Source organism: Tinamus guttatus, unplaced genomic scaffold (genome assembly GCF_059628265.1).
Source record: "Tinamus guttatus ecotype Peru unplaced genomic scaffold, ASM5962826v1 Tinamus_guttatus_pri_ptg000429l, whole genome shotgun sequence".
Classification (NCBI taxonomy): domain Eukaryota; kingdom Metazoa; phylum Chordata; class Aves; order Tinamiformes; family Tinamidae; genus Tinamus; species Tinamus guttatus.
The window spans coordinates 1,488-72,173 of record NW_028288963.1 but is presented as its reverse complement, the minus strand read 5'-3'; the positions used below and the strand labels follow the sequence as shown (position 1 = coordinate 72,173).

Below are 70,686 nucleotides of genomic sequence, written 5' to 3'. Positions count from 1 at the left end.
TGACAAAGTCATAACAAGGGTTTTTTTTTTTTTTTTTTTCTTTTGGGATGCACAAGGGTTTATGCTGAGAACGATTGAAGCGCCAAAAATTTCTGCTCTATCAAATTATGTTCCCACAGTGAGTAGGCACCTTTTTGTGTTTGTGTGTGCACCATCATATATATTATTTATACGCATGCTTATATATCAACAGACTCCTCCACTTATCCTTTTGCAGAGAAGATTTGAATTCTAAATATTGAAGAGCCCTGCCATAGAAGGGGTGGACATCGTCTCCTGCAGCTTCTGTGCATCAAAGCTACTCCTTCTCTCTGCAGTGCCTGGAATAAGGGTGCAGGGTGCAGGGTTAAAGGAGGCATGAGGACAAGGTCTATCTCTAGACATCTTGACATGTAGAAAGGGTAAGGTCTATCCTTGTTTCCTTTTGATTGTTGTTCCCCGTTGTTGGAGTGAGATCTGGTGTGGCAGACTCAGATACAAATATCTCTGTTGAGGGGGGCAAGAGTGATGGGGGTGAATCCCTCACAGAGCTCTTCTCCTTCAGATACAACTGCTGTGAGGGCTGTATTCAGCTCTCGTGCTGGTGAATGGAGAATATTCCCACCTGGTCTCTGGACTAAGTCCATTCCAAGCAATGCAATATGCCATTCCAAGGCATCTCCACAAATACCACTCAAAGACTAGTGCATCTATTTCCACCTGCAGCAAAGCAGAAACAACTCCTCCGGAGCTATGGGGAGGAGTCCCTGCTGAACTTGGCACACTCAGCCAGTTCAAAGTGGAGCACCAGAAAGGGAGCTGAAATAAGGGAGAGAGGAAATGTGGGGAGTTCCTTGAGAAACTGAAATGGTTTGGCTCAGAAAAGCCTGCCTTAACTTTTGCCTTTCTTTCCTTCCTTGGACAGGAATCCTGGGCCCCGAAGGAACTAATGTCCAATAGGAGCTCCCTCAACGAGTTCCTCCTCCTGCCATTCTCAGACACGCGGGAGCTGCAGCTCTTGCACTTCTCGCTCTTCCTGGCCATCTACCTGGCTGCCCTCCTGGCCAACGGCCTCATCATCACAGCCGTAGCCTGTGACCACCGCCTCCACACCCCCATGTACTTCTTCCTCCTCAACCTCTCCATCCTCGACCTGGGCTCCATCTCCACAACTGTTCCCAAAGCCATGGCCAATTCCCTGTGGAACACCAGGGACATTTCCTACTTGGAATGTGCTGCCCAGGTATTTTTCTTCATCTTCTTGTTGGGAGGAGAGTTTTCTCTCCTCACAGTCATGGCCTATGACCGATATGTTGCCATCTGCAGACCCCTGCACTATGGGACCCTCATGGACAGCAGAGCTTGTGTCAAAATGACAGCAGCTGCCTGGGCCAGTAGTTTCCTCAATGCTCTCCTGCACACTGGGAACACATTTTCCATACCACTGTGCCAAGGCAATGTGATGGAGCAGTTCTTCTGTGAGATCCTCCAGATCCTCAAGCTCTCCTGCTCACACTCCTACCTCAGGGAAGTTGGGCTCATTGGGGTTACTTTCTCTTTGGGCTTTGGGTGTTTCGTTTTCATTGTGGTGTCCTATGTGCAGATCTTCAGAGCTGTGCTGAGGATCCCCTCCGAGCAGGGCCGGCACAAAGCCTTTTCCATGTGCCTCCCGCACCTGGCTGTGGTCTCCTTGTTTGTCATTACTATATTGTTTGCCTACCTGAAGCCTCCCTCGATCTCCTCCCCACTTCTAGATATGGTTGTGTCCATTCTGTACTCTGTGGTGCCTCCAGCCCTGAATCCCCTCATCTACAGCATGAGGAACAAGGAGCTCAAGGAGGCAGTGAGGAAACGCATCCAGTGGGTACAAGGTCAGTGGTAACAACTGTTTCATTCAGTCACCAGGGTATCTGGCATTGAGGCTGTATTTTATCCATTTCTTTCTTTTTTACTTCTCTTTTACATCCATTTTAAACTAATAAATACTAAAATAAAGATGCCTAGTTTTTGTCATGTCTGCAAGGAATGTCTCATTTAGCACTTAAACATAGACCATGATAAAGCAGGAAGCCAGGCTTCCCCCTTCACTAGCAGAGAGGGGGGATTCTCTGAGCCGCTTCTTTGAGCTCCCTTGGATGTGCCCAGTTCAGGGAGGAGAGTTTCCCTCTGCGGCGTCTTTTCCAGCACTGACACCAAGGGACCTCTGGGGTACAGAGTCACGGCGGTACAAGGGCAGGTGGACTGAGACCAGGGGTCCAGTGTTGTTTAGGAGATCTCAGCTCTCGTGGCTACGGTTAGAGTGTCATCTCAAATCTCTCTAATATGACAGAAATGGGAACCAAGTGTCATCACAGGTTTCCATGGCTCCATGCAAAGCTCCAACACACAAACCTAAACATGAGTGAATTGAAGGAAAGTCTAGAGGCAGCCTTCCCATGGCAGTTCATCTTTCCTGAAGACACATTCCAGGAGGGCAGCAGGACTTTCTCTATTTAGAGCTGTCCTCCTCATTTCTGTGCTGTCCTTCCACGCTTTATTCTGCAGATATGGTCCAGGAACTCTCATAACCTGGTAGAGAGAGGCTAGTGTTTCCACGTGCCCTGGAAAAACAGGCAGGACCTGGCCTTGGGCTCCTTTAAGCCACAGCTGGATTCCAGAATAACATTTCCATAATAAAAGGGGATCTTCCCTGTGATGGTCCTGAATCTGGCCTCTCTTTAGAAACCGGAATCAAAAAATAAGCTCAAGGATGTTCAACCACAAATGGGCCTGCTCTCCTGCTTGTGAACTCCATGAGATCCAGGGGATGACCTCAGCATTCCAGGGTGATCTGTTAGCCTCAATCCAGGGTTCATCTCTCAGTGACCACTGCAGACAGGAAATGGTCTCTGCATTGCCTGTGCCAGGCTGCCCCACACGTGACTGTGCTGATGAGAGAACCCCCAGGGGATCTCCAGGCACAGGGTTTGCCTGGGAGTGGGCACTGAGTGCAGCTTTAACGAAACAGGGATGACTCACAGTGCAGGGACCAGAAGGTACAGCACTAAACCCAGGCGCACATGGGGAAAGGAGGGCTCTGCAATCCCCAGAGAGGCAGTGGGGACCCAGGAGGCCCAGGGAAGGGGCAGTGGAGGGCGATTCCTGCACCTGCAGTGAAACACCACAGCCTGGAGCTAGGGGCCACCCATAGACATCTCCTGCCATTGCAATATTGTGGGGGCACTCTGAGTACCGTCAGACCTCAGCTACCAGTATCAGCGGCCACAAGGGCACACTGATGGCTCATGGTCAATTTGTTGCCAGCCACGATTCCCAGGTCCCTTTTTGTGGAGCTGCTCTCCTACAGGTCAACCCCCAGCCTGTCCTGGTGCATAGGGTTATTCCTCCCTAGCTACAAGACCCTGCACTTGCCCGTGTTGAACTTCATGAGGTTCCTCTATCCCCAACTCTCCAGGCTGTCCAGGTCCCTCTTAAAGCCTGCACAGACCTCTGGGCTATCAGCCATTCCTCCCACTTTTCTATCCTCGGAAAACTTGCTGCGGGTGCACTCTGTCCCTTCAGGTCACTGATTAATAAACTGAACAGGTTTTGACTGACTCCTGATACCAATAGTTGCAGGTCTCCAACTAGGCTCTGTGCCACTGATCACAACCCTGAAGCTGAAACCCTAAACCCAGTTGCATGGAGAAGAGGGACAGCCAGTGCCAGGGAAACCTGCCCTGGATTCTCTCCTTCTGCCCCCAGCACCCACACAAGGGTTGGAGCTGCCCCACGGGAGCCCTGGGGCTCAGGGAAGCCCCAGCCCCAGGAGTCCTGGCTGCCACATTGTCCCCTGAGCAAGGTGGGACCCTCAGGCAGGACTCCTGCGGCAGCCTCCAGCCCTGAGCAGCTACTGCCACAGGCCAGGATCCACAGGGGTCTTTGCAGTGACAGTTTCTGTGTGACCCCTAGGGGAGGAGCTCCCGAAGCTGGGAGCCTTGTTGGAGAGCAGCAGAATCACTGGGAACAAGAACTGAGGTCCAGGCTGCGGGTGTTGATCCAGCAGTGCCTGTATCACTCATCAGTCCCCATCGTATTTGACTCCATCAGCAGTTTGTGAGGTGACCAGCTCCCTGCTCTGCAACTGATGAAGTTGCCAAATATCCCTGCAACCTCCCTTCCTGCTCTTCCTCATCTCTGCATAGTTCTGGGGACCCTCTTAAAGAAGAGAACACCCATCTCCATGGAACCCTGTCAGAGATGTGGCTTTCCAAGTAACTGCCAAAGGAAGGACTTCTTTGGGTTGCTTATTCAGTCTGTGGCAGCTCATCAGTGATGCTGTGAGCCCAGCTCTTCATGCTGGGGGTCTTGGCGCATTCCATCCCCTGTCTCCTGTGCATCTACCTAAATCTCCCATTCCCACATGTCCTGTTTAAAGTGACAATTTGTAACATCCCCTTTAGGGCACTATCTGGACACATTGTGACTCCTCCTGATACTCTCTTCACTCACAGACCCACCTGCTCGTTTGCCCTTTAGGGAGGTTAAAGCTTGCTCTGTCTTTCTGCAGTCTGCCCCATTAGCCAAGTCCTTACTATGTGTACAGATTGTACGGACTTAGCCTACACTCAAAGAGTGTCATTATTTTCCATGAAACTATACTCTGCTTTATTTTTTTTTTGTTTCCTTGTAACTAGAAGAAGATCCCCCTGTGCCTGTTGGCAGCAAGTTGTCTAAGTAAAGCAGGTGAGAATTGGGGCAGGTGAGCTATAACATTCAATGCAGACTTAGGTGGACTAAGGCTAACTTTCAACAGGAGTGATTTAAACTCCCAAGAGGCTGATGAGGGAAATGGCAGGGCTGGGGAGGTAGGGAGGAAGATTGTGCATACAGTGCCTGATCTCTGGGACACTGCTTTTCCTACATGTGCTGACTTCATTAGGAGTCACTCTGGATGGCTATGAATTGAATGGTGTGCTGTCACCTATTCTTTAGAAGAATAATAGAAAACTTTAAAAAGATGAAATATTTGTATATGATTTTTATCTTCAGCTTTCAGCTACATGCCCCAAACCTCCCCAATTAGCCATGGACAGTTGAAGGAAATTGCAGGGAGAGTCCTGGTTTATCAGGGCTTTTTGTTTTTTAATGAGCTCCACGCAGTACTTGGAGCTGAGTCCATGAATTGCAGCTATTGAAAGGAGATTGAAGAAATCAGTGGAGAAGTCAAAGTCAGAAGGAAACCCTAAAGTTTTGTAGAGCATTAATGAATTCCACTGAGGCCATTAACTACAACAACTCACCAGGGGCTGGTTAAAGGTAAAAAGTACAATCATTGGTAATAGTTAGGTAGAGAAAATACTCATGTGGCTCTGATGCTGAATACACCCTTGATGTGTTTTGTCAACACACATTGGCCAAGCACAGGCAGAGAAACCCTGGGAAGGGAGATGCTTTCCTCCATGTGTTGCCCAAGTCTCTTCCTGGCATCAGTGTTTGGGTGAGGGTGTGCAGTGTTGAGTGCAGGACAAACACATGACACCTCCCAGGGTCCCCAGAAGGATAAAGGGGGCAAAGAAGTCCTGATGATTCCTGGTAGGCCTTGGTGACAGACACAACAACCATAGTCAAGAAGATAAAGATCTCCATTCTGTTGGGGCCTTGGCAGCGTCCTTGGCCATCTCTAACACAGGTCATCCTAGACCTGCTCCTGTGTCCCTGCAGACTATGGACATCCCATCTGCTTCCCCAGCAAGTTCTCACAAGAGGTTCTCCTTCCCTTCATTGAGAGCTTTTCCATCCTCAGTGGCTGTTTCTTGAAACACGAAGCCATGGGTGGTGACAGACTCGCTCTGGGTGCCCTGTAGCACCACTGCTCTACCCTTCAAGTGATATTTCTTCATCCTATTGCCCAATCTGAGCTTCCCAAGCTGTATTTTGGTCCTGTTTCCTCTTTTCATGCTGCTTCCCACTACCAAGGAAATCTCTTGGCAGCCCCACAATGTGGGGACGAATATAACCTGGTGTGTCACGGTAGAGTGGAACGTGAGGAACTGAAGTGCCAAGGCCTGAATGACAGGCCCGAGTCGGGGTTGACTTAGAGATGAATACGGCACTGCCTTTGCAGTACACAACACTTGCCTGTAGAACTGCTCATGCCACCTTGCACGGAGGCTTATTAAACTGTAGCTTTTTTAAGCTCTCGTGCGGCTGTTTTTGACCTTGAAGTGAACCCTCCCATTTGAGGCCTGAGCTCTGACCAGATCCCCATCCCACATGATAGGGAAAGTATGCCACATCAGATGTTACCGCTCACAAACAAAATGCAAGTTATCATGATTTGCTGATTTGGCTCTATAAAAGATGGACACTCTTGCCACAATTTTGGAGACGTCACGGGTGGATGCACCACGTAAGACCTCCCAGTTGCCGGGAAGTTTCTCCAAATCCTCACCACAACAGGGACTCCCCAGCGACTGCGGATCTGGATGATGATGACATATGATGGCATATTTGGGCAATTGGTGATGTATCTTTTAACCACTATTCTCTTTCCCATATAGTAATGGTTAGGTGCATTACCTTGCCTATTTTGTCTGTTGCTAAATCTGAGTGTGTAATAAGCTTATTTTGTTAAATGTATCATTCTCTACTGCCTTAATATTAATCGTGAAATAAGACCATTCTTTCCAGTGGTGTCTGGTTCTTTCTGTCGCCCCGTCTGTCCCGGTCAATTGGCAAAACACCATGTTCTTTGCAGATGCCCATTGCAGCTCTCAGGATGCAGGGTTGGCCTCTGATTTTCAGCCTTGCAGGCCACAGTATTTCTGAAGGCAGCTGTACTTCTGGTCTGGTGCTGCTTCCTGCAGTTGGTCACCCTCAAATCAAGACCAGTTGGAGGGGGCCACAAGTGTTTCCAGCCAGCTCTGAAGAGGTGACTAAGGACACAAGTTGCACCTGGAGTTCTCTCAGGCAGCAGTTGCCTGCTCCAGGGTAGTGAGCAGGCAAGTGTTAGTGTACTCTTCATTTGGTAAATGGGTGTCCTGGTTTTCATGTGATGTTTCTTGGTCAGGTCACAAATTCCTCCTTCCTGGATCCTGTGGTGTAAAGAAAGAAGGAAAACTCTCCAGAGCTCCATGCTTTCTGTCCTTTCTTTTGTCCAAACCTGATTTCTGGGCTCTGCATAGCAGTCAGCAGATGGCCTGGAGGTGTGGATCTTGTCACCTTGGGTCCTGCCTTACAGCCTATTCACTTAAAATGCAGTGGGCACTGGTGGCAAGTAAAATTGTCTTTCTTTTTGCCAGGGTCAAGGAGGACAAAGAGCAGGAGCAGTCCTTGTGGTTTTGTTCTGATTGCAGGTCAAGTTTGTTCAGGGTCTCATGGCTCAAGTGTGTTTTAGTAATATCCATGAGCTGCTGTAGGTTCAGACAAGCCCTGGAAGCAGCAGTCCTCTTCCCCGGTGACCCTCTTCATCCTGCCGGGGGTCATTTTCAGCCAGAATCCCTCTCAGCACACACCTCCCCATGCTGTGAAAGGCAGGAGTGCAGGACTGTAGAGGAAGGGCCACATGCTGTGTGTGACAGCATGGCTTTCCATCCCGTGGATGACTGTGACACCACCCGCTAATCCCCCCTCCCAACCACCTTCCAAGGAGAAAAAGAGAGAAAACGCCAGATTGCGTTCCAAACGCGCCTTAGCTTTCCTTGTAGCATCTCTGCATTCCCTCACTCTGTTCCTGTATTTCTCCCAGGGGGCCTGTCCTTTTTTCCACATTCTGTATACCGCCGCCTTCTGCTTGATCATTGCCACAAGCTCCTTGCTTATCCACGCAGGTCTCTGGCCCCCTCTGCCAGACTTCTTACACACAGGGATGCTGAGCGTGGAGGAAGTCCACTTGAAAACTAACCAGCTCTCTTGGCCCCCCCTTCCTTTTAGAGCTCTAGCCCGTGGGATTTTCCTGAAGAAGTCGCTGAAGAGGCTAGAGTTGGCCCTCCTGAAGTCCATCTTTGCAAGGCTACTTTCAGCCCTGCCACCTCCTTGTTGGATCCTGAACTCCACCGACTCATGTTCATTGCAGCTGAGGCTACCCCCTGCCTTCGCATCTCCTACCAGTCCCTAATGTCAAAATGTCAGTGATGGAGTAGAGCACTGTGGTCTCGACAAGGTTCTTCCTGGAGAAGGTATGAGAAAGGGCTCCTGAGGGCAGGCCCCAGTGCTGACCCCTCAGCAGCGACGGCTTCCCTTGCTGTGGCCAAGCCCATGATGGGGAGCAGGCTGTTGCAGTGCTCTGGCTACAGCAGCCAAGCCAGCTCCCACGCTGAGAAACTTTTCTGCGGCAAGAGGCAAGGCTGTGCCCCTTGCTCTCCCCTGCAGCCTCCCCTCCTGCACTGCGAGAGCAGGAGCCTCTGGGCTCTCCTTTGCACACCAAGGGCTGCGAGTGCCTGTGGCTCGGCACCGCAGAACTTGCCTAGAATTTGCAGACACTTGTGCATCACAGCCTAGAGCTCTGACCAGGCACTGGAGGCTCCAGCGCCTCCACAGAGGAAACTCTTCACTGCCACTGCCTGCAGAAGCCAAATGTACCAGCAGGAAGATGCTGGAGTCTCTCCTTTGCATTATTTGCCCAGAGATTTGACACCTTTCAGATGAGGCTTTGGCACCTGGTGATTTCTCTCCTACAAGGCCCTTCTTCTCCAAGGCCATGCTGTGGTCTCTCCCCACCCCGCAGGGCACGACTGATCAGCCAGAATTCAAGCAGGAATCCTTACGTGGCCATGCCGTTCACTGTATATACTATTACACTTCCTTTTTGAAGGTATTAAATGACCAGACATAGGAAACATAGGAATATATTACCTGGTAAAGTTAAATTTCATCACAAAGGAAAAGGGTGGAAGCATGTCTGAGGACAATGATGTATCTGAAAGAGATGGAATCATTTCTTCCATTGATGATGACGTATTTTCATTGAGATATTGTCTTAATGAAGGTTCCTGAGAAAAGAAGGACATTCAAATATATTTATCTGAATCATGTACAGTCAGCTGAGAAGGAATTTCTGCCTGACTGAGGCACTTTGGTTCTCAAATTCTCCTGACTGGTAAATGCTGATCCACTTCTGCACCTACAAGCAGCTTTCAGAAAAACAACACATTAAAAAAAAATCTTTCAAAGTTAGTGTTTCCCCTTCAGTTTTTCTTGTAGATGAAGTAAGCAGGAAAACCTGTTCAGCTTTTCCAAGGAAAAAACTTCAGCACCTCCATAGGGCACCCAGGTTCAACCACTACTGACAAACTTTCAAATGAGGAGCAACATTTAAAGGAGGAGTTTGTTTATCAGCACACAACCAATGTAAGCAACTAAAACCCCTCTAGTTCTGCTGTGTGGAAACTGGGCTGCACAACAAGCAGGGCTCCAGGGCAGGGCTCCCCGGAAGAGCAGAGTTTGGGTCTGTATCCGATGGGCCCTCTGTTGCCTCGGCAGTGTGGAACATCCCATTGGGAAGAGCCCTGCCTGGGAAGAACGCAGGGAAGTGGCAGATTTTGAAAGATGCATTAAAATCAACGAGCTTTTCCACCTGAAATTGTTCACTTAGGAGTGGTAACAGCACTGGGATGTAGACAGCACAGACACGTAACCCCCTTTAGAACTGCGCAAGTTGGTGATTCCCAAGGTTTTGCCCTTAGGTTGTTTAAAAAATAATAAGAAGAAAAAATCTTTAACCATTTTGGGCTATGCAAATGGCTGATGTAATTAAGTACAAAGTAAACATGATTTCTAAGCACTGCTTTGTTTTAAAAGCCCCTCAGTGGTAACTGTACACTTTTCCCTGGAGCGTGTGTCACACCTAACTCCCATTGCCCACCGGAAAGCAGTTACAGATAAAACACCCCATGTCAAACATTATTTTTGATGTACATAAGCCATTAAAATGATACAAACTCTCCCTGTAAGTGTCACCTTGGTTATCTTAAAAGGTTTCTAAGGTCTTTTCAGGATGATTACTTTTTTTTATTATTCTTTTCCTCCCCTGAGGAATGAAGCTAACCAAAGCAAGCTGTGATCAGGAAGCAAATTACACTGAATTACGGTACTCAGACCCGCTTTGGAGCATTTCCTGCTGCTGCAGGCAGCTCAGGGACTGCCTGTCAGCAGGGATCAGTTCAGGCTGCCTGGAGCTGCCCTCCTTGCGCAGCAAAGCTGCATCAGTTTGGGTGATGCTGATGCCCTCTGCACCAGGCGGATGCAGAGCAGGGGCTTTTCCAGCTGCAGGCGCTCAAGCCCTGTGGAAACTTCCTTTAAAGGCTTCGCTTTCCCTCATGGGCAGCCCTGCCCCGGGGTCCCACATCCAGAGGGGGCGGGTGAGGGGCTGCCTCCGCGCGTTCCGGGACGCCCTCCTGCAGCCACCCGCACCCTCTGCCGCACTCACTCCCTGCTCCTCCGCTCTCGGCGCCGGCTCCTCCGTGGCGCCATCCGAGGTGGCGGCAGTGGCGGGCTCGGGTGGGCCCAGGCACGAGGGCCGCCGTGCGGCGGGGGGAGCTCATGGTTGGCCTCCTCGCTGCGGTCGCCAGGCAGGGTGTCCCCGCGGAGAGCCGCATCGCGTCCAGTGCGCGGTGGGACCACAGCACCGCCCCAGCCCTGAGCCAGAACCGACACCAGCGCGACCCGAAGCGATAGACCAGGCTGCTTAGCTCCTATGGGGAAAAAGAAATCAAGCTTCAGTATGTTAAGGTTTACGTAGCAAAGAACTTTTAACTCTGGGGGCTCATCAGGAGGCTTCTCCTGGGACTGCAAGAGCATTGCCATGGGCTTGTACCCAAACCAAGCAGGATGAGCCCCTGCAGCTTGCTTCTTTGAGGCTTTTAATATGGCGGGCTCTCCTTGAAGGCCAGCACTGTCCCACGCCAGGGGCTGGCACAGCAAATGCTCAACATAGAAGCACACAAAGAGATGGGCCACAAAATGCTCATCCTGTCAGGCAAGACCGAATGACTACAGCATGAACCTGTGCGTCCTGAGTGCTCCCTGAGAGTCGCTTCTGGATTCATAGGTGAGAGGGACACGAGCATGTCCTGATGTCCCTCCACAAGGAAAACATATCCTTTTTGCCCAAGGCAACATACGGCACCGCACACCTAAAAAGTCACAGAAAGTCCAAAAAAGAGCTGCAGTCCCAACCACTCACAACTCACTCCTTGCCTCCAGAGGCTAAAGCTTTGCAAGTGAGAGCTGGCAACCAGGCACCCATGAGGAAGAGTTTGTTCCACATCCCATTGGCATTACCACTATCTGTGGCTTCAGGTGATGGGTCCTGAGACAGATGCTTGCCCAAGGATTTCCCATTGACTTCACGCTCTGCACCGAGGGCAAGAAGAGCTTGCCCTTTCTGGAGCTGAAAGGCCATTTTTTTTCTCCAGCAAGAGATGCTCCTACAAGAGGGAAGAAGAGCAGTGAGGAGAAGATTACCACAAGGTTTCCTTTGCCCACAGATGCTCCCTCCAGCATCCTGCACACAGCTCACATGCACGAGAGAAAGGGCTGCTCCAAGCTTCAACACATTTCCTATCATGGCGCCGTCCGTTTGTTTTGGGACCAATCCTTGTGGAGCAGGGGTGCAATGAAGAACAAACAGGCAAAGAACAGAACTGCTGGGCAGCAAGACACACAGTCGAAGTCCCCCTTGTAAGCGCATTACTCCTCTGTTGCTTGGCAAGAGGACTTGGTATTGAAGGCTGGAAGGGTTTCTTCTTGTCTGCATGAGATTGCTGTATGACACTATCTCCTGGCCAAGCAAGGAAATGCTGTATTTTCTGCTTTACTGCTTTGCGCATGTCGATCAAGCTCATGTGTCCTCCAAGCTTATATGGAGAGGCCCCTTCACCTCTCCTCTCTTTATGCTTGCCCTGCTCAAGCTGCACTCCCGTCCACAGCAAGAACAGACCAAGCAGCGCGTGAAAGGAGGCAACCTGCTCCTTTGGAGAGCACCTAGGAAATGCCCTGCTCCACGCCAAACACAAGAGACACAACACTCTTTCTTTTCTCCATTTCTTTCTTTTATTCTTTTGAAGAAAAGCCAGCAGCATTAGTGCTGCAATGCTCTTTTTCCATGCACCTGCACTCGATAGATACAGGTGTAGTCCAGATTTCCCCAGTTGCTCTCCACCTGGATTTTTATGTACTGAAACGCTTTGTGATGATGACTCTGCAACAAGAAAGTAAGCAAAAGAAACAGCATTACCGGGACATAAAGAGCAACAAGAGCAAGCAGCATAGATCCTTTTTAAGCCACAGTTGTGCTCAGGAAATGAGGCCAACGCTCTCAAGACAGGGAGCTTCCTACTCCCTCTTGGCCCTCCTTTCCTCGGGCTCGCAAAGACTCCCCTGCAGCTCAAAAGCAAATTCCTGCTCTCAGGAAGGTGGCAAGAGCACCTGTGGAAAGAGCTCAATGATGCTGCACACTGCATTTTCCTGTCAGACACCCACGTTTCTGGACAGAGCACAGGCTCCCTGCGGGTGAAGCACCACTGGCACCACTGGTTCTGCCAAAAGCGATGGGCGCAGCTGGGGAGCTCCGGGGATGTGGGTGCCCATGCCTTGGCCCTGTTTGCCATCTGCTTTCACTTTCCTTAACACAGCTGGCCTCTGCTCAGCCTTTGCAGTGGCACGTGTCCCTCTCATCCAGGACTCAGCATGCTCTGCCCCTACAGCCACCCATTGTGGGCCCTTGCTCTGCCACAGCCTTGTCCACACAGCTGCCTTCCTCCCAGCTGTTGTCTGCACACCCTTGCCGTACCATCAGTGGGAAGAGCTGCAGGACCTCTCTTTCAATGTCGTAGACGAAGGTGCCGAGCAGAGTGGCGTGTCCTTTGTCGTCCAGTCCCTGCGAGACAAGCACAAGGGCAGCAGGTGAGGCGCGACGCCAGCAAGGGCAAAGGCGCAGCGCGCTCAGGGCCTGGGATGCCCCGTCCCTGCCCTCACCCTCGCTTGCAGCAGCAGCCTGCCCATGGGCTGCGATGCAGCTGCCCCTCCCGAGGGCCTTTTTGCCTGCAGCCCTCCCTTCAGAGGCTTGTCTGCAAAGCGCTGCACCCATCCTGAGAGCCCAAAGGCAGCCCAGGGCTTGAAAGGTGCCCTTAGGACAGTGCCGGGCTCAGCAGGGTGCAGTGCGTAGCCTCTCCTAGCAGGGGGGCAGGGACAAGACAGCCCCTGCTCAGCCCTTTCCCCACAGCCAGCTGGCAGGCGGCTCTGCACGACAGGCGCTTACCGAGACAGCGATGTCTTTGGGGGCACTGCTGACACTGCCAGAGGGTGAATGCGCTTTTGCAATGTGCTGCACAGTGAGAGCAGTGGGCCAGACTGGTGCAGGCAGCCTAATGACCACGTGGCCCTGAGAGCCTTGGAAGGGCCAGCACTGTCCTGGAGTGAGGTCCGTCTGAAAGCAGAAGGCAACAGCAATGAATGGTGAAGGAGTGCCAGCAACAGCACCTGCTCCTGCTCCTGCAGGCAGGAAGACGGCAACCCTTTGTCACTGGCTCGTATTGCTGCCCCGTGGGTGGGAGGCAAGGGGCAGAAGCAGCAGGCCTTTTTCCCCACCTGCTTAGGTGCACTCTCAGTGTTGCTTACAAAAGGAAGCTGGGTAGGGCATAGAAGAGGGGCTAGTATGCAGCTGACTCTGGGCCCAGGCACAGAAACATCCTTCAAGGCACTGTCAGAGAGCAGGTAGGCAAGCGGGCAATGTAGGGAAAAACGGCTTCCCCCAGGTGTGAGCCAGGGCCACAAGGCTTGTGGGCATGCTGCGGCCACACAGATGAGTTCATGTGAGTCCTGCCGCAGAGGGGAGCGCTGCTTTCCAGCAAGTCAGCCTTGAGGTGCCAGGAGCACGAGCAATGGCAGGGAGTCGAGCAAGAGTGCTGCAAGGAGGGCCAATGCCCTGGGCCTTGCTCTTCTGCCACTTCAGAGGAAGCAACTCGGGCAGCGAGGATGTGGTTTTTCTGCTACAGTACCTTTAGAATAGTCTCGGGAGGGTTGGTGGTGCAGAGCAGCCAAAATACGCTGCAGAGCCAATTCTCTGTCAGTGCGGCATTGCTGGAGGTTCTCTGCACATCAATCGTGGCACCTGAAAGGAGACCCATGTGCTCACCGTGGGGCAGCGCACGCCTGGTGCTCAAGGGGTCTTTGTGAGCCTGCGTGCCAGCTGTGCCTGTCACTTTGCACGCAGTTACATCCCTTGTGAGGGGCTCTGCTGCCTAGGAGAAGGGAGATTCCTTGAGAGCAGCCTCGGCTTGTCTCCCACAGAGGCAGGAAAAGAGAGCTCTGCAGGTGGGGGCAGACAGCAAGGGCTCATCCCAGTGAGAAGGAGAGCAGAGCAAAGCGCGGGGCCTGCTGTGTGGGCAGCAGAGGACAGGGCAGCCCTTCCCGCTTGATCCCCAGGGCAATGCTGTACAAAGCAGGAGAACCTATGTCAGCACAGAAATGTGGCAGGGCGGTGCCAGAGGCAGCAGCAAAGGATGCGAAGGCGGCACAGGGCGGCAGTCGTGACCGCCTGTCTCTTGAGCCCCTTCCCATGGCTCACGGCATCGGAGTGGGCACTGCTGAGCAGAGCCTGCAGCACAGCACCCTTTGGCAAGTGCCATACACGAGCACAGCCCTGGCACCCTTGCCTTCGTGGCGCCATACCTGAGGTTTGCAGGGCCCAGTCTGCCATCGGCAAGCCATGTCCTGCAGGCTCCGCAACCATGGCCTCCCTCATTTGCTGCACTTGCTGGCAAAGACACAAGGGAACACAGAAAAGGACCACATCAGCAGGCAGTGCTGCACGACTCCTGAGTCCTAGCACAGATGTGAGGGGAGAGCCTGTGTCCACAAGGCCAATGCAGACCTTGTGGCTAGAGCCCGAAGGCCCAGGGCTTCCTGAGGAGACGCACGAGCCCTCGGCAAGCATGTGCCTGTCTGCAAGCCTTGTGCCCCATAAGCCAGGTCCAACTGGGCACAGGAGGGCGCCTGTGTCTCCCCACTGCTCCCGGGGCCAGGCCAGAGCTACGAGCTACGAGCGGCCCATTCTTAAAGCAAGCAACAGAGGCAAGGCTGATTCTGAACAAGGCCGCACAGCAGAGCAAAAGGCAAGAGCAGGTGCCGCTGCAGAAAACTTTGCAGCAGCAGGAGGGCCAGGCATAGGTGCAGGAAAGGCAGGCAGGAAATGCTCCTAGAGCATCCCCATGCATTCAGGTAACTTCCAGAGACTAGGTTTCCTTGCATTAAGCAGAGTCAGCCCAAGCAAGAAGGCAACAAAGTCTGCCCATGCAAGGCTTCAGGCACAAAATGGAGCATCACCTGCTTCATATGTCCGAGCTGCCTGGTGAGGAGAGACAGCTCCTCCCTGAGAAGCTGCATCTCCCTGTCTTGCTCCTGCAGCCTATTCAGCAAGTCCCTGCAGACAGGAGCAGCAGCTGTTAGCGAGGTGTCACCCCTGCCAGGATCACGTGCGAGCTCGGAGAAGAGGAGAGGGGCCCGTGCTTGGTGCCTTTTGCTTTGTGCCCTTTTGATGTTGTGGTGCTCCCCTCCCCACTCCCTCCAGCCTAAACAAAAACCAGAGGCAAGGAAAAGAGAGACGGCCTGGGAGGGCAAGCGGCGCACGCTCCGCTGACACTAGTGCGTGCCACGAGTCCTGCGCCAGCAAGCGTCTCACCTGTTGGCCTTTGGGTCCGGTGCTGGTGTAAACAATTTCAAGATCTCCTGGAAGGCAAAAGGTCTCCATGAACAGAAATCCTGGGAGAGCTGTGGGACTTCGCAGGGAGCCTTCAGGAGGAAGGCCCAGCAGAAGCTGTTGCATGCCTTTGGCAGAGGGAAACTTGCAGAGCATCGCTCTGCAAGTCTCCGGAGCGCTTGGGCCTTGAGTGACCTTTGCAGGAGGCGCCTGTCCCGCACTGACTGACCTGTGGCTTGTCTTGTGCCCACGTCGTCCAGCCATGGAGACTCTCAGGACTCACGGGCCAATAAAGAGCGACTGCAATTCGGAGCACCAAAAAATGGTAATGACCTTGGTCATTACCATTAATGGTAATGGTCTTGGTAATGACCGCTAGAGTAATGGTAATGGATTGGTAGAGGCCTGGTGCTTCCTGCCAACCATGGGTGCCAAGAGCTTTGCGGTAGGGAGGCGGTAGGGAAATGCTGCAGATAGAGGCACAGTGGCATGTGAGAGACATGGCTGCAGCCCTGCAGGCTTGGCACAGTTCCCCCGTGTTGCAACACTTGGAGGCACGGGTGGGAGATGAGGAGCCTAGCTTTGATTTGGACATCCTGAGGCAGGCGTTGGGCCACACGAGGTTGCACATGCCAACCAAAGAGGGAAGCTGCACAGGAGGAGGGAGCTCTGTGCCCAAGGGGGTGGCGCTTCCTAATGCTGAGAGCATCTAGAGCATGGCCTAGGGCGAGGGTGAGCCCCTGGCCTGTGGAGAGCACGCCTGGAGCTCCCTGGAGTGCAGAACAGCAAAGCTGACAGCTCTTTGCTCACAAAGACTCACCAAGAGCCACAGGGATCAGCGCCATGAGGATTCCGAAGAGCTTCCTCTTCTTGCAGATGGATTTTTGCCTAGAAAAGGGGGAGTTGTGTGGGTTAGGCAAGTTTCAAGCTGTGGGCAGACACCCCTGCTTTCCGTGAGCTGCCTCCATCAGCACAGGCAGAGCTTGCTGGCAGCCAGGGCTCCAGGCAAAGCATGGAGACACACGGACAAGCAGATGGATAGCAGACCAGCTTACCCTTGAAATCAAAGCAAAGGGCTCTTCTGTGCTCCAGAGGGGCAGAAGGGATGATACTCACATGGCCGAAAGACACGCAAGAAGCCAGCTCCATAAAACCATCAGCAGCATGGCCAGGCGCTCCGGAAGGTGGAACATCCTCCCTGAGGCAGCAAAGCAGAGGGAAGTGAGGTCTGGCTGCTACGGTGCCATGAGCAGGGTCTCCGCGTGGAGCCCTGTGCCCTCGGGAGGAATGTCCTGAGCCCCACTCCGGAGCAGCACTTCGGCTGTGCCACCAGACCGCACAAGGACATGCCATTTGTAGGTAGCACATGTGGTGTCTCCAGAATTCCCTCTCTGAACATGACTGCATTGCTATTTGAGGGCCACTTGGCCTGGGCAAGGTGGGATGGGTTGGACAGATGTGGAGCCTCCCAGAGGGGACCCGAAGCAGCGGCATAGCCGACTTAGCACTGAGGCAGAGTCAAGCCAAAGGGCTCTGTGGCGCACACTTACCAGCGACACTGCTGGTTTCCTGGCTCCTGGTGGCGGGCAGCTCGCCCACCGCACTGCCAACAGCCCCAGTCACCTGGGACCCCAGCAGCAGCGGAGAGTCCCGCTCAGCTGCGGCTGCCCGTGACTTGGAGCGGCATGCTCGCCACGGGGCAACCCTTCTTGGGCCCATTGCTGGGCACAAACCGGTAGCTGCCAATCACTTGCTCCTTGCTAGGCAGGGGCTCTTTGCCAATTGGGCAAAAAGACGGCACCCAGAATGCAGAGGAGCACGTCCACTAGGGCCAGTGAGCCGTGAAGCCACAGCCAGGTCCCTGCAGCGGACTGAGGGTGGCTGCGGCCGTGTGGGCTGATAAAGGGCATCTGGCTGTGAGCTCACAGAAGCCCATGAGGTGGCATCAGTCCTGGTGAGATGACAAACTGGGACATGCTCACCCCACGCTGCTGCCCGCGGCCCCACGTCCACCACCGTGCAAAACGGACCCTGAAAGCACATCACTCCTCTGTTGCTTGGCAGAGGACTTGTTCTTGAAGGCTGGGGAGGCTTCTTCTTGTCTGCATGAGATTGCTGCATGAGATTGATTATCTCCAGGTCGAGCAAGGAAACACTGTATTTCTGCGTTCCTGCTTTGTGCGTGTCCCCCCTTTCAAAGCTCATATGGAGAGGCCCCTTCACCACTTCTTCCTTTATGCTTGCCCTGCTCAAGCCGCGCTCCCGTCCGCAGCTCCTCCCACTCTAGCAAAGTTTTTAAAGCCCTGTGGGCAAGCCAAACTTGGATCTACCAAGTGAAAAGAGTCTTGGAGATGTGCTTGCTTTGCCTTTCACTAGAAAAGCTGACTTGTTCCCCCTTGAAATCAAATATTTTGGCTTTTCTGGACAAGAAGGGAGAACAAGTACTCACAGGGCAGAGATGCTGCTTGTGAAAAAGCTCTAGAACAACATAAAAATGTGTAAAGGGAGCTGCCCACACCCTCCCCCATCCCACATGATAGGGAAAGTATGCCACATCAGATGTCACCGCTCACAAACAAAATGCAAGTTATCATGATTTGCTGATTTGGCTCTATAAAAGATGGTCACTCTTGCCACGGTTTTGGAGACCTCACGGGTGGATGCACCACGTAAGACCTCCCAGTTGCCGGGAAGGTTCTCCAAATCCTCGCCACAACAGGGACTCCCCAGCGAGTGCGGATCTGGATGATGATGACAGATGATGTCATATTTAGGCAATTGCTGATGTATCTTTTAATCATTGTTCTAATATAGTAATGGTTAGGTGCATTACCTTGCTTATTTTGTCTGTTGCTAAAACCAGTGTGTAATAAGTTTATTTTGTGAAATGTATCATTCTGTACTGCCTTAATATTAACAGTGAAATAAGACCATTCTTTCCAGTGGCGTCTGGTTCTTTCCGTCGCCCCGTCTGCCCCAGTCAATTGGCAAAACACCATGTTCTTTGCAGATGCCCATTGCAGCTCTCAGGATGCAAGGTTGGCCTCTGATTTTCAGCCTTGCAGGCCACAGTATTTCTGAAGGCAGCTGTACTTCTGGTCTGGTGCTGCTTGCTACAGGTGGTCACCCTCAATCAAGATAAGTTGGAGGGGTCCACAAGTGTTTTGAGCCAGCTCTGATGAGGTACCAAGGACACAAGTTGCACCTGGAGTTCTCTCAGGCAGCAGTTGCCTGCTCCAGGGTAGTGTGCAGGCAAGTGTTAGTGTACTCTTCATTTGGTAAATGGGTGTCCTGGCTTTCACTCGATGTTTCTTACTCGGATCACAGATACCTCCTTCCTACATCCTGTGGTGTAAAGAAAGAAGGAAAACTCTCCAGAGCTCCATGCTTTCTGTCCTTTCTTTTGTCCAAACTTGATTTCTGGGCTCTGCATAGCAGTCAGCAGATGGCCTGGAGGTGTGGATCTTGTCTCCTCGGGTCCTGCCTTAGAGCCTATTCACTTAAAATGCAGTGGGCATTGGTGGCAAGTAAAACTGTCTTTCTTTTTGCCAGGGTCAAGGAGGACAAAGAGCAGGAGCAGTCCTTGTGGTTTTGTTCTGATTGCAGGTCAAGATTGTTCAGTGTCTCGTGGCTCAGCTGTGCTTTAGTAACATCCACGAGCTGCTGTAGGTTCAGACAAGCACTGGAAACAGCAGTCCTCTTCCCCTGTGACCCTCTTCATCCTGCCAGGGCTCATTTTCAGCCAGAAATCCCTCTCAGCACACACCTCCCCATCCTGTGAAAGGCAGGAGTGCAGGACTGTAGAGGAAGGGCCACATGCCATGTGTGACAGCATGGCTTTCCATCCCGTGGGTGACTGTGACACCACCCGCTAATCTCCCCTCCTGACCACCTTCCAAGGGGAAAAAGAGCTCAGTTCCAGTGCTGAGCTGTGCTGGTGCTCTTCTTTCTCATTGTGCTCCTTTGCATGCCCCAAGACCCCTGCCCTTATGGCCCTGAATAGCAAGTGTGTGTTACAAGCAGGATGCAAATTATTGCCTGATGACTTTTAAAAGAAGGGAAAGATGCCTCTTCTCTTGCTGCTCTCCAAGAAAAAGCAGCCCAACCTGAACCAGGCAATGCCTGTAACAAGACCAAGCAAGGTAGAGCAAGGTCCTTCCTTGCACTCAGCTTCTTCTATTCCCAGTTGTCACTTTGACCATGGAGGTGGCAGGTGAAGTTGTCTGAGGTGTGAAACACAGGAATAACACCAGAGGAGAAATTGCCACTTGTGCACTTTGAGATGTGATCGTGACACATGCAATGGTGCAGTGTGACAAACAGAGAAGGGGTAAAGGGAAGCAAGCTAACCATCAGGAGGCATGAAAGCAGTGCGAGATACAGTGCCATAAATGCAGTATTCCAATGTGAGCCCCTTTTTGCATCAATCAGGTGGTGCTCAGACAGTCTCTGATGTGTGAAGGTCGCTTGCCAAGGGTCAGAGGTACAAGCAGTGTAACTGGAGGGACTCGATTTCTCCAGTTCATGGAGCTCTGTCAGACGTGGGCACTGAACAGTGCAAGAGAGTCCCCTCAGAGCCCATGGTTTTGTGGGTGTCCAGTTTGCTGAAGTGAGCGCTACTCAGATCCTCCTCCAGCAAGGGAAAGTCTTCCTTTCTCCATTTATCCATGGTCTCCAGGCCCTAGGATTCCTGAGGGTCACTCTTAGCACTAAAGCCTGCGGCAAAGGTGGCCTTTTCTGTGTCCTCTCTCACCAGGGCTCTTGGCCCATTTAGCAGCAGGCCCGTATTTTCCCTAGTCTGCCTTTTGTTCCTGCTGTATTGTTGTATTGTATTTTAAATAATTATTTATTATTATTTTATCAGGAAGGTAAGAATAAACATTGAGAAAGAAAGAAATGAAGAGCACATGTTTCATGCCAGGTACATCGGCATGACAAGTGACTGCACACAGGACAGTTTTTGGCACTGACATTGTACCCATTGAGGAAGTTTCCTCAGTGCCTCCTTGAGCTCCTTGTTCCTCATGCTGTAGACAAGGGGGTTCAGTGCTGGAGGCACCACTGAGTACCGAATGGCCAGTACAGAGAGATCCAGAGCTAGGAAGGATATGGAGGGAGGAGAGGGGGGAATAAAGTGGCTAAGGGTGACATTTCACTGCCCCTGTGACCAGGGGTAGGAGTCAGACCCAACCAAATGGGTATCACGACCTCTAATCCCTCCTGGGCACTGCAGATGGCTGCACAGTCCAGGGCACCTGGACTACAGAGCATTTCCAAGGGTGCTCGTTGTGTCCAGTTGTGCCTATACATCCTGCCCCTGGTATTTGATAGATGGTGACCCAGAGGGCTCTCCGTTCTCCCTTCTTCCTGACAGTTGAGTCCTCACTGCCTCTCCTCAGACTGCAGAGTCCTCTTTTGCCTGCGAATACCCAGTGCTTTACCTCTAAGAAACTCCATCTTCGAGGACCTCTCCCTTTATGAGGCTCTACTCACAGTCCATCCCAGGCATATGCTGTCTCAGGAGGATCTCTGTGCTCTCCTGACACCTCCAGCTTCCCCTCCATGAGAACAGCTATCTGACACTGTGCCTTAATACATAGGAGAGCTGTGCATGTGTAAATCCATGACCATTCAGCGTCTCCGCTATCCTTGGACTCTGATAGGTGAATTCTCAAACCAGCCCTTGGTCTCTGAAAGATCATTACATGATTCTGAGCTCTGTGTTGCTGAACCCATGGAGAATCCTGTGCAGTAGGCCCTTGAGGGGTGCAAGTCCTTGGGCCTATTCTTGACACCAGCTTTGGAGGAAAAGCCCAGCTTTCACGCACTGTACTGATAGAAATTACTTTATTACAGAGATACTGTTAGGGAGCCAGTCCTTGTCCAGCATTTGACACAATTTAGGGTATCAGATGAGACAGCAGACCCTGTAAAAAGGGGAATGAATACAAGTAGTTGCGTAGCAACACGCTAAGAATTATTATCACTAGTTAAAGCCATAATAAAAATAACATGAAGAAACAATGCTCAATGCAGTTACAGGATACAGAAAGAGTCATTTGTGGAGAGATGTGGAAAAATTACCACTGCTTAAAAAGGTCCATGAAATCACTTTCCTAATGGCATCCTTGAGTTCCTTGTTCCTCATGCTGTAGATGAGGGGGTTCAGTGCTGGAGGCACCACCGAGTACAGAACAGCCAGCACCAGATCCAGAAATCGGGAGGAGATGGAGGGGGACTTCAGGTTGGCAAATGCACCTGTGCTGAGAAACAGGGAGACCACGGCCAGGTGTGGGAGGCACATGGAAAAGGCTTTGTGCCGGCCCTGCTCAGAGGGGATCCTCAACACAGCTCTGAAGATCTGCACGTAGGATACCACAATGAAAGTGAAACACCCAAAGACTAAACAGGCACTAACCACCAGAAGCCCAACTTCCCTGAGGTAGGAGTCTGAGCAGGAGAGCTTGAGGATCTGGGGGATCTCACAGAAGAACTGCTCCACCACATTGCCTTGGCAGAGTGGCAGCGAAAATGTGTTCCCAGTGTGCAGGAGAGAATTGAGGAAACCGCTGGCCCAGGCAGCTGCTGCCATTTTGACACAAGCTCTGCTGTTCAGGAGGTTCCCGTAGTGCAGGGGTCTGCAGATGGCCACATAGCGATCATAGGCCATGACAGTGAGGAGATAATACTCCGCTGATATGAAAAAAAGGAAGAAAAATACCTGCCCAGGACATTCCAAGTAGGAAATGACCCTCATGTTCCACAGAGAATTGTGCATGGATTTGGGAACAGTGGTGGAGATGGAGCCCAGGTCAAGGAGGGAGAGGTTGAGGAGGAAGAAGTACATGGGGGTGTGGAGGCGGTGGTCGCAGGCTACGGCTGTGATGATGAGGCCGTTGGCCAGGAGGGCAGCCAGGTAGATGGCCAGGAAGAGCGAGAAGTGCAAGAGCTGCAGCTCCCGTGTGTCTGAGAATGGCAGGAGGAGGAACTCATTGAGGGAGCTGCTGTTGGACATCTGTTCTATTGGGCTCAGGAAAACTGTGTAGGGAAGAAAAGGCAATAAAAGCTTAGAAGAATTTTCTCTGAAATAAACTTTCCATTTTTCATAGAAAGGCTTCTCAACCCCATCCTCTATCTCAGTAATTTCTTCTTCACACTATCACCTTCAGAGAGCTCCTCAGTCTCTGCTCCACCTGAGTGTTCCGGGAGGAGCCAGAGCCTGAATTACTCTGCGCCAATGTGTATAAAGGACATTCTTGATATCTCTTCTGTTCGGAGTTGGTGTCACAGGATATCCACCTTTAATATAAAGGGTCTTTTCATATTCTCACACACACTTCCAGGGAGTTTGGGGTGCAGTAGGGGGTTTTAGCATTTTGTTTTAGAATTACTTATTTTAGAGATTTTTAGATTCTGTCACCATATCTGGTCAGGTTCTTTGCATGTCTTTATTGACATGGAAATAAAGACAGATGTCTCTATTTCTGTAAACGTGAACATTAAGCAGACTGGAAATGGAAATGGGGTCTCTGCTGCTTAGGGAACAGTGTGGAGTGCTGTTGAGTCCATCTGCTTTGTTCCTCCAAACAAACCTGGACTCTGTTGAGATCATAGAAGACTGGTTTCAAAGCACTCATTTAACTTTGCTCTCCCTCTTAGCTCAAGGTGGATATGTGATGGAGAGAATAGGACACTGCTACTGACATGGCAAGCACTCTGTGCACTGAGTCCACTTATGCAGGGCAGCACACAAACCCAGCAGGACAACAGAGAGAGTCACATGTCCTGACAGTCACAGGGTCTCCTAAAGGGAGAGTCAACCCCTTTGCAGCCCCTCCAATGACACTGCCCAGCACCCTGGGCACATTGCCCCTCTTCAGACACCTCCATGGCAGGACCTCAGGGTGAGTATCTGAATTTGTAGCTGAAGCCCCAGCTGACTGCCAGGACAAGAGCAGAAAGGAGAGGCAGGGAAACGAGGAGAAACACTGTGACTGCTGCCAAGGGAGGACACAGAGACAGAGCAGCACCGTCCCCAGGTTGCACCTCCCAGACAGTGTGGACTCCCAGGGCAGTGGTTCTCAGCCCCTGTGCCTTGCAATGGGAAATGGGCACATGGCAGGAGAGAGGCAGCTCTGCTGTTCTGGAAATCTGAGTGCAGAGGAGGTCAGGAATGCCCTGGACCCTTCCCCTTGAGAGCAGAGTGAGACTAAGCACAATGAGAATGAGGAGAGCTGCAAAGGGGATATTGCTGCTGCCCACAGGTGAAAAGGCAGTTGAAGGAATATTCTGGGGTCCTCACAGACCTATTGATCCCTCAGAGCAGCACCGCAGAACTCTCCTTCAGGCATCTAAAGCTAAAATGTCCCATTCATTTGCTGCCTTGTCAAAGATACAAAACAAAATCCTAGCCTCTGGATATTCCCTTCCCTTTCATAGAAGCTTCCCAAGAGTGTCCTCTTGAAAAGCCCCTTCCAGATATGTGGTGTGGATGAGGCTGAGCTGTGAGCAGCCCTGACCCGACACAGCAGCCTCTCAACAGGAGAATGAACCTGCCCAGGGGGGATCTCTCCTTCCACCCAGAGCTTCTCCCTGCAGCGCCCTGGCAGGCTGAGTGCTGATCCTCACAGAATCACTGCCCCGGGCACACAGCACCCTGGGGCGCATGGACACTGCTCTGAAGAACAGTGCTCTGAAGAACCTGTGTGCCCACATTGCCTTCACTGTCTTGCACCACCTCCAGAAGAAGTAGCCATGATGCCCTGACCTTGTGATGCTGGGACAGGGAATTTCTGTTCTGAAGGATCTCCTCATATGCAAAGTAGAAGCAGGGAGAACAATCCTCAAAAAAGAAAGTCATCAGCTGGAGGGATGCTGCAGACCCCTCCAGAAACCTCAGCAGCATTACCCTGCAGCCGGCGACTTACCGTGCCACAGATTGCTCCCACCATGAGCTCCCCTCTGTCCTCCCAGTCCCTGTTGCCTTTCACCTCTCTGTCCTCTCTCTTCTCCTGACCGCAGCAGCAGGCAGTGCCCGCAGCCCTGCTGCTCTTGGCACAGGAGCTGCTCCTGCACTCGGCTGTCTCTGGGCAGTGCTGACAGGTTGCCACGAGCTGCGGCCCAGTTCAATTCATGAATTACTCTGTCCCTTGGGATTCCTCCCTCTGGGATATGTTCCCTCGAGTAACCTGTTTTCCTTCTCTAAAGAGTACAGTTTCATCAGACAATGATGCAGGCTAAGCATGCACATGGTCTGCTTGCAAGCTCCTGGCCTAAAGGTCCTAATGGAATCACTGGAGATAGAGCTTCAGTGGGAGGCCAGGTCAGCCATTTCCTTGGTCATCTCTAATGACCCTGGATGCCTTCTATCCTACTAGAGCATCACTCACAATAAAGCTGAGGGACAGGCAGATCCCTACAGCTCAAAAGCTGATCTATTCCAGTGGAGACCATTTATAGAATCACAGAATGGTTGAGGTTGGAAGGAGCTTTGCAGATTATCTAGTTCAACCCCTTTGGTCAAGCAGTTTCACCTACAGCACGTTGCACAGGATCCTGCCCAGGCAGATCTGGAATATCTGCAGAGAAGGAGACTCCACAACCTTTCTGGGCAATCCATGCCACTGCTCTGTCACCTTCACAGTCAAGATGCTTTTCCTCAAATTCAGGCAGAACTTCCTGTGCTTCAATTTGTGTCTGTTTCCTCTTGTGCCATCACTAGTCACCATTGAAAAGAGTCTGGGCCATCCTCTTCTGCTCTTGGCATCCTCCCTTCAGGTATTTTCACACCCTGACAAGATCCCCCCTCAGCCTTCTCTTCTCCAGGCTAAAACAGGCTCAGTTCTCTCACCTTCTCCTCATAGGAGAGATGCTCCAGCTCCCTGATCAACTTTAGACATAGATAGACATATACTGGGCTCCCTCCAGTAGCTTCATGTCCCTCTTGTACTGCGGAGCCCAGCACTGGACACAGGACTCAAGGGGTGGCCTCCCCAGGACTTAGTAGAAAGGCAGGATGACGTCCCTTGTCCTCCTGACAACAGTCTTCCTACTACACCCCAGAAGACCACTGGCCTTCTTGGTGTGAAGAGGACATTGCTGGCTCATAAGCAATCTCCAAGGGGGCTTGAGTGAGAGAAGGCACCTTTCTCTGGTTGCTAGGGACGTTTGGAGATCATCTAGTCAGATGATGGTCAAGTCAATGTTTGTAAGCACCTGGGAGGCCAGCAGCAGGCACATGGCACTGCTCCTGCTTGGGAGGGGGTCACATTGTCTGTGCTCCTGACTGGACAGCACCAGGCATTAGCAGGTCCATCCATGTCTGTGAGGGTGACCGTGAGCTCTGCTCTTTGCTGAGTCCCGGGCAGGCCAGCAAGAGGCGCCTGGCTGGGCAGTTCCTTGGGAGGTCCCTGCTGGCAGAGCAGCTGCGAGGCCAGCGCTGGCCCATGGCTGGGGACAGGCTCTGAGGCCGCTCCTGTCCCAGCAGCAGCGGCGGGGACGAGAGGGTTTGCTGAGGGTGCCCCGTGGAGGGGCTGACACCTGCGGAGCTCTGCAGCCCTGGAGAAAGGCAGCTCCTTAATCAAGAGGGGGGAGATGGAGCACTTAGCACCCTGAATTTGTGCCACTGAAGAGCATGATCTTCTCTGGCAAATGTGGACAAGGAGCAGAGACTTGCAGCCAGCTACCATTGGACCAGGGAGTCCAGCAAGATCTTTTAGGCTGCTAAATGAACCCAGTGCCTAAGTGAGCATGGTGTAACAAGGGCAGTGGCATTAGTAATTTATGATTGCCAGGCTGTTTGTGCTGCAGTAATTCCCCTCCCTGTTTGATGGGTGAGCTAATGTAGACTTGGCTGAATTGCACGCTTAAGATGTGGTAAGGGAAATGATGGGCACTGTCCCCAGCAGCAAGTTCACAGAATCACAGAGTGGTTAACATTGGAAGGGACCTCTAGAGATCATCTAGTCTTACCCCTGTGCTCAAGCAGGGACACCTAGAGCATGTGGCACAGGGTGGCATCCAGGTGGGTTTTGAAGATCTCCAGAGAAGGAGACTCCACAACCTCTCTGGGCAGCCACCACCAAGAAGAGTTTGGCCCCATCCTCCCTACAGTCACCCCTAAGGTACTTACTTCTACATGTTGATCAGATCTCCTCTCAGTCTTTTCCAGACAGGCCCAGCTTGCTTAGTCTTTCCTCATACGATAGATGCTCCAGTCCCTTAATCATCTTGGTCGCTTTATGCTGCACCCTCTCTAGAACCTCAATGTCCCTCTCGTACTGCAGAGCCCAGAACTGCACACAATACACCAGGTGAGGCCTCACCAGAGCTGAGGAGTGCGGGCAACATCTGCTAGCAACACTCCTCCTGATGCAGGCCAGGATCCCATTGGCCTTCTTGGCCACGAGGGCACACTGCTGACTCATGGTTAACTACTTGTCAACCAGGATTCCCAAATCCCTCTCTGCGGAGCTGCTTTCCAGCAGGTCAACCTCTAATCTATACTGGTGCCTGGGATTATTCCTCCTCAGGTGCAGGACCCTGCACTTGTCCTTGTAATATGATGCTGGGCAAAATTTCTAAATGCCTCTGCTTTTGCCTCTGCCTTTTTTTTTCTCCTCTACGGTGCCCTATTAGCCTGGAGCTAAGTAACGAGATCCCAGTCTACCCAAGGGGTATCTGCTGGTTTGAGTGCCGTCAGGTATCTGATAGTTGCAGATAGATAGGGTCCGGCGGCTGGAAGATATCGTGCTGTACGGAAAGATAGGTCCCCTAATAGCCAATAGTGTTAGTTTATGATGTAAGCAGACGGATGTGACGTTGTAAACCTTAGCTATATAACACCTTGTTACCCATCAATAAACGCCATTTGCCATCCATCACATTAGTGTTAGCGAGCTGATGGCCCGAGTGGCCTGGGGGTGGTCGCCGTGCTGTTCCTGAACCAGGTCGCCACGCCGCTTGAACGTCAACATAGTGAGTATCAGAATGACCCATCCTTATGCTTGGCAGGTCTGTCCTTAAAGACCTGCTGTCTTTCCTGAGCTCTGATGTCCTTGAGAGCTGCCTCCCCTGGGATCCCCCACCAGTCCCCTGAACAGGCCAGGAAATCGGCTCTTCTCAAGCCCAGTCTCTATTCTGCTACTGTCCTTCTGCACTCCTCTCAGCATTAGGCACTCAAGATTCTCATAGTCACAGTAGGCAAGGCAGACACTGACTATCCCATCCTTGATCAGTTTGTCCTTGTTTGAAGTGTCCAGATACCAGAAAGCATTGTCCTTATCAGCCCATCTGGCAGCTGTGCAAAAAAGTTCTCCTTAATGTCCTCCAGAAGCCTCCCAGACTGCTTGCAACCTGCAGTTTGCCTTTCCAGCTCGTGATAGGGGGATTAAAGTCCACTCAACAAGAACCAGGGCCAGTGAGCCACAGACTTCTTTTATACTGCCGAGAAATAGGAGAGCTCCCTCCTGAGATGCTCACCCACAAGCTCTCGCTTCAAACCTTGCCTCTTCCAAGGAAGAGCTCCACACATCCAATCTGCGCCTTCACACAAAAGGCATCCTCCCTCATCTTCCATTGATCACCATTCCAATGATATTTCAGGCCTGTGACAGCTTGCACATCTTCACGTGCTCCTGCCTCTACTTCAGGCTGCCTACGCTTACATATATTTGGGCTATAGAGCTTCAGCTGTGGCACAGAGAACAGAATGGTCACAGAGAAACCTGTTACCAACAGGCAAAGACACTGAGTGTCCAATGGCCCAGTTCAGAGCAGAGCCATGCCGTCATATATAGCAGGAACAATGCAATGGTGGAAGCAGCTTCCTACTAAGAAAGTGAATCCAGCAGTGTCTGAGGCCAGGAAGACACAGAGGTGGGCTGTTGAGAAACAGCAGAAAGGGGGTTCTGCCTGAGGTGACTCTGTGGCTACACTGGACCTATGACAGACTTCTTGCACAAATCTCCAGGAAGGACAAGGTGTCCCTGAAGATGTCCATGGACCTTGACAGCCTGTGATCCATCCACGCTGAGGTCCTCATTAGCCCACTCCCTGTTCATATAATATGATGGAGTGAGCAGATGTTGAGGGGAGGAGAGCAAAAAGGGCCTGAGAGTGCAAAGAATCTCAAGATACCTTGGTGTGATGTGCCTCATTTATGCAGCACACATGGATGTAGACGGGATGGACTTTCCGTACAGACAGTGCTGGATTTCATTTTTTGGGGTTTGGGATGGAACCCTAGGATTCCCTGCAGCACATGCCCAGCAAGCGCTCCAAAGGGGATAGTTACCCTGTAGATCCAATCTGCTAGAGACATATGGTTGAGCTGGACAACCCAGGCATCTGACAAGCCTCTTCCAGCACTTTTCAACGCCATCAAATCAAGTGTCTGCACTGAATTACAAGAGCTGCTGGTTAATACTGGAATCTTCCTATGCCTCAGCTGGAGTGAGTGGGGCTCTAGTTGTGTTTGGCACCAGGAGGTCATTTCAGATAGTCAAGACAATTCCCCACCTGATCCTCACCTCATCCTCTAGGATGATGCAGGTCCCCCAATTCCTGCATCAGAGCAAGCAGACACTGACACCACATCTGTGTGTGGCACATCTGCTTTGGACCACATCTGTCTCTTCAGCTGTCACCAGATATCTGTGTTTAAGAGACTTACTCATAGAATCATAGAATCATAGAATGCTTAGGGTTGGAAGGGACCTCTAGAGATCATCTAGTCCAACCCCCCTGCATACGCAGGGACACCTAAAGCACGTGGCACAGGACTGCATCCAAGCGGGTTTTGAAGATCTCCAGAGAAGGAGACTCCACAACCTCTCTGGGCAGCCTGTTCCAGTGCTCTGTCACCCTCACTGTTAAGAAATTTTTCCTTAAGTTCCTATGGAATTTTTGATGTTTCAGTTTCCGGCCATTTCCTCTAGTCCTATCAGTGGCCACCACTGAAAAGAGACCATGACCGTCCTCTGCACTCCCTCCCTTGAGGTATTTATATACACTGATTAGATCCCCTCTCAGCCTTCTCTTCTCCAGGCTGAACAGGCCCAGCTCCCTCAGCCTCTCCTCATAGGGCAGATGTTCCAGGCCCCTGATCATCCTTGTAGCCCTGCGCTGGACTCTCTCCAGCAGCTCCACATCCCTCTTGTACTGTGGAGCCCAGAACTGGACACAGTACTCCAGATGCGGCCTCACCAGGGCCGAGTAGAGGGGCAGGATCACCTCCCTCGACCTGCTGGAGACGCTCTTCTTAATGCAGCCCAGGATCCCATTGGCCTTCTTGGCCACGAGGGCACACTGCTGCCTCATGGTCAACTTGTCGTCCACCATGACACCCAGGTCTTTCTCCGCAGAGCTGCTCTCCACAAGCTCGGTCCCCAGCCTGTACTGGTGTCTGGGGTTATTCCTCCCCAGGTGCAGGACCTTGCACTTGGCCTTGTTGAACTGCATGAGGTTTTTCACCGCCCAGTTGTCCAGTCTGTCCAGGTCCCTCTGGATGGCAGCACAGCCCTCTGGGGTATCGGCTACTCCTCCCAGTTTGGTATCATCAGCAAACTTGCTGAGGGAGCACTCTGTGCCTTCATCCAGGTCATTGATGAATAAATTTAATAAATACATTGATGAATAAATTGAATAAATACTCTTCCATCTACAGTTATTACAGCGGGAGCTTAGACAGAGCACATATGCACACCTCAGTGTTGTACTCACTTTGTTTTTGGCAAGGGGAATCCCACCGATGGTGTCTGTGGAATTTACAGGAATAATGTGAATATCACTTCAGACCCAGGGCTGGGGGTCTGAATTCTGTAATGCCCAGATTGATTAATCCTAATTAAAACCTGAACAATGTCTCAGTGAGTTGGCTTTTGTCCCATCTAGGCGTCCCTGTCTGGTTGGGGGATGAAAATCATTCTTCCAGAGTGGGACATTCACAACTTTCATAGCTCCTCATCCTCTGATGACATAAATTGCAATGTTAGAACCTCTCTCCACTCACGAGAAAAGGAAAACAGATGATTATTTTGGTTTGTTTGAGAGAACATTTCCCAGGAGGAGGGAGCACAAGGGACAGAGAAATTGGTGAGTTCAACCGTTCCTCTGCTCCTGAGCAGGGCCAGGCTCCTTGGACGGAGGCAGCTCATGGCAGCCTGGCAGCACTGCCCAGAGACAGCCGAGTGCAGGAGCAGCTCCTGTGCCAAGAGCAGCAGGGCTGCGGGCACTGCCTGCTGCTGCGGACAGGGGAGGAGAGAAGGCAGCGGGAGGTGAACGGCAGTGTGGAGCGGGAGCAGAGCTCATTGTGGGAACAACCTTCACAGCCCTTGAAACAGTGAGTCTCTGTGTGCAGGGCAATGCTGCTGAGGTTCCTGGAGGGGGTGTCTGCATCCCAGCCAAAACATGGCTCATAGGATTTTTAATGGTCTCTCTCCTGGTATAAACAGGACATAGCCGGAGGAGGAGATGCTTCAGAGCAGGGATTCCCTGACACATGGTCAGAGGATCAGGGTATGCTTCTCTTGGCTATGCCACTTGAACACAGGGCTGTAGGGCTGTGAAGGCAGTGAGTGCACCAAGGTCTGCCTGGGGCTGTGATTCAGAGCAGTGTCCCTGTACCTCATGGTGCTGTTTGCCCAGGGCAGTGACTCTGCCACCTGTGAGGGTCAGCACACAGCCTCTCCAGGGAGCTCCCTGTGCTCCTGTGGGGAGAAGCTTTGGGTGGGAAGAGAGATCCCTGGCAGGGCAGGTTCTTTCTGCCTTTGAGAGGTGCTGCAGGGGTCAGGTTCTGCTCACAGCTCCAGCACATGCGCAGGACATGTCTGAGGGTCCTTTCAAGAGGAAAAGCAAGAGAAGAGCTGCTTGAAGGAGAAGGAGCTTTCCTTCAGGTCTCTGCACTTTCACTTTCCTCATTTTGACAGGGAGAATGAAGGAACAAGTTTTCTGTTTTGGCAATGAGCTGGGAGTCGTAAACCTTCTCTCTGAGAGATTAAAAGGTCTGTGATAAACATCAGTGAGCTGCTTCATTCCCACTGTAGCCTAAAGGCAGCATCAGCATCTTCTTTGCAGCATCCCAGGACTTTATGTGAGCTGCTCATTCCAACCTGCAACCACAGAGCTGCCCCTGGACATTGCCAGAGGTTTCTGTAGGGCAGAACTGAGCACCCAGAGGGTGACATGGGATCTTTGAGCAGTGACAGGGACAAGACACTGGGACAGGGAAAGAGCTGCCAGCAGGGACAGCTCCAGGCAGCAGAGATGGGCAGGGAAGGAGAAGGAACTGCAGGGCATGGGACTCTGGCTGAACTCTGCAGCCAGAGCTGTGGCAGAGGAGAGGGGCATCTCTTTGGTGCCTCCCCACCAAAGGGCTGAGAGGGGCAGTGCTGCAACGTCCCCCTCTGCAAGGTGCCATACCCTGCTGGTAAAGTGAAGGTTTTCCAGAATGCCTCTCTGTCCCTCTCCTTGCCTCCCTTGGCAACAGGGTCATGGTGTTGCTCCTTATTCCTTCTCCTGTCCATGCTGCTCCTGTTCTTGCTCTCTGCTTCCTGTGGTTGGGAGTATTCAGCTGCAGTTCAGGGACCAAAGCTACAAGTAGTGGAAAAGAAGGATTTCCAAGGGAGTGAGGTCTCCACAGGCCCATTCTGTCCTGTAGAGCTCTAGGAAATGCAGTACAGGGAAATGAGTTGACTGTCCCTTACAGAAAGTCTGTCTTAAATCCTGACAATCATTTGGCTGTTACCCTGTGGTGTCCTGCAGGCTGTCACCTGCCCTCCAGAAAGCCTCTGCTGTCTCCTGGCATATCTGTGGTATCTCAGTGACCCACGGGGAACCTATGGAAATACTAATAGTATGGAAGTGATGGTGGGAGGCTGTAAATGGGCAGCAGAAAAGGGTCTTATGTGTTGTTTGCTGGAAGGGGAGTGTGGAGACCTCCCTCAGGTGCATGTAGAAAGGGTGAGAAGGTCAGAGATGGGCACTCTGAAACCAGACTCTGCTCTCACCAGGGGATGCTCTCTTTTTAGAGTAACATCATTTTCTAGCTAGAAGAGGCATGAGCCTCAGAGATACGGGAATGAGACAAATAGATAGGAAAACGTCATTAATTTGTTTATTTTCCTTTTAAGAGTGTCTCCTAAATTGTCTGTTTTTTCCTTGGTGAGTCCCCCATATGTATGGGGAGGAAATGTCCAACAGCAGCTCCCTCAACGAGTTCCTCCTCCTGCCATTCGCAGACACGCGGGAGCTGCAGCTCTTGCACTTCTCGCTCTTCCTGGGCATCTACCTGGCTGCCCTCCTGGCCAACGGCCTCATCATCACAGCCGTAGCCTGCGACCACCGCCTCCACACCCCCATGTACTTCTTCCTCCTCAACCTCTCCCTCCTCGACCTTGGATCCATCTCCACAACTATCCCCAAATCCATGCATAATACCCTGATGGACACCAGAGACATTTCATACTTGGGATGTGCTGCACAGGTCTTAACATTTACATTTTTCATGTCAGCAGAGTATTATCTCCTCACAGTCATGGCCTATGACCGCTACGTTGCCATCTGCAGACCCCTGCACTACGGGACCCTCCTGGACAGCAGAGCTTGTGTCAGAATGACAGCAGCTGCCTGGGCCAGTGGCTTTCTTAATGCTGTCCTTGAAACTTGGAACACATTTTCCCTACCCCTCTGCCAAGGCAATGTGGTGGAGCAGTTCTTCTGTGAGCTCCCCCAGATCCTCAAGCTCTCCTGCTCACACTCCTACCTCAGGGAAGTTGGACTTCTGGTGGCTAGTGCCTGTTTATTCTTTGGGTGTTTCGTTTTCATTGTGGTGTCCTATGTGCAGATCTTCAGAGCTGTGCTGAGGATCCCCTCTGAGCAGGGCCGGCACAAAGCCTTTTCCATGTGCCTCCCACACCTGGCCGTAGTCTCCCTGTTTCTCAGCACTGGCCTATTTGCCTACCTGAAGCCCCCCTCCATCTCCTCCCCATTTCTGGATCTGGTGCTGGCTGTTCTGTACTCGGTGGTGCCTCCAGCACTGAACCCCCTCATCTACAGCATGAGGAACAAGGAGCTCAAGGATGCCATTAGGAAAGTGATTTCATGGACATTTTTAAGCAGTGGTAATTTTTCCATATCTCTCCACAAATGACTCTTTCTGTATCCTGTAACTGGATTGAACATTGTTTTTTCATGTTATTTTTATTATGGCTTTTACTAGTGATAATAATTGTTATCTTTTGCTACACAACTACTTGTATTCATTCCCATTTTTACGGTGTCAGCTCTGTCTCACCTGATACCCTCAGTTATGTCAAATGCTGGACAAGGACTGGCTCCCTAACAGTATCTCTGTAATAAAGTAATTTCCATCAGTACAGTGCGTGAAAGCTGGGCTTTTCCTCCAAAGCTGGTGTCAAGAATAGGCCCAAGGACTTGCACTCCTCAAGGGCCTGCTGCACAGGATTCTCCATGGGTTCAGCAACACAGAGCTCAGAATCATGTAATGATCTTTCAGAGACCAAGGGCTGGTTTGGGAATTCACCTATCAGAGTCCAAGGATAGTGGAGACGCTGAATGGTCATGGATTTACACATGCACAGCTCTCCTACGTATTAAGGCACAGTGTCAGATGGCTGTTCTCATGGGGGGGAAGCTGGCGGTGTCAGGAGAGCGCAGAGATCCTCCTGGGACAGCATATGCCTGGGATGGACTGTGAGTAGAGCCTCATAAAGGGAGAGCTCCTCAAGAAGGTGTTTCTTAGAGGTGAAGCACTGGATATTCCCAGCAAAAGAGGACTCTGCAGTCTCAGGAGAGGCAGTGAGGACTCACCTGTCAGGAAGAAGGGAGAACGGAGAGCCCTCTGGGTCACCATCTATCAAATACCAGGGGCAGGATGTATATGCACAACTGGACACAACGAGCACCCTTGGAAACGCTCTGCAGTCCAGGTGCCCTGGACCGTGCAGTCATCTGCAGTCCCCCAGAGGAATTAGAGGTCGTGATACCCATTTGGTTGGGTCTGACTCCTATCCCCGGTCACAGGGGCAGTAAAATGTCACCCTTAGCCACTTTATTCCCTCCTCTCCCCGCTCCATATCCTTCCCAGCTCTGGATCTCTCTGTACTGGCCATTCGGTACTCAGTGGTGCCTCCAGCACTGAACCCCCTTGTCTACCCCATGAGGAACAAGGAGCTCAAGGAGGCACTGAGGAAACTTCCTCAATGGGTACAATGTCAGTGCCAAAACCTGACCTGTATGCAGTCACTTGTCATTCCCATGTACTTGGCATGAAACATGTGCTCTTCATTTATTTATTTCTGAATTTTCACTCTTATCTTCCTGATAAAATAATAATAAATAATTATTTAAAATACAACACAACAGTACGGCAGGAACAAAAGGCAGACTAGGGAAAATACAGGCCTGCTGCTAAATGGGCCAAGAGCCCTGGTGGGAGAGGACACAGAAAAGACCACCTTTGCACTAGAGAGTTGTCCTGCTTTGTTCTTTACACCACAGGATGTAGGGAGGAGGAATCTGTGACCCGATTAACAAACATCACATGAAAACCAGGACACCCGTTTACCACATGAAGAGTACATTAACATTTGCCTCCTCACTACCCTGGAACAGGAAACTGCTGCCTGGGAGAACTCCAGGTGCAACTTTTGTCCTTGATTACCTTGATTACCTGAAAATCAGAGGCCGACCTTGCATCCTGAGAGCTGCAATGGGCATCTAAAAAGAGCATGGTGTTTTGCCAATTGATTGGGGCAGACGGGGCGACGGAAAGACACCACTGGAAAGAATGGTCTTATTTCACTATTAATATTAAGGCAGTACAGAATGATACATTTAACAAAATAAGCTTACTATGCGCTCAGTTTTAGCAACAGACAAAACAGGCAAGGTAATGCACCTAACCATTACTATATGAGAAAGGGAATAGCAGTTAAAAGATACTTCCCCAGTTCCCTAAATATGTTACTGTCATACAGATCCACAGTCGCTGGGGAGTCCCTGTTGTGGCGAGGATTTCGAGAACCTTCCCGGCAACTGGGAGGTCTTACGTGGTGCATCCACCTGTGAGGTCTCCAACATCGCGTCAAGAGTGTCCATCTTTTATAGAGCCAAATCAGCAAATGATGATAACTTGCATTTTGTTTGTGAGCGGTGACATCTGATGTGGCACACTTTCCCTATCATGTGGGATGGGGATCTGCTCGGAGCCCAGGCCTCGGATGGGACGATTTCCTTCAAGGTCAAAAACAGCCGCACGAGAGCTTAAAAAAGCTACAGTTTAATAAGCCTCCGTGCAAGCTGGCATGAGCAATTCTACAGACGAGTGTTGTGTACTGCATAGGCAGTGCCGTATTCATCTCTAAGTCAACCCCAACTCGGGCCTGTCGTTCAGGCCCTGCCACTTCAGTTCCTCATGTTCCACTCTGTCGTGACACACAAGGTTATACTCGTCCCCACATTGTGGGGCTGCCAAGAGATTTCCTTGGTAGTGGGAAGCAGCATGAAAAGAGGAAACACGACCAAAACACAGCTTGGGAAGCTCAGATTGGGCAATAGGATGAAGAAATATCACTTGAAGGGCAGAGCAGTGGTGCTACAGGGCACCCAGAGCGAGTCTGTCACCACCAATGGTTTTGTGTTTCAAGAAACAGCCACTGAGGATGGAAAAGCCCTCAATGAAGGGAAGGAGAACCTCTTGTGAGAACTTTCTGGGGAAGCAGATTGGGTGTCTATAGTCTGCAGGGACACAGGAGCAGTTCTAGGATGACCTGTGGTGGAGACGGCCAAGGGCGCTGCCAAGGCCCCAACAGAATGGAGGTCTTTTTCCTCTTGACTATGGCTGTTGTGTCTGTCACCGAGGCCTATCAGGAATCATCAGGACTTCTTTGCCCCCTTTATCCTTCTGGGGACCCTGGGAGGTGTCGTGTGTTTGTCCTGCACTCAGCATTGCACACCCTCGCCCAGACACTGATGCCAGGGAGGATGTGGGCAACACATGGAGGAAAGGATCTCCCTTTCCAGGTTTTCTCTGCCTGTGCTTGGCCAATGTGTGTTGACAAAACACATTAAGGGTGTATTCAGCATCAGAGCCACCCGAGTATTTCCTCTACCTAACTATTAGCAATGATTATATTTTGTAGCTTTAATCAGCCCCTGGTGAGTTGTTGTAGTTAATGGCCTCAGTGGGATCCATTAATGCTCTACAAAACTTTAGGGTTTCCTTCTCACTTTGACTTCTTCACTGATTTCTTCAATCTCCTTTCAATAGCTGCAATTCATGGACTCAGCACCAAGTACTGCATGGAGCTCATTAAAAAGCAAAAAGTCCTGATAAACCAGGACTCTCCCTGCTATTTCCTTGACTAGTGTCCATGGCTAATTGGAGGGGTCTGGAAAGTGTAGCTGAAAGCTGAAGACAACAATCATATACAAGTATTTCATCTTTTTAAAGTTTTCTATTATTATTCTAAAGAATAGGTGACAGCACACCGTCCAATTCATAGCCATCCAGAGCGACTCCTAATGAAGTCATCATATGTAGGAAAAGAAGTGTCCCAGAAATCAGGCACTGTATACACAATCTTCCTCCCCATCTCCCCATCCCTACCATTTCCCTATCAGCCTCTCGGGAATTTAAATCACTCAGGTTGAACGCTAGCCTTAGTCCACCTAAGTCTGCACTCAATGTTATAGCTCACCTGCCCCAATTCTCACCTGCTCTACTTAGACAACTGGCTGCCAACAGGTACAGGGGGATCTTCTTTTAGTTACAAAGAAAGAAAATAATAAAGCAGAGTATAGTTTCATGGAAAATAATGACACTCTTTGAGTGTATGCTAAGTCCATACAATCTGTACATATAGTAAGGACTTGGATAATACGACAGACTACGGAAAGACAGAGCAAGCTTTAACCTCCCTAAAGGGCAAACCAGGTTCTGGGTCTCTGAGTGAACAGAGTATCAGGAGGAGTCACAATGTGCCCAGATGGTGTCTTAAGGGGATGTTAGAAATTGCCAGTTTCAACAGGACTTGTGGAAATGGGAGACTTCCATAGATGCACAAGAGAGGGAGAGAACGGGCCAAGACACCCGGACTGCAGAGCTGGGCTCACAGCATCACTGATGAGCTGCCACAGACTGAATAAGCAACCAAAGAAGTCCTTCCTTTGGCAGTGACATGGAAGGTAACATCTCTGGCAGGTTTCCAGGGAGATGGGGTTTCTCTTCGCTAAGGACTCCCAAGGACTCTGCAGACCTCTGTGGATCCCGGGCTGTGGCAGAGGCTGCTCAGGGCTGGAGGCTTCCGCAAGTCCTGCCTGAGGGTCCCACCTTGGTTGGGGACAACGTGGCAGCCAGCACTCCTGCGGCTGGGGCTTTCCCGAGCCCCAAGGCTCCCATGGGGCAGCTCCAACCCTTGTGTGGGCGCTGGGGCAGAAGGAGAGAATCCAGGGCAGGTTTCCCTGGCACTGGCTGCCCCTCTTCTCCCCCACGCCGGGATGGGCAGTGCTGGCTGAGCCCAACACAGCAGCTCACACAGCCCCCCAGGCCCCCACACCAGCACCCCCAGCACCCACAGCCCCGAGCTGGGCTCCCCTCCCTGCCCCGGCCCCGCACAGCCCCCAGCACAGCCAGGAGCCCCGCGGGGCCTCACAGCCAATGGCTGCGCTGGGCACGAGGAGGTCACTGCTGCCGCAGCCCCTGATAGGCCAGCTGCAGGGAGAGGGCGTGGCTGCTGCTTGGGAGGTCCCCGCCGCGGGCAGAGCTGATTGGGCAGCAGCAGGGCTGGCTCTGCCTGGTGACTGTGAGGTCACCGCTCCCGCAGCGCCTCATTGGGCAGCAGCCGGGCCCTGCGGGGCTCTGCGCTGCTGAGATCATCTCCGCGGAGCAGCTGCTGAGCCCGGGCTGGGCTCCTGGCGGGGAAGGGCTGGGGAGGCCATTGCTGCCCTGGAGGGCAGGGCCAGAGAGCTGGGCGGGACGGCGCTGTGACGTCATGTCTTTGTGAGTGCCTGATTGGCCGGCAGCAGGCAGGCAGGCGTGGGCGGTGGGTGGGGGGTCTCTGTGGTGAGAGGAGCTGAGAGGGCAGCAGTGGTTCCTGTGTGGGGAAGGGGGTTGAGGAAGCTGCTGTCTCTGAAGGCCACAGGCAGCAGCAGGGATGTGGTGGGTTTGCACCTGTGAGGTCACCTCCATGTGAGCAGCTGGGTTTGGGGTTTAGGCTTTAGGGTTGTGATCAGTGGCGCAGCGTCTAGAGACCTGGAACTGTTGGTATCAGGAGTCAGTCAAAGCCTGTTCAGTTTATTAATCAGTGACCTGAAGGGACAGAGTGCACCCTCAGCAAGTTTGCAGAGGATAGAAAAGTGGGAGGAATGGCTGATAGTCCAGAGGTCTGTGCAGGCTTTGAGTGGGACCTGGACAGCCTGGAGAGTTGGGGGTAGAGGAACCTCATGAAGTTCAACACGGGCAAGTGCAGGGTCTTGCAGCTAGGGAGGAATAACCCCATGCACCACGACAGGCCGGGGGTTGACGTGTTGTAGAGCAGTTCCACGGAAAGGGACGTGAGAATCGTTGTTGGCAACAAATAGACCATGAGCCATCGGTGTACTCTTGTGACCACTGATACTGATGGCTGAGGTCTGACGGTACTCAGAGTGCCCCACAATATTGCAATGGCAGGAGATGTCTTTGGGTGGCCACTAGCTCCAGGCTGTGGTGTTTCACTGCGGGTGCACGAATCATAGAATCATAGAATGCTTAGGGTTGGAAGGGACCTCTAGAGATCATCTAGTCCAACCCCCCTGCATACGCAGGGACACCTAAAGCACGTGGCACAGGACTGCATCCAAGCGGGTTTTGAAGATCTCCAGAGAAGGAGACTCCACAACCTCTCTGGGCAGCCTGTTCCAGTGCTCTGTCACCCTCACTGTTAAGAAATTTTTCCTTAAGTTCCTATGGAATTTTTGATGTTTCAGTTTCCGGCCATTTCCTCTAGTCCTATCAGTGGCCACCACTGAAAAGAGACCATGACCGTCCTCTGCACTCCCTCCCTTGAGGTATTTATATACACTGATTAGATCCCCTCTCAGCCTTCTCTTCTCCAGGCTGAACAGGCCCAGCTCCCTCAGCCTCTCCTCATAGGGCAGATGTTCCAGGCCCCTGATCATCCTTGTAGCCCTGCGCTGGACTCTCTCCAGCAGCTCCACATCCCTCTTGTACTGTGGAGCCCAGAACTGGACACAGTACTCCAGATGCGGCCTCACCAGGGCCGAGTAGAGGGGCAGGATCACCTCCCTCGACCTGCTGGAGACGCTCTTCTTAATGCAGCCCAGGATCCCATTGGCCTTCTTGGCCACGAGGGCACACTGCTGCCTCATGGTCAACTTGTCGTCCACCATGACACCCAGGTCTTTCTCCGCAGAGCTGCTCTCCACAAGCTCGGTCCCCAGCCTGTACTGGTGTCTGGGGTTATTCCTCCCCAGGTGCAGGACCTTGCACTTGGCCTTGTTGAACTGCATGAGGTTTTTCACCGCCCAGTTGTCCAGTCTGTCCAGGTCCCTCTGGATGGCAGCACAGCCCTCTGGGGTATCGGCTACTCCTCCCAGTTTGGTATCATCAGCAAACTTGCTGAGGGAGCACTCTGTGCCTTCATCCAGGTCATTGATGAATAAATTGAACAGGACTGGACCAAGGACTGACCCCTGGGGGACCCCACTAGCCACAGGCCTCCAACTAGACTCTGCACCGCTGATCACCACTCTCTGGGCCCTGCCATCCAGCCAGTTCCTAATCCATCTCACTGTCCACTCATCTATCCCACACTTCCGGAGCTTGCCCAGGAGGATGTTGTGAGGGACGGTGTCAAAAGCCTTGGTGAAGTCGAGATAGACGACATCCACCGCTCTCCCCTCGTCTATCCAGCCGGTCATTTCATCATAGAAGGCTATCAGGTTAGTCAGGCAAGATTTCCCCTTGGTGAATCCATGCTGACTACTCTTGAGCACCTTCTTGTCCTCCATGTGCCTGGAGACAACGGCCAGTATGAGCCGTTCCATCACTTTTCCGGGGACGGAGGTGAGGCTGACTGGCCTGTAGTTGCCTGGGTCCTCCTTCTTGCCTTTTTTGAAGACTGGCGTGACATTGGCCTTCTTCCAGTCTTCCGGCACCTCCCCCGTTCTCCAGGATCTTTCAAAGATGATGGAGAGCGGCTTAGCTATGGCATCTGCCAGCTCCCGCAGCACTCTGGGGTGCATCCCATCAGGGCCCATGGATTTGTGGGTATCGAGGTTCCTTAGGTGCTCTCTGACCCAATCTTCCTCTACCCAGGGCAAGTCTTCCTCTCCACCCGCTTCTTCTCTTGCCTCTAGGACCTGGGGCTCTAAAGGGCTGCCCTTGGTAAACACCGAAGCAAAGAAGGCATTGAGCAACTCTGCTTTTTCTGTGTTATTTGTAACCAAGGTGCCCATCCCGTCCTCCAGCGGACCCACGTTCTCCCTCCACTGCCCCTTCCCTGGGCCTCCTGGGTCCCCACTGCCTCCCTGGGGGTTGCAGAGCCCTCCTTTCCCCATGTGCACCTGGGTTTAGTGCTCTACCTTCTGGTCCCTGCACTGTGAGTCATCCCTGTTTCGTTAAAGCTGCACTCAGTGCCCACTCCCAGGCAAACCCTGTGCCTGGAGATCCCTGGGGGTTCTCTCATCAGCACAGTCACGTGTGGGGCAGCCTGGCACAGACAATGCAGAGACCATTGCCTATCTGCATGGTCACTGAGAGATGAACCCTAGATTGAGGCTAACAGATCACCCTGGAATGCTGAGGTCATCCCCTGGATCTCATGGAGTTCACAAGCAGAAGAGCAGGCCCATTTGTGGTTGCACACCCTTGGGCATATTTTTTGATTCCAGTTTCTAAAGAGAGGCCACATTCAGGACCATCATAGGGAAGATCCCCTTTTATTATGGAAATGTTATTCTGGAGTCCAGCTGTGTGTTAAGGGAGCCCAAGGACTGGTCCTGCTCTTCTTCCAGGGTACCAGGAAAAACAAGCCTCTCTCTATCAGGTTATGAGAGTTCCTGGGCCATATCTGCAGAATAAAGCATGGGAGGACAGCACGGAAATGAGGAGGCCAACTCTAAATAGAGAAAGTCCTGCTGCCCTCCTGGAATGTGTCTTCAGGAAAGATGAACCGCCACGGGAAGGCTGCCTCTAGACGTTACTTCAATTCACTCATGTTTAGTTTTGTGTGTTGGAGCTTTGCATGGAACCGTGGAAACCTGTGGTGACACTTGGTTGCCATTTCTCTCATATTAGAGAGATTTGAGATGACACTCTAACCATAGGCACGAGAGCTGAGATCTCCTAAACAACACTGGACCCCTGGTCTCAGCCCACCTGCCCTTGTCCCGCCGTGACTCTGTACCCCAGAGGTCCCTTGGTGTCAGTGCTGGAAAAGACGCTGCAGAGGGAAACTCTCCTCCCTGCACTGGGCACATCCAAGGGAGCTCAAAGAAGCGGCTGAGAGAATCTCCCCTCTCTGCTAGTGAAGGGGGAAGGCTGGCTTCCTGCTTTATCATGGTCTAAGTTTAAGTGCTAAAAGAGAGATTCCTGTGCAGATGTGACAAAAACTGGGTATCTTTATTTTATTATTTATTATTTTAAGATGGATGTAAAAGAGAGAAGTAAAAAAGAAAGAAATGGATAAAATACAGCCTCGGTGCTAGATATCCTGGTGAGTGAATGAAACAGTTGTTACCACTGACCTTGTACCTGCTGGATGAGTTTCTTCAGTGCCTCCTTGAGGTCCTTGTTCCTCATGCTGTAGATGAGGGGGTTCAGGGCTGGAGGCACCACGGAGTACAGAATGGAAACAACCATATCTAGAAGTGGGGAGGAGATGGAGGGGGGCTTCAGGTAGGCAAACAATGCAGGAATCACAAACAAGGAGACCACAGCCAGGTGTGGGAGGCACATGGAAAAGGCTTTGTGCTGGCCCTGCTCGGAGGGGATCCTCAGCACAGCAGCAAAGATCTGCACATAGGACACCACAATGAAAGTGAAACACCCGAAGATTAAACAGGCACTAACCCCAAGTATCCCAGCTTCCCTGAGGTAGGAGTGTGAGCAGGAGAGCTTGAGGATCTGGGGGATCTCACAGAAGAACTGCTCCACCACATTGCCTTGGCAGAGGGGTAGGGAAAATGTGTTCCCCGTGTGCAGGAGAGCATAGAGAAAGCCACTGGCCCAGGCAGCTGCTGCCATTTTGACACAAGCTCTGCTGCCCAGCAGGGTCCCATAGTGCAGGGGTCTGCAGATGGCAACATAGCGGTCGTAGGCCATAAATGTCAGGAGAAAAAACTCTCCTCCTAACAAGAAGACCATGAAAAATAACTGGGCAGCACATTCCGAGTAGGAAATGGCCTTGGTGTTCCACAGGGAATTGGCCATGGCTTTGGGAACAGTTGTGGAGATGGAGCCCAGGTCGAGGAGGGAGAGGTTGAGGAGGAAGAAGTACATGGGGGTGTGGAGGCGGTGGTCGCAGGCTACGGCTGTGATGATGAGGCCGTTGACCAGGAGGGCAGCCAGGTAGATGGCCAGGAAGAGCGAGAAGTGCAAGAGCTGCAGCTCCCGCGTGTCTGCGAATGGCAGGAGGAGGAACTCATTGAATGAGCTGCTGTTGGACATTAGTTCCTTAGGGGCACAGGAGTCCTGTCCAAGGAAGGAAAGAAAGCCAAAAGTTAAGGAAGGCTTTTCTGAGCCAAACCGTTTCAGTTTCTCAAGGAACTCCCCACATTTCCTCTCTCCCTTATTTCAGCTCCCTTTCTGGTGCTCCACTTTGAACTGGCTGAGTGTGCCAAGTTCAGCAGGGACTCCTGAGGAGTTGTTTCTGCTTTGCTGCAGGTAGAAATAGATGCACTAGTCTGACTATTATTTGTGGAGATGCCTTGGAATGGCATATTGCATTGCTTGGAATGGACTTAGTCCAGAGACCAAGTGGCAATATTCTCCATTCACCAGCATGAGAGCTGAATACAGCCCTCACACTAGTTGTATGTGAAGGAGAAGAGCTCTGTGAGGGAATCACCTCCATCAGTCTTGCCCTCCTCAACAGAGATATTGGTATCTGAGTCTGCCACACCAGATCTCACTCCAACAAGGGAGAACAACAGTCAAAGGGAAACAAGGATAGACCTTACCCTTTCTACATGTCGAGAGGTCTAGAGATAGACCTTGTCCTCATGCCTCCTTTAACCCTGCACCCTTATTGCAGGCACTGCAGAGAGAAGGAGTAGCTTTGATGCACACAACCTGCAGGAGGCAATGTCCACCCCAATGGCAGGGCTCTTCAACATTTAGAATTCAAATCTTCTCTGCAAAAGGATAAGTGGAGGAGTCTGTTGATATATAAGCATGCGTATAAATAATATATATGATGGTGCACACACAAACACACAAAGGTGCCTGCTCACTGAGGGAACATTATTTGATAGAGCAGAAAACTTTGGCGCTTCAGTCGTTCTCAGCATAAACCCTTGTGCATTCCAACAGGAAAAAAAAAAAACAAAAACAAAAACAAAAAACCCTTGTTTGGACTTTGTCATGGGACCCGCTTCATCACTGTCGTGTACTTGCACCTCGCTCACATGAAGGACAACGATACTCACAAGTGAGCCCAGTTCTCCCTGCAGAAACCTCCCAGGAGCAGGGGACTGTCCAGGGGCACCCCCATGTCTGCAGGTGCTAAGGAGCAGCTCAGATAGACCCTGATGCAGCACCCCAGGAGAAGCTGGTGCTGTCTATGAACTGAGGGATGGGTGAGGGGACATTCAGACATCCCTGGCAGATTCTTTGGCTGTTCCTTGAATCTCTTAATGAGTCTCAAACTGTTGTCCAAATCTGATAGTTTTGTTTCCATTTTACTCTGACCAAGTAGAAGAAAAATGTAAGCACTACCTCACTGGCTTCTCTTTCAGGAAATGCCTGCCTTGCCTTTCCTTTTGCAAAGTGCCCCCTGAAATGTGCTCACAGCTAGACCTGTGAGCAGACCTGACCCCCGCAGCACTGCTGTTTCTGTTGGGGAAGGCAGCAGGATGCCCTGCTCATAGGTGGTATGTTAGAGAATCCCTGCTCTGAAGCAACTCCAGCTCCGTAGCATTGTGCTGTAAGCACAAACTCACCATGTCAAGAGCTGTGAAGGTCTCCTCTGTCCTCCCACTCCACACTGCCGTTCCCCTCTCGCTGCCTTCTCTCCTCTGCTGTCCGCAGCAGCAGGCAGTGCCCGCAGCCCTGCTGCTCTTGCCACAGGAGCTGCTCCTGCACTCGGCTGTCTCTGGGCAGTGCTGACAGGCTGCCACGAGCTGCCTCCGTCCCAGGAGCCTGGCCCCGCTCAGGAGCAGAGGCCCAGCTGAACTCACCAATTTCTCTGTCCCTTGTGTCCCCTCCTCCTGGGAAATGTTCACTGGAATAGACTGAAGTGATCACCTGTTGTCTCTTTCCATTGAGTGGAGAGCGACTACTTCCAACATTGCAAGTCCTTTCATCAGAGGATCACTACCTATGAGAGATGGAAATGTGCTCCTGTGGAACACCCGATTCTCATCACTGAACTAGGCAGGACGCTTAGTCAGAACAAGAGGGAGCTCCTTGACACATGGTTCAGGGATCGACCCAGATGTGTCAGTCTGGGCATCTCATGCTGGTCTAGAAGCCCCTGGCATGACGTGGGATTCATAAAACGCCTGTGAGCTCCACAGGCAGCTTGTGTGATTCCTCTTGCCACAACTGAAGTGAGCACAACACAGAGGTCTGCAAGAGAGCTCCTTGTTTAGCTGCAATTGCAGTCACTGGAGATGGAGGATGAGAGTCAGTTGATCACACACAAACACTCCCTGATGACAATCCAAAAGACTGAGGAGGTCAAAGGCATGTGCCAGTGCCCACTTGCGCTGATGCGGCTCCTGGGAGACCTGCATCATCCTAGAGGATCACGGTGGGGGCCAATGGGGAATTGCATTGCCCATCTGAAATGACCCCAGATGCCAAATACAATGGCAGCCCCAGGAACTATGAAGATGAGGCATAGAAATATTCTAGCATTAAGTAGCAGCTCTGGTAATTCAGTGTGGATACTTGATTTGATGGCATAGAAAAGTGCTGGCAGGGCCTTGTCAGATGCCAGGGGTGTCCAGCACAATCACGTGTCTCTGGCAAATGCAGCAGGGCACCTGCAGGAAAATCATGTCCCCTTGGAGTGACTGCTGGGCGAGGGCCCCAGGGCATCCTACGTTTCCATCCTGTACCCAAAGACATTCCAGCACTGACTGCAGGGAAAATTGTCCCACCTACATGCAGAACTGTCCCACCTACATGCAGAATGCTGCAAAAAGAGGAGGCACATCACTCCAAGCTCTGTGCTCTGGTCTCTGAACTCTCAAATCCTTCTAACTCTCCTCCCCTGAATTCCTGCTCACCCCGCTAGATTATATGAACAGGGAGATCTTCAATAGCACCTTCACTTTTCTAGAGATTGCTTCAAGAAATCTACCATCCTGCCCTGTCTCTCAGGCTAGGACAGTCACAAATGGTCCATGTACCCACCTACAGCACCTGCACACACACACCCCCATGGTCCCTAAGGCACTGGCACGGCCTTTGGGTGCCTGGCACTCCCTGGATATCCCCCTTCCCCTGCCTGGTGGCCTGATGGAGCCAGTAAAGGTGCTGCTGGTGCTGTCAAAAGGGAGAGTGGGCAAAGGCACTTTTGGAGCTTCCTCATAACCTGCTGCTCTGTCCATGGGCTTTGAAGTCTTCAGCCAGTGCCATTGTGGTGGCCTTTGCTCCGGAACAGAGCAGTGATGCACAGATGATGCCTCCAGCAGCAGCATCCCTGCACATCTGGGCATGCAGTGATGCAAGAAGGAGAACCATGTCCTAAATATTCATGATTTAATTCTGCATTTCATATACTATAATTCATATTGCTTTCATGTACCCTCATACCAGCTTATTACAAGATGAAATTGGAGAGGACAAATAGCAAGGGTCCTTCCTTCTCTCCCTCTCTTTTTTTCACTTCTTTTTCATTTTATTTTTTCAGTAGGATTTGGAGGAGGACCTGGAGCTGAGCCCACAGCAGGGCACCAAGACTGCAGGTTGTCACATTTCCTTTGGATGGAGGCTCTTCCCATCTGCTGGCCTGATGGTCATCAACCAGGTGGCCAAGCCGGTGATGAGAGCCTTACACTGGGAGTGACTCAGGGGAGAGGACTCCAGCAAGTGTGAGGAAGTGATGGGCTGGGATGGCAGGGAAAGGTGCAAGTGATGTGGACAAAGGAACCTCTGGAGAGAGCAGGGGGATGCAGGGAGCTCTGCTTAGGGATGGACAGAGAGCCTGTCAGGATTGTAGGGATGAGGATTAGTGGGCAGAGAAACAGAGGTGGCTTTGTGTAGATCTCTACTATGGACCTCTAGAAAGACATCATGATGGGATCCCCATGGTTTTCAACAAGACATTTTGATGGCGTCTTTCTCCATGGTCTCCACCAAGGAATCATGATGGGACCTCCACAGTCCCCACAAAGGCATCGTGATAGTGTCTCAGTGGTCTCAATCAGGGCATCAGAATAACATCCCCATGGAAACCACCAGGGCTTTGTGATGGCAGTGGCATCATGTCCATAAGGCCATTGTGAGTGGATGGTCCCCATGGTGACCATGTCCTTGTTGGGAGCCAAGGCCCCAGGGTCCCCATTCCGAGGAGAGCAGCTCCAAGCGGCTCTGAAGGGTGGAGGACCTCAGGAAAGGCAGCCATTTAGTAAGGGCAGCCATTTAGTAAGCATCTGTCAAGAAGAAGAATGCTCCATACAAACAGTTGGTAAAATTAGGAAACATCTCTGGAGCCCAGCTTGACTAAACAGGGAACTGGCATGTGGTCTTCAAGTCAATAAGGCAGCATGTGGAAAGGGGAAGAGGCTGCAAAGGAGGAAATCACAAATATTGTCCAGAACAGTAAGGATGGTTTTGGGGAAGCCAAATCTCCCTGCTCCTGCTTCAGTAAGAGTAAATAATGAAGAAGGAAAATGCGGGCTCACTGCTGAATGGGACTGGGATTCTAGCAAGTGCAGCCCTGCTTGGCTTCAGTCAACCTTCGCCAACAAGGTGAAGCCTGAGAAATGTCCGAAAGGGGCAACTGGAGAGGTCAATTCTCTGTCCTTGCCCTGGCAAGTGTGTGCCCTGGGTAGAGCTATAGCGTTGGCTGGGGTTGGGGCTTGGTTTGGAGGTTTGGCGTTTGGCAAGACGAGACCAAATTCCTGTGGGATGAAAGAGCACGAAGTCTGAGTGCAGGCTGAGATGAGGGTGAGCCTCAGCTCCATGATAACTGCTGTGGGCTGCTCTTTGGGTAGCAGTGGGATGGAGGACAGTCTGTGGCAGAAGACAGTCTTCCTCCTGGAGGCACCAAAGCAGGCTCACTGTTCTTCACTTCCTCAGCAGGGTTTCATGCACTGTGCTGCTTAAGATAGAGATGATAGGCCAGAAAAGAGCAGAGGTGCCATTAGCACAGATCCTCCTGAGAACCTTGTGTAGGAGTCGGCTTCCTGCCTTACTTCATGGCCATGGTGAAAGTAGTGCAAGAACATGGTGCTGCCAAATTAGAAGAATGAAAATGTATTTCAAATTGTTGAAGACTGCCTGAAGTTTTGGAAAAGGCCATCTTTGTTATTCTTTGGGAATGTTCCTACTTATGACTGCAATCTGCTTTAGGGGATGGATTCAATTTGATCACGTAGAGAGGCTGGTGCTGCTGGAGATTCCCTGGGCTAGTTCCCTTGTGGTGCTGAAATTTTTGGAGGTGGCTCCTGCAGGCCCTTAGCTTGTCATTAGGAAAAATATCTGAAATAAAGAAAGAAAAAAAAAAGGCTAAGACCTCTTATTTTCCCTCCATTGACTAGAAAGGGAAATGCAGACAACTGCATTTGACAGAGACATCTGCATGAGGCAACTTTCTTTTTCAGGTGCTCATTGTAATCAGTCTAATGTTAAGACACTCCTCTCCAATTAGCTAGAGAAGATTTGAAAATTGAAGAAAATTATGGCAAGAATCATGGCTCCTGAGGGGTTTTACATTTGACTGACCCTTTGGGAGTAGTTGGTGCTGAGTCCATGAACCACCAATGCTGAGAGGAGACTGAAGAAACTTCTCAAGAAGTTCAAGTCAGAAGCACATCCCCAAGTTTCTTGGAGGGTTAATGGGTCCCACTGTGGTTCATTACCAAGCAAAGCCTCCCCAGGGGCTGATTAGAGCAGAGAATTGGAAGCCATGATTAAATGTAGGAAAATGCAAAGTGCAGGTGCCTCTGATGCCAGGTCAACCCTACATGTGTGTTTTCAAGCAGATTGACCAAACAGAGAACCAGGCCCTAAGCAGGGGGATCCTTTCCATCATGCTTTGCCCAAGGCTTTTGGTTGGAGCAGTGTGTAGGTGGGGGTGTTCAAGGTCTAGGGCAGGACACTGATCCAGGACCTCTTGCGTCCCTGGGGGAAAGCAGGCAAGGAGGCCCTGTTGCCAGAAGGAAGAAGTTTCTTCTTCTAGGCCTCAACGGCAGAGACACCAGCCATGGCCAAGAGGACATAGACCTAGTTCTTGAGGAGGTTTTGGCACCACCCTCAGCTGTCTCTCCCTTGGGCTCTCCTACACTTTCCCATTCCTGTGCCTGTTTCCCTGCAGCCTATAGACATCAAGCTGCTTCCCCACCTTGTTCTCACCCCAGCATCTCTCCATCTTTTCTCATGTCTCTCTGTCCTTAGTGACTGTCGTTTGAAACAAAATGGCATGGTTTGCTCTCAGGTCCCCTCCAGGTGACATGATGCACCACATCACTGCTCTTAAGTGACATTTCTCTTTTCTTCAAGTCAAGTCTGTACCTCAAGCGGCAGTTTGTGGCTCTTTCCCCTTCTCAGTTTCTTTCCTACTACCAGAACAACATCCCTGAAACCACCCCCCTGCAGGCAGTCACAGGCTCCTGCTCTCTTCCCATTAGCTGTAACACTTGAGCAGGCTAAAGAAGCTCATGGCCCTCAGCTTCTGCATGCAGGCCATGTGCTGCCCAGGCCTGAAAAAGCAACCTCACCCCAGCAGAAGGGTCTCACTCTGGTGATGTCAGCTGCTGATCCACAGGAAAACAACAAAAAAAAGGAATTTTCAGCAGAAACCTTGACTTCTTTGCACTGAACAAGCCCAAACCCTCTCCTCACAACCCTCTCCTCACAGTGGGGCAAGTGATACTCGAGCACCCAAACACCTTGGGGGCCTGACACTGACCTCACTTCATGTGATGAGCAGAGTTCTTCTACAGAGAGCCCCAACTGGATGCAGTTTCTAGAGGCACTCTAACGAGCACAGAGTAGGGGACTCCTGTTCATGCAGTCGAGGACACTGTGGCCTCCAGAGCACGTTGCTGGCTCACATGCAGCTTGCTGCCCACAAAGGTCCTTCTCCAAAGAGCAGCTGCCCAGCCGGACATTCCTCAGTCCATATCACTGCAAGGCTTGGTCTATCCCAAGGGCAGGACCTGGTTTTTGTCCTTATTGGAATGCCATCACTACAAAGCAGACAATGCTATCCTGCGTAGCCAAGCTGATCTCCCAAGGTGTCTTCTAGTTTTAATGAGCATAGGGATGGACCATCCTTGTGCTGGGTGGCTGTGCTCCTTAAAGACCTGCTGGCTTTACTAAGCTCCACCACCCTTCAGATTGCCGGATTCCCCCAAGGGGAGGGAGCCTACGCAAGCTCTCACCCAGACCTTGATCCATCCCATGCAAGAGCTCCTTCCATCTGAGCTGTCCCTTCACATCAAGGACATCCACCCCACCCTGCTCTTCCCCGCTCACCTTTCTTGTTGTGGAGCTTGTCCTCTGCCATCACAGCCCTCTAGTCATGTGAGCGGTCTCAAAGCATCTCAGTTATTCCAACTGTGTTTCAGTGCAGTGACAGCTTGTGCCGCTCCATCTGCTCTGCTCTGCTCTCTGTGCTCTCTCTGGAGCTGAGCCCACAGCAGGGCACCAAGACTGCAGGTTGTCACATATCCTTTGGATGGAGGCTCTTCCCATCTGCTGGCCTGATGGTCATCAACCAGGTGGCCAAGACGGTGAGGAGAGCCTTAAACTGGGAGTGACTCAGGGGAGAAGAAGACTCCAGCAAGAGAGAGAAGTTAATGGCCTGGGATGGCAGGGAAAGGTGCAAGTGATGTGGACAAAGGAACCCCTGGAGAGAGCAGTGGGATGCAGGGAGCTCTGCTTAGGGATGGACAGAGAGCCTGTCAGGATTGTAGGGATGAGGATTAGTGGGCAGAGCAACAGAGCTGGCCTTGTGTAGACCTAGTTCTTGAGGAGGTTTTGGGACCACCCTCAGCTGTCTCTCCCTTGGGCTCTCCTACACTTTCCTATGCCTGTGCCTGTTTCCCTGCAGCCTGTAGACACCAAGGCTGCTTCCCCACCTTATTCTCACCCCAGCATCTCTTTATCTTTTCCCATGTCTCTCTGTCCTTGGTGACTGTTCTTTGAAGGCATGGCTTGATCTCAGGTCCAAACCAGGTGACCTCTTGCACCACACTACTGCTCTTAAGTGACATTTCTCTTTTATTCAAGCCAAGTCGGTACCTCAAGCTGCAGTTGGTGGTTCTTTCCCCTTCTAAAACCCTTTCCCACTACCAGAACAACTTCCATCATCCCCGAAACCATCCTGCAGCCAGTCACAGGCTCCTGCTGTGTTCCAATTAGCTGTGGCACTTGAGCAGGCTAAAGCAGCTCATGGTCCTCAGCTTCTCTATGCAGGCCATGTGCTTACCAGGCCTGAAAAGCAACCTCACAACAATAGAAGGGCCTGACTCCGGGGAGGCCATGTCAGGTGCTGACCCACAGACTAAAAGAAAAAAAAAAAAAAAAAAGATTTTTTCTGCAGAACCCTTAACTTCTTTGCACTGAATAAACCCAAATCCTCTCCTCACAGGTTGGGCAAGTGATGCTCCAGCCCCCAACCTTCTTGGAGGCCTGAGACTGAACTCACTTCACGTAATGAGCAGAGAGCCCCAATTGGATGCAGTATCTAGAGGTACTCTAAAGAGTACAGAGTAGGGGGACTCGTGTTCATACAGTCCAGGACACTGTGGCCTCCAAAGCATGTTGCTGGCTCACTGCCCACAAAGGTCCTCCAAAGAGCTGCTGCCCAGCTAGACATTCCCCAGCCCATATCACTGGGAGGGTTCATCTGTCCTAGGACAGGACCTGGTTTTTGTCCTCATTGTAACACCATCCCTTCAAAGTAGACAATACTATCCTGTGTAGCCAAGCTGATTTCCCAAGGTGTCTTGTAGTTTTAATGAGCATCGGAATGGACCATCCTTGTGCTGGGTGGCTGTGGTCCTTAAATACCTTCTAGTCTTCCTGAGCTCCATTGCCCTTCAGATTGTCAGATTCCCTCATCCGGAGGGAGCCTACACAAGCTCTCACCCAGACCTTAGAATCATAGAATCATAGAATCATAGAATGCTTAGGGTTGGAAGGGACGTCTAGAGATCACCTAGTCCAACCCCCCTGCACACGCAGGGTCACCTAGAGCACGTGGCACAGGACTGCGTCCAAACGGGTTTTGAAGATCTCCAGAGAAGGAGACTCTACAACCTCTCTGGGCAGCCTGTTCCAGTGCTCTGGCACCCTCACTGTTAAGAAATTTTTCCTTAAGTTCCTATGGAATTTTTCGTGCTTCAGTTTCCGGCCATTTCCTCTAGTCCTATCAGTGGCCACCACTGAAAAGAGTCCAGCACCGTCCTCTGCACTCCCTCCCTTGAGGTATTTACAGACACTGCTCAGGTCCCCTCTCAGCCTTCTCTTCTCCAGGCTGAACAGGCCCAGCTCCCTCAGCCTCTCCTCATAGGGCAGATGTTCCAGGCCCCTGATCATCCTTGTGGCCCTGCGCTGGACTCTCTCCAGCAGCTCCACATCCCTCTTAGTCTGTGTAACCCAGAACTGGACACAATACTCCAGATGCAGCCTCACCAGGGCTGAGTAGAGGGGCAGGATCACCTCCCTCGACCTGCTGGAGACGCTCTTCTTAATGCAGCCCAGGATCCCATTGGCCTTCTTGGCCACGAGGGCACACTGCTGCCTCATGGTCACCTTGTCGTCCACCATGACACCCAGGTCTTTCTCCGCAGAGCTGCTCTCCACAAGGTCGGTCCCCAGCCTGTACTGGTGTCTGGGGTTATTCCTCCCCAGGTGCAGAACCTTGCACTTGGCCTTGTTGAATTGCATGAGGTTTTTCACCGCCCAGTTGTCCAGTCTGTCCAGGTCCCTCTGGATGGCAGCGCAGCCCTCTGGGGTATCGGCTACTCCTCCCAGTTTCGTGTCATCAGCGAACTTGCTGAGGGAGCACTCTGTGCCTTCATCCAGGTCATTGATGAATAAATTGAACAGGACTGGACCAAGGACTGACCCCTGGGGGACCCCGCTAGCTACAGGCCTCCAACTAGACTCTGCACCGCTGATCACCACTCTCTGGGCCCTGACATCCAGCCAGTTCCTAATCCACCTCACTGTCCACTCATCTATCCCACACTTCTGGAGCTTGCCCAGGAATTACCCCTAGGAGCCAAATCCCTCTCCTGCTTCCCCCTGGCCTTGGGCATTCCAGACTTTGCTCTCTTTGTGGGAACGTCCTTTCAGCATAGCCCTAAGTGCTCTCTACATGAGCATGTCCCGGCTGTCAAGTGGGGCCATTGCACACACGGTGTCCTTGGCTCTTGGTAACAGGTTTCTCCATTGCAGACCTCTTCTTTGTGCCACAGCTGAGGCTCTCCACCCCAATATCGCACACAAGTGCATGCACCCTGGGGCACAGAGGAGAGCAGATGGAGAGGCACGAGCTGTCACTGCACTGAACCATGGTTGGAATAATGGAGAGGCTTTGAGACCACTCACATGACTAGAGGGCTGTGATGGCAGAGGACAAGCTTCGCAGGAAGAAAGGTTAGGGGGGAAGAGCAGGATGGGGTGGATGTCCTTGATGTGAAGGGATAACTCAGATGGGAGGTGCTCTTGCATGGGATGGATCAAGGTCTGGGTGAGAGCTTGTGTAGGCTCCCTCCCCTTGGGGGAATCCGGTAATCTGAAGGGTGGTGGAGATTAGGAAAGCCAGCAGGTCTTTAAGGAGCAGAGCCACTCAGCACAAGGATGGTCTATCCCGATGCTCATTAAAACTAGAATACGCCTTGGGAGATCAGCTTGGCTACACAGGATAGTATTGTCTACTTTGTAGGGATGGTGTTCCAAAAAGGACAAAAACCAGGTCCTGCCCTTGGGATAGATCAAGCCTTGCAGTGATATGGACTTGGCAATGTCCGGCTGGGCAGCAGCTCTTTGGAGAAGGACCTTTGTGGGCAGCAAGCTGCATGTGAGCCAGCAACATGCTCTGGAGGCCACTGTGTCCTGGACTGCATGAACTGGAGTCCCCCTACTCTGTACTCATTAGAGTACCTCTAGATACTGCATTCAACTGGGGCTCTCTGCTCATCACGTGAAGCCAGTTCAGTGTCAGGCCTCCAAGGTGGTTGGGGGCTGGAGCACCACTTGCCCCACTGTGAGGAGAGGGTTTGGGTTTGTTCAGTACAAAGAAGTTAAGGCTTCTACTGATTTTTTTTTCATTTTTTTCCTTTTTTACTGACTTTTTTTTCTTTTTTTTCCTCCCCAGAGTCAGGCCATTCTATTGGTGTGACGTTGCTTTTTCGGGCCTGGGCAGGACACAGCATGCATGGAGAAGCTGAAGGCCATGAGCTTCTTTAGCCTGCTGAACTGTTACAGCTAATGGGAAGAGAGCAGGAGCCTGTGACTGCCTGCAGGGTGGTTTCAGGGATGATGGAAGTTGTTCTGGTAGTAGGAAAGAAACGGAGAAGGAGAAAGAGTCACAAACTGCCGCTTGAGGTACAGACTTGACTTGAAGAAAAGAGAAATGTCACTTAAGAGCAGTGCTGTGGTGCATCATGTCACCTGGAGGGGACCTGAGATCAACTCATGCCTTTGTGTTTCAAAGAAGAGTCACCAAGGACAGAGAAACATGGGAAAAACTGGAGAGATGCTGGCGTTAGAACAAGGTGGGGAAGCAGCCTGGGTGTCTACAAGCTGCAGGGAAACAGGGACAAGCATGGGAAAGTGTAGGACAGCCCAAAGGGGAGACAGCCGAGGGCAGGGCCACAACCAAAAACCTCCTCAAGAACTAGGTCTATGTCCTCTTGGCCATGGCTGATGTCTCTGCCATTGAGGTCTAGGAGAAGAAACTTCTTCCTTCTGGCAACAGGGCCTCCTTGCCTGCTTTCCCCCAGGGACACAAGAGGTCCTGGATCAGTGTCCTGCCCTAGGCCTTGAACACTCCCACCCACACACTGCTCCAACCAAAAGCCTTGGGCAAAGCGTGGTGGAAAGGATGTCTGTACTCAGGGACTGGGCACCTCTATTTGGTCATTCTGCTTGTTAACACACATGTAGGGTTGACTTGGCATCAGAGGCACCTGCACTTTGCATTTTTCCTATGTTTAATCATGACTTTTAACTCTCTGCTCTGATCAGCCCCTGGGGAGGCTTTGCTTGGTAATGAACCACAGTGGGACCCATTAACCCTCCAAGAAACTTGGGGATGTGCCTCTGACTTGAACTTCTGGAGAAGTTTCTTCAGTCTCCTCTCAGCATCAGAGGTTCATGAGCTCAGCACCAACTACTCCCAAAGGGTCAGTCAAATGCAAAACTCCTCAGGAGCCATGATTCTTGCCATAATTTTCTTCAATTTTCAAATCTTCTCTAGCTAATTGGAAAGGAGTGTCTTAACATTAGACTGATTACAATGAGCACCTGGAAAAGAAAGATAGATATATTTTTTTGAGCTTTCTTTATTGTTCTATGTTCTGAATCAGCCATACGCACTTTCTCCACTTCCTAGAGTGTCTCCCCGTGAAGTCTGGACATGTGTGAAAAGCAATGATTTTGAGGGGAGACCTGTATGCAGAACCTTCTTGCTCAGCTCCCCAGCCCTGCCACTTCTCTCATCAGCCACTGGGACCTTGGATCACTCTGGCTAAAACCAAACTGTTTTTCTCGCACCAGTAGCTGAATTTTGCAGCTCATGTGCACCAATTCCCACCTGAACTAGCTGCAAACATGTAAAAGTATTAAGTATGATAAAACAAAATAACCTGGATCCTATGTCAATAGGAAACAAAATCTCAACTGTAGGTTGAATCCTGAGTTGTCTCCAGGGAGCTTCACAGCCTACAAGGAATAACCTTCCTTGAACCTCTTTTCACAACCAGGTAGTAAAGGCTGGATAGACACACGGTGAAGGAGCTGGTTAAGAGACAACAAGAGTCTCCTGAAAGGCTCCCTGAAGCTCAAAGCAGCAAGGGAAGAGTTGAGAGGTGTCTGAATGATAAAGAGCAAGGGGAGGAGGAAGACTAGAACCATGGAAAGTGCAGATGTGCAGATCATCTGAATCAAAGCTGACTTTCAAAAAGTCCAAGCTAATCAGACATGTGGAGATATGTGAGGAATTGGTCAAAGTGTGTCTGTGAGCGGGCGGATTCCACCCCATGACAGACCCCCCATCCGTGCAGATGTCTCTGTCAAATGCAGTTGTCTGCATTTCCCTTTCTAGTCAATACAGGGAAAATAAGAGGTCTTAGCTTTTTTATTATTATTATTTCAGATATTTTTCCTAATGACAAGCTAAGGGCCTGCAGGAGCCACCTCCAAAAATTTCAGCACCACAAGGGAAATAGCCCAGGGCATCTCCAGCAGCACCAGCCTCTCTATGTGATCAAATTGAATCCATCCCCTAAACCAGATTATAGTCATAAGTAGGAACATTCTGAAAGAATAACAAAGATGGCCTTTTCCAAAACTTCAGACAGTCTTCAACAATTTGAAATACATTTTCATTCTTCTAATTTGGCAGCACCATGTTTGTGCACTACTTTCACCATGGCCATTAAGTAAGGCAAGAGGCAGAGCCCTAGATAAAGTTCTCAGGGGGATCTGTGCTAAGGGCTCCTTTGCTCTTTTCTGGACTATCACCTCTATCTTAAGTAGCACAGTGCATGAAACCCTGTTGAGGAAGTGAAGAACAGCGAGCCTACTTTGGTGCCTCCAGGAGGAAGACTGTCTTCTGCCACAGACTGTCCTCCATCCCACTTCTACACAAAGAGCAGCCCACAGCAGTTATCATGGAGCTGAGGCTCACCCTCATCTCAGCCTGTGCTCACACTTTGTGCTCTTTCATCCCACAGGACTTTGATCCTGTCTTACCCAATGCCAAATCCTCAAAACAAGCCCCAACCCCAGGCGATCCCACAGGTCTGCCCAGGGCACACACTTGCCAGGGCAGGGAGAGAGAAGTGACCTCTCCAGTTGCCCCTTTCAGACATTTCTCAGGCTTCACCTTGATGGTGAAGGTTGACTGAAGCCAAGCAGGACTGCATTTGCTAGAATCCCAGTCCCATTCAGCCATGAGCCCACATTTTCCTTCTTCATTCTTTTACTCCCACTGAAGCAGGAGCAGGGAGATTTGGCTTTTCTCAAACCATCCTTACTTTATTGGACAATATTTCTGACGTCCTCCTTTGCAGTCCCTCCCTTCTTCCCCTTTCCACATGCTGCCTTACTGACTTGAAGGCCACATGCCAGTTCCCTCTTTAGTCAAGCTGGGCTCCAGAGATGTTTCCTAATTTTACCAACTGTTTGTATGGAGCATTCTTCTTCTTGACAGATGCTTACTTAATGGCTGCCTTTCCTGAGGTCCTCCACCCTTCAGAGCTGCTTGGAGCTGCTCTCCTCAGAGTGGCGAACCTGGGGCCTTGGGCCCCAACAAGAACATGGTCACCATGGGGACCACCCGCTCACAATGGCCTTATGGGCAGGCTACCACTGCCATCACAAAGCCCTGGTGGTTTCCATGGGGACCCTATCATCATGTCCTGCTGGACACCATGGCAGACCCCATCATGATGCCTTTGTGGGGACTATGGAGGTCCCATCATGATTCCTTGGTGGAGACCATGGAGAAAGACGCCATCACAATGTCTTGGTGAAAACCATGGGGATCCCATCATGATGTCTTTCTAGAGATCCATAGTAGAGATCTACACAAGGCCAGCTCTGTTGCTCTGCCCACTAATCCTCATCCCTGCAATCCTGACAGGCTCTCTGCAGGTCCCTAAGCAGAGCTCCCTGCATCCCACTGCTCTCTCCAGGGGTTCCTTTGTCCACATCACTTGCACATTTCCCTGCCAACCCAGGCCATCAATTCCTCACTCTTGCTGGAGTCTTCTCCCCTGAGTCACTCCCAGTTTAAGGCTCTCCTCACTGTCTTGGCCACCTGGTTGATGACCATCAGGCCAGCAGATGAGAGAAGCCTCCATCCAAAGGATATGTGACAACCTGCAGTCTTGGTGCCCTGCTGTGGGCTCAGCTCCAGGTCCTTCTCCAACTCCTACTGAAAAAATAAAATGAAAAAGAAGAGAAAAAAAAAGGGGGAGAGAGAGGGGGAAAGACCCTTGCTATTTATCCTCTCCAATTTCATCTTGTAATAAACCGGTATGAGGGTACATCAAAGCAATATGAATTAGGGTATCTGAAATGCAGAATTAAACCATGAATCCTTAGGACATGTTTCCCCTTGTTGCATGAGTGCATGCCCAGATGTGCAGGGATGCTGCTGCTGGAGGCATGTTCTGTGCATCACTGTGCCAGAGAAAAGGCTACCCCAAGGGAACTGACTGAAGTCTCCAAAGCCCACGAAGAGACCAGCAGGTTGTGAGGAAGCTCCAGAAGTGCCTTTGCCCACTCCGGCCCATGGACAGCACCAGCAGCCCCTTTGCTGGCCCCCTGAGTCCATGAAGCAGGGTTAAGGAGATAACGAAGGGATCCTAGGCACCCAAGGGCCATGCCGGTGCCGTAGGGACCACGGGTGTGTGTGTGAAGGGGTTGTAGGTGGGCACATGGAGCACTTGTGACTATCACAGCTGCCTAGCCTGAGGGACAGGGCAGGATGGCAGATTTCTTGAAGCAATCTCTGGGAAAGCAAAGGTGCTACTGCAGAAGTCCTTAGGCCTGGGTAGCCAGCGGTCCATCCACACTGAGGCCCTCATTAGCCCAGTCCCTGTTCATATCACCTGGTGGAGTGAGCAGAAATTCAGGGGAGGAGAGCTAGAAGGGTGTGAGAGTTCAGAGACCAGAGCACAGAGCTCAGTGTGATGTGTCTCCTATTTTTGCAGCACACTACGTGCCGGCGGGATGGATTTTCCCTACAGTCAGTGTTGGAATTCATTTATTAGCGTAGAAGTAGGAAAACCAGCACAACCTGGGGCACTTGCCCAGCAAGCGCTGCAGTGGGACGTGGTTTTCCTACAGGTGCCCTACTGTACCTGTTCCTGTCCCCACTGCTAACGCTTTCCTGTTTTCTTTCTGTAGAGAGAACTCTGTAGACAGTTCTTGTGTGAAATCCTTCAGACCCTCAAGCTCTCCTGCTCACACTCCTACCTCAGCCATGTTAGGCATCTTATTATTACTGCCAGTTTAATGTTTGATTGTTTCATTTTCACAGTGTTATCCTATGAGCAGATCTTTGCTGTTGTGCTGAGAGCAGGGCCAGCACAAAGCCTTTTCCATGTGCCTCCCGCACCTGCCCATTGTCTGTTTTCCTCTTAGCACTGGCATCTTTGCCTACCTGAGGTCCCCTATGTCTCCTCTCCTGCTCTGGATCTGGCAGTGGCCGTTCTGTACTCGGTGGTGCCTGCAGCACTGAACCCCCCTCATCTACAGCATGAGGAACAAGGCACTCGAGGAGCCTGAGGAAAACAATTTCACAGATATTTTTCAGCCTAGGGAAACTGTCATTGCTCTCTAAAAATGACTCCCTCAGCATCCCATACCAATGCTGAACATTGTTTCTTCACTATTTTTTCTAATATTTATATTTTTAATATTTTTTCACTTCATTTTTTATTAACAGTAGTAGTATTTTATATCCTGTTGCTACCCAAACTGTTGCATATCTTCCACCCTAACTGAGACTTCTCTGTTGCATCTGGTGTCCACACTCCAGAAACCTCACAGCCTGTTTACATCCTGGTCTTTGCCTTTCCAGTGAATGTTAGGGACATTCAAGAGCCTTCCAACCTATTCTGCCAGTAAGAACCAGGGCCTATGATCCACAGACTTTGTCATGTTGCTTAAAGATGTCATCCACGCCATCAGACTGACTGCATGGTCTGTAGCTCCAACATGATGTCACCCTTCGTCTGATGCTCACCCACAAGCACATACCCAAACCTTGTCCATGCCATGGAAGCACTTTGTCCATCCGCGCTGCCCCTCCACACAAAGGACCTGCCCCCTCCTCCTCTTCCCTCACAGCCTCCCCTGAAGAGCTTTTACCCCAGCAGTGCAGGCCTCCAGTTGTGTGAGTGGTGATAATGCATCTCAGTTATTGCAATGATGTTGAGGTCCTGTGACAGCTTGTGCTTCTGTCTCCATGCCAGGCTACAGGCATTTGCATATATTTGGGCTGCAAAACATCAGGATGTGGCACAGAAGACAGATTGGTCCTGGTGAAACCTGTTACAAAGAGCCAAAGACACTGTGTGCAATGGCCCCACTTGAGAGCAGAGCCATGCTGGCATGGAGGGCGGGGATCAACGCAATTGTGAGAGGAGGTTCCCAAAAAGAAAGTCAAGGCTGCAGTGCCCAAGACCAGGGAGAAACAGAGATAGGGTATGAGGGAACGACAGGAGAGGCTTTTGTTGCTGGAGCTGATTTGTAGCACCCTGGGGCCTGGGACAGAGGTGAGCCCATGTCCAGGCAGGAGAAGGTGTCCCTGAAGATGTCCTTGGGCTTGAGCCAACTGTGATCTACCAATCCCGGGGTCAGCATTAGCCCCATCGTGTTTTCCAGGGTGCAAAGAGGTTGTGTGGGAACAAAGCGAGAAGCTTTTAGGAGAGCAGAGACCAGTGCAGACCCCTTGGTGTGAGGTGCCTCTCCCAGGTATGAAGCACGCTCAGCTGCAGGAGGGATTGGACATGGTTTGCCATAGATCCCAGGCTGTGCCTCCTAGAGGAGACATCTGGTTATGCTGGACAAACCAGGCATCTGTCTTGGCCCTGCAACCTATTTCTATGTCACTGAATTAAATGTCTGCACTGAATTATATGAACTTTTTGCACTGTAATGATCCGCCAGGGTCTCTACATTATACTGCACTGTATTATGGTGCTCGCGTAGTGCCCCCTTCTTGCCCCTTTCTGGGTGTCCTGCCTATTAGGGGCTTCCTAACTAGGGCCTTCCAGAGTGGGACACTTCCAACTTTCATAGATAGTCATCCTCTGATGAAACAGATGGCAATTTTGGAATCCTTTTTTTCTCCATTCATTAAGGAAAGGACAACAAGTTACTTACTTCATGCACATTTCCCAGGAGGAGGGAGCACAAGGGACAGAGAAATTGGTGAGTTCAGCTGTTCCTCTGCTCCTGAGCGGGGCCAGGCTCCTGGGACGGAGGCAGCTCGTGGCAGCCTGTCAGCACTGCCCAGACACAGCCGAGTGCAGGAGCAGCTCCTGTGCCAAGAGCAGCAGGGCTGCGGGCACTGCCTGCTGCTGCGGACAGGGGAGGAGAGAAGGCAGCGAGAGGGGAACGGCAGTGTGGAGAGGGAGCAGAGCTCGTTGTGGGAACAACCTTCACAGCCCTTGAAACAGTGAGTCTCTGTCTGCAGGGCAATGCTGCTGAGGTTCCTGGTGGCCTCTTCTGAACTCGGTGCATATAATCATGGATTGGGATTTTAATGGTCTCTCTCCTAGAGTATCCAGGGTTTAGCAGGAGGAGGAGATGCTTCAGAGCAGGGATTCCCTGCCACACGCTCACAGGGAAAGGGCATCTTGCTCCCTTCTCTCTGGGAAGACACAGGGGTGTGAAGCTGCGGTCTGCACCCAGCTCTGCATGGGCTGTGATTGAGAGCAGCTTCCCCCAGGCCCAGGGTGCTGTGTGCCCGGGACAGTGACTCTGCAGCCTGCGAGGGGCAGCACTGCCCAGGGTGCTCCCCACAGCGCTGCGGGGAAGCGCTGCGTGGGGAGACAGACACCCGTCAGGGCAGGTTCATTCTGCTGCTAAGAGGCTGCTGCAGAGTGAAGTCTGCTCACAGCTCCAGCTCATACACAGGGCATGTGCGAGGGGTCCTTTACAGGAGCAAGATCAGAAGGGCCACTTGAAAGGGAAGGAGCTTTCCTTCCTCTCTCTGCTCTTTCAGCCTCCTTAATATGGCAGGGGGAATGAAGGAACAAGCTTTCTGTTTTGGCAGGGAACTGGGAGTCCTAGATCTTCTTGCCTAGAGATCAATAGGTCTGTGAGAAGCCTCAGCAAGCTGCTTCATGCCCACTATAGCCTACAGGTAGCATCCATATCGTCTTTGTGGACTCATAGGATCCCATGTGACCGACTCCTTAGGAACTGCAACTGCAGAGCTGCCCCTGGACATGGCCCAGAGGTTTCTGTAGAGCAGAACTGAGCACACAGAGGGTGATACCATATGGGATCTGTGAGCAATGGCAGGGACAGGACACTGGGAGAGAGGAAGAGCTGGTGGCAGGGACAGCTGCAGGCAGCAGAGATGGGCAGGGAAGGGGCAGGGGGTGCAGGGCAGGAGCTGCCTCCTCTGCAGCCAGACCTGCAGCAGAGGAGAGGGGCAGCTCTCCTGCCACAGGTCATTGCCTGCCGCCCCACCAAAGGGCTAAGAGGGACTGCCCTGCGACGTCCCCCTCGGAGAGGTGACATACCCAGACGGTCAAGTGAAAGTTTTCCAGAAGGCCTCTCTGTCCCTCTCCTTGCCTCCCTTGGCAGCACATTGATGGTGTTGCTCCTTGTTTCCCCTCCCATCCATGCGTTTCCTGTTCTTGCTCTCAGCTTTCTGCAGCTGGATGTTTTCAGCTGCAGTTCAGACACTGATGCTACAAGTTGTGGAACAGAGGGGTCTGCGTGGGAGTGAGGTTTCCCAAGCGCCCTTTTGTCCCGTGGAGCTCCTGGAAACGCAGCCTGTGAGCCTAGGAATTGCACTGGCTCTCCCTTAAGGAGAGCCCGTCCTCAGTACCAATGCTCCTTTTGCTGTTTCCCTGTGGTGTCCCGCCAGGCTGACACCTGCCCTCCAGAAAGGCTCTGCTGTCTCATGGCCATTCTGTGATATCTGAGTGATGTGTGAGGAAGCTGCCGAGATGCTGAGGCTATGGAGGTGGTGGTGAGAGGCTGTCCATGAGCAGCTGAAATGAGCCCTGTGTGTCTCTGGCCAGGAGTGTGGAGACCTCCCTTAGGTGTGTGGAGAAAGGAAGAGAAATTTGGAGATGGGCACATAGACACTGCACTGCTCTGCTCTCAGCAGAGCCTGGCCTCCTTTGAGGGCAGCATAATGAACACAATGATCCTCTAGCTCAAGGAGACATGTGTACAGGACAGAAGGGAACAAGACTAATAGATAAACAAGATGTCCCCACTCTGCACATAGTGACTGTGGATGCATTTCTCTAAGGATTCAGGGCTGAAATTCCAAAGATTTGTCCTTTGTGGAACATTCCTCAGGAGTGACAAGGACATGTCAAAGAAACTACAAAATATTGAACAATTCCATAAAACTATGTTCCTCAAACCCCTTTGTGTAGTCTTGGGAGTAAAGATGCTGAAAAGCCTGTCTACATCGTGAGTGGATTTCACCTGACATAGAAGGTGAATGTCCAAGCGTGCCTCAGTTTCTGCTACTGTACGGCATGATAGACTCCCTGGAGTTCCCGTGTTGATGTCCCTGCTCCTCACAACAAACAGTGCAAAATGGAGCTCAAGCAAAGCAACTGCACTAAGATACTCTTACTAAAGGGAGGCAATGGAGGATAGTGTCAGACAACTGAATGACTTCACGGCATTTTTCTTCAAAAGTTTCTCTTAACTTCTCCATATCTTCTATTCTTTAGACAGTCCCATGTGACTGGAAGGAACTAATGTCCAACAGCAGCTCCCTCAACGAGTTCCTCCTCCTGCTGTTCGCAGACACACGGGAGTTGCAGCTCTTGCACTTCTCGCTCTTCCTGGGCATCTACCTGGCTGCCCTCCTGGCCAACGGCCTCATCATCACAGCCGTAGCCTGCGACCACCGCCTCCACATCCCCATGTACTTCTTCCTCCTCAACCTCTCCCTCCTCGACCTGGGCTCCATCTCCACCACTGTTCCCAAATCCATGCACAATTCTCTGTGGAACATCAGAGTCATTTCATACATGGAATGTGCTGGGCAGGTCTTTTTCTTCTTTTTTTTCGTATCAGCGGAGTATTGTCTCCTCACTGTCATGGCCTATGACCGCTACGTTGCCATCTGCAGACCCCTGCACTATGGGACCCTCCTGGACAGCAGAGCTTGTGTCAAAATGGCCGCAGCTGCCTGGGCCAGTGTTTTTCCCTATGCTCTCCTGCACACTGGGAACACATTTTCCCTACCCCTCTGCCAAGGCAATGTGGTGGAGCAGTTCTTCTGTGAGATCCCCCAGATCCTCAAGCTCTCCTGCTCACACTCCTACCTCAGGGAAGTTGGGCTTCTTGTGGTTAGTGTCTGTTTAGCCTTTGGGTGTTTCACTTTCATTGTGGTGTCCTACATGCAGATCTTCAGAGCTGTGCTGAGGATCCCCTCTGAGCAGGGCCGGCACAAAGCCTTTTCCATGTGCCTCCCACACCTGGCCGTGGTCTCCCTGTTTCTCAGCACTTCATTTTTTGCCTACCTGAAGCCCCCCTCCATCTCCTCGCCATCTCTGGATCTGGTGGTGGCTGTTCTGTACTCGGTGGTGCCTCCAGCACTGAACCCCCTCATCTACAGCATGAGGAACAAGGAGCTCAAGGATGCCATTAGGAAACTCATCCAATTGTTCTAACATCAGCAATATCTGTACTGGGAGATTTGGCATCCAGGATATGTGGGTTTTTTTGATTTATTTCTTACTTTTGTTCTGTTACATTCCTGCAAAGGAAAATAAATTTTCTGTTTCATGCCATTTGTCCTGAAGAATCTCTCATGTAAATCTGACTCTTAGCCATGTTCAATTCCAACTGAGTCTGTCTCCCACCGTGACAAGACAAGTTGCCGGAGGGGCTGCAGGCCCAGGGCTCTGGGGATGTTCTGGGCAGCAGGGTGGGTATGGAGGGACTGCAGGCAGACAGGGAGGGGACCTGCTGGGCACAAGAGCTAGGGAGACAGGGAGTCACTGACCTCATTATGGGGCCTCCTGCCCCTTGTCCTTGCGCTTGCCCTGACTGATGCTGTGGACATGGCTGAGCTGGGTCCTGACCTGGTCTTGTCACCATTCTGCAGAGATGACTTCCCATCTCCAGCTCGACTTGGCCCTCCTAATAGTGTGGAAAGTCTTGGCAAGGGAGGCTGGAACTGAGCAGGTCCCAGAGAGGGCTCTAGATACCAAAGCTGTCTGTATGTACAGGGCAGAAAATTTCCTGACAAACAGTTTAAAGGCATGAGGAGAGCCCAGGAAGGCTGCATGCAGAGTCTCATGTGCATGAAGAAGCAAGAGCAGCCACATTGGTCTGAGGTTACAATGCCCAGGATGCAGGCAGGGCCAGTAGTGCTGGGATCTATGGACAGAAGATGCCATCCTCCAGTGCTCAAACAAGAGGAGCAGGGCAGGTTTGTGGATGGTAACGGGGGTCAGGTAGAGTCCAGCAGTGGCCAGATAACACTGGAGGGCTCCAACCAGCCCTGCTTTGGGTAGGAGGTTGGACTGGAAAACTCCGCGGGTCCCTTCCCACAGAAACTTCTCTGCAGCTCCACGGTTTCTTATTCTTTAGCCAGAGATCCAGAAGCACTGGAAGCTCACTCTGCGTTGGAAGCCCCAGAAGGTCCTGCTGCTCCTACCCTTGAGCAGGTATCCACCTAACACATAGGGTCCATCTGGCCACAGAGGAATCACCCGACCAGTGCCCTGGCCAACACAGGCGATTGCAGGGTCTGTTCCTCTCATCACCGCTGCTGCTGTGCCCACGTCAAATCCTCCTGCTGGCAGATGATCTCAAAGCTCAAGGCAGCTCCAGCTCCTCCAGGGCTGTGCTGGAGCCATTCAGGTTTGGGCTGAGGTGGGTCTGGCACCACCAGGTGGGTGGGAGAGGGCAGCCCCCTCTGCAACGCTGGGGCTGGTGCTGGGACTGGGCACAGCTTTTCCCTGGGAGCTCCAGGGAGGGAGGTCATGCAAGCCCGGCCTTTTCCTCTCCCTTGGGATATGGGGACCTGCAGGAGGACGGAGCTGGCCAGGGACCGCCCCACAGCTGGATGAGAACTCAGGTGTGGGACAGTACAAATGGGATTCCCATTAACCTGTCTTTACAACACGCTCGTTGCCACCACACTGAGCATCCCCAGCTGCCAGAAAGGAATACGTTGAAAACAGCTCCAGACCCCTTTTTATTTCTTTGTTACATTTCAATTTTTATACCCTCTGTTGAGCTGAGCTTTGTCCACACTCCCCCTACCCAACACACGCTGGTCTGTCTCACTCAGGGAGACATTCGCTCTCTTTTGATTAATATGGTGAAAAGCATTTCTGCAACCACTTGATCTGCTCAGCTGCAAGATGGTCAGCTGCTCCACTCAAGTGGTCTTGCAGCTCATTTAAAACAAGGGCCACCCTAAAGTCCCACCCTTCAGCTTTCCTTGCAAGAACTGTGGTCGATCACACCCCATCTTCTTCTCAGAACCTCCTTTCATTGCAGGAATTTGTTGTGAAGGAAACAAGGAAACTTGTGAAGGAAATTTATTTTATACTCTAGTTTTACTGGAAACAACATGCAAGGCCATGTGCCCCGAGAGCAGAGCATCCGATGTGACCTTCCCCAGCCCCGCTCTTTTTATAAAATATAAGTACTGCAAAGAAAGCTAGTCCAGCCAGAAGTACAAAGGCTGTTCAAAGGTTACACTAGAAGTGCAAAATCAGCCCCAATGGCCCATTTCAGGGCCACACAGAACTAACGCATTCTGTAACACAGCAAATGGATTGGTAGAACCAAGAATTGTGGATGGATCTCATTCATCATGTAAAATAATGTATATGCAAAAACTTACTCCTGCTTAAAAGTTAGAGAGAAAATGCTCAAGATCCTTCTTGTGCTCCAAGAGAAACCTTCCTCCTAGTAATCACATGTGACATCTAAAAAATATGATTCATGCTGCTTAAAAATTTCTCTGGTGCCTAAGGAAGGAAACCTCTGACCTGTCTCATATTTTCCTACAACTGACTTGCAAAAAAACAGCAACCCCCAGCAGAAACTCGTATTGAGGCTCACCAAAGTATCTACTCAAACGGCTATGCTTGGTGCTGTTTCATCCCACATGACTTGGATTCTGGCTTTGAAAAATGCCTAACCTGAAAGTAGCCTTCAAGCCCTGGTTCCCTCACAAAACACCAAATCCCTAAACAGCCCCAAAGTCCTGCCTTCCTGCACAGCTGTGCCCAGTGCAGAGGCCTGTTGGAGCAGGGGACTAGCAGGGACTTCTCTAGTGCCCCACTGGAAATATTTCACATCCTTTGGTATCATTTGGAGACATTCCTGAAGGATTTATCAGCAAGTTCTGGACAACAACAGGGGTGAGTGGAGGGCACTGCTTTCCAGGACTGTTCTCTGCCTGGCTGGGCCATCTCCAAGGCAGTGACCTACAGAGCTCTTGGTGACATGACTGCCCCCCTCCTTCGGACACCCTCCCTTAAGGTATTTATAAACACTGATAAGATCCCCTCTCTGCCCAGGATGCCATTGGCCTTCTCAGCCATGCGGGCACATTGCTGGCTCAGAGTCAACTTTTTGCCCACCAGAATGCCCAGGTCCTTCTCTCACAGCTGCTCTCCAGCAGGTCAACCCCCACCTGTTCTGGGGCATGGAGTTATTCCTCCCCACGTGCTGCTCTTGATTGTGTTGAACTTCATGAGGTTCCTCTACCCGCAACTCGCCAACCTGCCCAGGCCCCGCTGAATGGCTGCACAGCCCTCCAATGGATCAGCCACTGCTCCCAGGTTTATATCCCCAGCAAACTTGCTGCACTCTGTCACTTCATGCAGGACATGAATGAATAAACAGAGCAGGACTGGACCCCTGGGCGACATCGCTAGCTACAGGCCTCCAGGTAGGCTCTGCACCACTGATCACAACCCTAAAGCCTAAACCCCAAACCCAGCTGCTCACACGGAGGTGTCCTCAAGGTACAAACCCCACCACATCCCTGCTGCTGCCTGTGGCCTTCAGAGACAGCAGCTTCCTCAACCCCCTTCCCCACACAGGAACCACTGCTGCCCTCTCAGCTCCTCTCACCACAGAGACCCCCCACCCACCGCCCACGCCTGCCTGCCTGCTGCCGGCCAATCAGGCACTCACAAAGACATGACGCCACAGCGCCGTCCCGCCCAGCTCTCTGGCCCTGCCCTCCAGGGCAGCAATGGCCTCCCCAGCCCTTCCCCGCCAGGAGCCCAGCCCGGGCTCAGCAGCTGCTCCGCGGAGATGATCTCAGCAGCGCAGAGCCCCGCAGGGCCCGGCTGCTGCCCAATGAGGCGCTGCGGGAGCGGTGACCTCACAGTCACCAGGCAGAGCCAGCCCTGCTGCTGCCCAATCAGCTCTGCCCGCAGCGGGGACCTCCCAAGCAGCAGCCACGCCCTCTCCCTGCAGCTGGCCTATCAGGGGCTGCGGCAGCAGTGACCTCCTTGTGCCCAGAGCAGCCATTGGCTGTGAGGCCCCGCGGGGCTCCTGGCTGTGCTGGGGGCTGTGCGGGGCCGGGGCAGGGAGGGGAGCCCAGCTCGGGGCTGTGGGTGCTGGGGGTGCTGGTGTGGGGGCCTGGGGGGCTGTGTGAGCTGCTGTGTTGGGCTCAGCCAGCACTGCCCACCCCGGCGTGGGGGAGAAGAGGGGCAGCCAGTGCCAGGGAAACCTGCCCTGGATTCTCTCCTTCTGCCCCAGCGCCCACACAAGGGTTGGAGCTGCCCCACGGGAGCCTTGGGGCTCGGGAAAGCCCCAGCCGCAGGAGTGCTGGCTGCCATGTTGTCCCGAGCATGGTGGGACCCTCAGGCAGGACTCTTGTGGCAGCCTCCAGCCCTGAGAAGGTACTGCTACAGCCTAGGATCCACAGGGGTCTTTGCAGTCACAGCTGGGAGCTTTGGTGGAGAGCAGCAGGATCACAGGGAACAAGAACTGAGGTCCAGGCTGCGGGTGTTGATCCAGCAGTCCCATCTCACTCATCAGTCCCCATCTTATTTGACTCCATCAGCAGTTTGTGGGGTGACCAGCTCCCTGCTCTGCAGCTGATGAAGTTGGCGAACAACAATCCCTGCAACTTCCCTTCATACTCTTCTTCATCTCTGCAGCAGAGTCCTGGTTAACATCTTAAAGTAGAAAACCCACATCTCCCTGCAACCCTGTCAGAGATGTGGCTTTCCAAGTCACTGCCAAAGGAAGGACTTCTTTGGGTTGCTTATTAAGTCTGTGGCAGCTCATGAGTGATGCTGTGAGCCCAGCCCAGGTCTTTTGGCCCGCTTAGCAGCGGGCCCATATTTTCCCTAGTCAGCCTTTTGTTCCTGCTGTATTGTTGTATTGCATTTTAAATAATTATTTATTATTATTTTATCGGGAATGTAACAGTAAAAATTCAGAGAGAAATAAATGAAGAGCACATGTTTCATGCCAAGTACATGGGAATGACAAGTGACTGCACACAGGACTGGGTTTTGGCACTGATATTGTACCCATTGAGGAATTTTCCTCAGTGCCTCCTTGAGCTCCTTGTTCCTCATGCTGTAGACAAGGGGGTTCAGTGCTGGAGGCACCACTGAGTACGAAATGGCCAGTACAGAGAGATCCAGAGCTGGGAAGGATATGGAGGGGGGAGGGGGGGAATAAAGTGGCTAAGGGTGACATTTCAGTGCCCCTGTGACCGGGGGTAGGAGTCAGACCCAACCAAATGGGTATCACGACCTCTAATCCCTCCGGGGGACTGCAGATTCCTGCACAGTCCAGGGCACCTGGACTGCAGAGCATTTCCAAGGGTGCTCATTGTGTCCATTGTGCCTATACATCCTGCCCCTGGTATTTGATAGATGGTGACCCAGAGGGGCTCTCCATTCTCCCTTCTTCCTGACAGTTGAGTCCTCATTGCCTCTCCTGAGACTGCAGAGTCCTCTTTGCCTGCGAATACCCAGTGCTTTACCTCTAAGAAACTCCATCTTCGAGGACCTCTCCCTTTATGAGGCTCTACTCACAGTCCATACCAGGCATATGCTGTCCCAGGAGGATCTCTGTGCTCTACTGACACCTCCAGCTTCCCCTCCATGAGAACAGCTATCTGACACTGTGCCTGAATACGTAGGAAAGCTGTGCATGTGTAAATCCATGACCATTCACCCTCTCCACTATCCTTGGAGTCTGATAGGGGAATTCCAAACCAGCCCTTGATCTCTGAAAGATCATTACATGATTCTGAGCTCTGTGTTGCGGAACCCATGGAGAATCCTGTGCAGCAGGCCCTTGAGTGGTGCAAGTCCTTGGGCCTATTCTTGACACCAGCTTTGAGGAAAAGCCCAACTTTCACACACTGTACTGATAGAAATTACTTTATTACAGATATACTGTTAGGGAGCCAGTCCTTGTCCAGGATTTGACACAATTGAGGGTATCAGGTGAGACAGAGCAGATACCGTAAAAAGAGGAATGAATACAAGTAGTTGTGTAGCAACACGATAACAACTATTATCACTAGTAAAAGCCATAATAAAAATAACATGAAGAAACAATGTTCAATCCAGTTACGGGATACAGAGAAAGAGTCATTTGTGGAGAGATGTGGAAAAATTACCACTGCTTAAAAAGGTCCATGAAATCACTTTCCTAATGGCATCCTTGAGCTCCTTGTTCCTCATGCTGTAGATGAGGGGGT

At 51.6% G+C, this 70,686-nt stretch overlaps 2 protein-coding genes across 2 annotated transcripts; both read left to right on the top strand.

Moving 5' to 3' along the window:
• Positions 1–32,846: 32,846 nt before the first annotated feature.
• On the top strand, positions 32,847–33,806 carry LOC148593202 (olfactory receptor 14C36-like). Its single transcript, XM_088531731.1, has one exon. The coding sequence runs from the start codon at positions 32,847–32,849 to the stop codon at positions 33,804–33,806; it is 960 nt and encodes a 319-aa protein (XP_088387857.1).
• Positions 33,807–63,727: 29,921 nt separating this feature from the next.
• Positions 63,728–64,648, top strand: LOC148593201 (olfactory receptor 14C36-like). Its single transcript, XM_088531729.1, has one exon. The coding sequence runs from the start codon at positions 63,728–63,730 to the stop codon at positions 64,646–64,648; it is 921 nt and encodes a 306-aa protein (XP_088387855.1).
• The last annotated feature ends 6,038 nt before the right edge of the window (positions 64,649–70,686 follow it).

Coding starts and splice junctions, on each gene's coding strand:
- LOC148593201 (XM_088531729.1), top strand. CDS start 63,728: ATGTCCAACAGCAGCTCCCTCAACGAGTTCCTCCTCCTGCTGTTCGCA.
- LOC148593202 (XM_088531731.1), top strand. CDS start 32,847: ATGTCCAACAGCAGCTCCCTCAACGAGTTCCTCCTCCTGCCATTCGCA.